Raw genomic sequence first — 66,413 nt, 5'->3', positions numbered from 1 at the left:
CTGTAAATAAAAAAAAAATAAAAAAAAAAAAAAAAAAAAAAAAAAAGAAAGAAAGAAAGAGAGAAGGCCCTATGCACCACTACGCACGAGGAAAGTTGGTAACAAGTAAAAAAGAAATTAATTCAGTTCATAACAGGTTTCAATGTTTAATTTTGACGTGTTAAATATATGAAAGAATAAAATCAAATCAACACGTCTCATCGAAAACAAGCACCTTTTTTTAAATAACACAAGTCAGTCAAAATTCGTAAGAAGACGTAGATACGATTTTTTTAAAACTATGGTACAAGTGACTTACCCCATTAAATCTTGTTGATTATGCGCAGATACCCGATGGCCGTGGTCATAATGACAACTCGGAAGCTACGCTCTCACGTGTCATTATGACCACGCTCATCGGGTACATGTACATGTATATGCACATAACCAACATAATTATATGGAGTAACTACTACATAGGTAATCTTATCACAATCAATACGTGTATATTGTTATTCTGGGGATACCATATTGACACCCGATAAAAATGACAGTAATGTTTCACAATTAGTGTGCGTTGATGCCCAACACAATAGAATATTTCCAATTTAATACACTTGCACATGTAATTTGTTTCTCCCAATATGGTAGAAAATATGCCAATGCAATTTGTATCCTAATTTTTTCTCCTTAAAGAAAATGGGTAGATATCTCTTCAGGCAAAAAAAAAACAAAAACAAAAAAAAAAAAAAAAAAAAAAAAAAAAAAAGCAAACCACTCCAGCGAATAATGACGTTAAGAAGTTATTCATTGTAAAAATACAAAGATTTCTGGACTTTTAATGTTGCTCCGTAAGTGAAAAAAGAAAGTAAAGCATGGAAAAGACCATACTGGAAAAAGTATGACCCCTCCTGTATTCTTGTTTGGGCTGTAATGGACATTAAAAAGACTTCGAAAAGGTACATAATTTTTAGTTGTAAGTTTTGCATTAAAAGTTCAACAATATTCTACAATATCCCATACACTTCCAATTCAAAAACGCAAAACCAAAAGTCCAAAAAATAAACTCATGCCTTCTAGTATGTGATTTAAAATGAAGAGTAAATCTTTATCGAGAAAATCAAGTAAATTTGATAAGAAACCATTATTACTAACACCATTTTCTCTCGAAGTGTCCCTAGGTCATTAATTTGTCGTTGCGATGTACAAAACTATCAACAGTACTAGTCTGGTATATATACGTATATTCATTCACCTACCTTGTTCCAGCATCAGATAAATATAAAGATTTCATGTTTTCTTTCCCCCCCCATATCATCCGCCTAAAGGTTGTCATACTATCCAAAACACAATTGTATCTTTAATTCCCAGACCTAACTTTTCATGATCACTGGACTCATTCAAATCCATGTTGCAACGCATTCAACGTACAATAAGAATAGGGAAGAGGTAGCTTAAAAACCACTACTGAAAGACCCTCCAACATCCCAACATGTTATTTTAACACATCAGAATACGCTTACATTACATGATAGATTGCTTGTATACAGTATTTATAAATGTTCCTTTTGGCTATGTTTACATTCTAGGTCTCAAATGAAGGTTTAATAAACCCATTCATCTGCTGAAAACAAAAGGGATTTTGGAGCATTCAGACAACCATCAATCGCCATAAATAATACCGTACAGTGTATTCTAGAAGAAAAAAAAGAGAGTAGAATTTTAACTGTCGAGCAAAAATTTATCTGAATTAAGAATGAATCCATGATCTTTTTTCTTTGAATTTATTACCTCTATTTCTATCAATACCTACGTTGATTTTTGGCGAGTATAGGTCTAGAATATTTTAGTTTGTCCCTCTTCCAGTCCTAACAAAACACTAGGAAGGTAGGTTGGTGTAAATCATTCAACATTAGTAGTTAAATACTAAAATTTAAACTTCACAATGTTTTGTACACAAAATAAATTTACATGTAATCATCAGGAATGTGTTTCAAATACTTTTGTTTCTAGTCTTACTTGCGTACAAACAATTTTGAAATTATATGCATTTAATTTCTGTTGGGAAAACTGTTAAACGTAATAAATACATATGCTTGTAAAGAAATAAAATTTTAAAAAGTGGTCTAAAGCCACTCTCTCATATTTGTCTAGACTGTTGTTCAATTTAACGAATGCATGCATGTTCATGTATTTTTTGACTACTAGTATTTTTCCAATAAATTCTATGAAAATTATCCAATCATGTACACATAGTTAAGTACAAATTATGCCCTGTTCACAGATTTGTTTTGTTTGAATTAAGGTTTTTTGAGATCAATCAATGTTTGTTATCTTCACCTTTTTCACTAAAATTAAGATATAACCATAAGGTAGACTTTGCTATTTTGAATTAAGAAATGAAATCAAGACGTAGATGAATATATTATTTCAATTATTAACAAGAGGCCCATGGGCCACATCGCTCACCTGAGCACATTGGCTAGACACAAATCAGTTCAGTATTGAAAAGATTACCGGGGGGGGGGGGGGGGGTTGAATTCTAAACTACCTGGTGATGCTTCCATGTCAATATGACAAATGGCTTTGTTGTACTTGAGAAGATTTTAAAAAAAATTTTCCCAAATATTCCTTTTTAAAAATTTGATCCCCCATTGTGGCTCCTCCCTATCCCAGAGGTCATCATTTGAACAAACTTGAATCTACACTTCCCGAGGATGCTTCCATATCAATATGACTAAACATAACTTTTCTGTTCTTGAGAAGAAAATTTTTTTCTATGTGTTCTTATGTAAAACGTTCGATCCCCATTGGGCCCCACCCTACCCTTGGGGGTTATCATTTGAACAAAAATTTAATTTACACTACCTGAGGATGCTTCCATATCAAAATGACTAAACATGATTTTCATTTCTTGAGAAGAAGATATTTTCCAATATGTTCCTATGTAAAATTTTTGATCCCCCTTTGTGGCCCATCCCTATCCCCGGGGGGTCATCATTTCAACAAACTGGAATCTACACTACCTGATGATGCTTCCATAACAAAATGACTAATCATGGCTTCGCAGTTCTTCATCAGAAGATACCTTTCTATATATTTCTATTTCAGACATTGATCCTCCATTGTGGCCCCGCCCTACCCCAGGGGGTTATGATTTGAACAAACTTAAATCTACACTACCTAAGGATACTTCCATATAAATATGATCAATAAGGACTTTGCTGTTCCTGAGAAGAAGATTTTTAAAGATTTTTCCTATATATTTCTATGTAAAACTTTGTATCTCCATTGTGGCCCCGCCCTACCCCCGGGGATCATGATTTGAACAAACTTGAATCTACACTACTTGAGGATGCTTCCACATTAATATGACCAATTAGGGCTTTGCTGTTCTTGAGAAGAAGATTTTTAAAGGTTTTTCCTATATATTTCTATGTGAACTTTGATCCTCCATTTTGGCCCCGCCCTACCCCCGGGGGTCATGATTTGGACAAACTTGAATCTACACTACCTGAGGATGCTTCCATATAAATATGACTCATCATGGCTTTGCTGTTCTTGAGAAGAAGATTTTTAAAGGTTTTTCCTATATATTTCTATGTAAAACTTTGATTCTCCATTGTGGCCACGCCCTACCCCCGGGGGTCATGATTTGAACAAACAAACTTGAATCTACACTACCTGAGGATGCTTTCATATAAATATGACTCATCATGGCTTTGCTGTTCTTGAGAAGAAGATTTTTAAAGGTTTTTCCTATTTATTTCTATGTTAAACTTGTTAAACCTTGATCCTCCATTGTGGCCCCGCCCTACCCCCGGGGGTAATGATTTGAACAAATTTGAATCTACACTACCTGCGGATGCTTCCACATGAGTTTCATCTTCCCTGGCTTTGTGGTTCTTGAGAAGAAGATTTTTAAAAATTGCTATTAATTTTTCACTAATTCTTTATTATCTCCCCTTGAAAGAGGGTGTGGCCCTTCATTTGAACAAACTTCAATCCCCTTCACCCAAGGATACTTTGTGGCAAGTTTGGTTGAAATTGGCCCAGTGGTTCTTGAGAAGAAATTGAAAATGTGAAAAGTTTACAGACGAACGGACAGACGGACGGACTACAGACAAAATGTGATCAGAAAAGCTCACTTGAGCCTTCGGCTCAGGTGAGCTAAAAATTGTTGTAAAAAATATTAAATGCTGAGGAGAGTGTGATCAATAGAATGTAGTATTAAACTGAATGACGTTAGTATCTATGACCAACATAGATATAAAAGCACGATGATGTATTATTCAGCAGAACAGGTGTCAATTTACCAGGAATATAACAAAAGTGAAATGTCTTTGATGGTAATGGAATTCTGCCTTATACACATTGCACCGATAGAAGCGTCGTCATAAATCATAATGGTTCGTTTTCATGAGTGTCGTCGGATTGGCCAGGCACTTTCTGACTTCAAATGATCATTCACTATAGATTGAATAGTATTTTTTAACACTATTATGAATGTATCGTACGTCTTATTACTGATTCTAAGAATACAATCCTGTAAAAAATGATAAAAAAAAAAAAAAAACAAATACAGAAACAAAAAAAATCTGTATTTTCGCTTCAAATGGTATAAAATTGAAAACGATACTTACCCCGATCGATCACTGCTCATATAATTTTCTCGTCGTTATCCTTTACACAGTGTGTTATCTGCAACATCTGTTGATGATTTATACTGTAAATGCACATATATGGACACATTAAGCACAATGCAGGACCATACACAACAAATCAAAACGTTTTTGCTTGTCATAAAATACAAGCTTTTTTCGCGTGTACTGCGCGATAAAGAAGTTGTGATTTCTTGTAAAATTGCCAAAGAATCATACATATTTTTGGAACAAAGTAGGTAATTTTGGGGGTTTGATTTCAGTTACAGTCCTTCTATTTCTTATTAAAAAACATGAATGTATGCAAATTTTGACCAACTTGAGGTACAAACATTAAAAATAGCGTCATTAAAAATCAATACTAATTGTGAACATGAGATTCCGCTTTAAGAGATTCATGAATGAACGATAGAAGCATTACTATTAAAAAAAATCTTTCATCTTTTAAAAAGAACAAAATCCAGACGAGAAAATAGTTCCAGTTCGCATATTTTTTCAACAAATTTCCAAATATTTTTAGATAGATGTCGGGGAATTTAAGGAAGAAGTTACATCTAACATTAATTGACTATATGCTAAATTTAAAACAAAAGCAACAAGCAAATTGAAAGGAGGCACTGCCACAGAACCAGGAATTATTTCTAGACGCAAGTTCCTTGCATAACAAAGGTCTCCAAAAATGATACTTGAAGCAATTGAGTTCGAGTACAACTGCAGGAAAAATTAAACATTTATTTTAAAGATAACACAAAAATCTTTCCTACACCTAATTTGAAACATTCAGAAGTCATCTAAGATTTGAATATCTGATATTCAATAAAAGTGCATAAGTGGTCTAAGAGAAGAATTTCACATAATCCGGAAACCTTTTGATATTAGCCAGGCTTGAGATGTGGAACATATGTTAATGGAAAACGAAAACATACCTATAGCCATTCTTTTAAACTCCGTCCAGATCTATTTTCTTTCAATCTGATCCATGTAGTAAGATTGACTTTCATGACGAAGGTTCACATCCAATTTTCATGAAATTATGTATATTTTTATTTCTAATGTCTAAATGTAATGAAACTAGACCAAAAATACAACTCAAAATGCAATCCATTTTATCAATATTCGCAAGTAGTATTCATCAAAAACAATAAGTAAATAATTTTGCAATTAAAAAAATTGTGATAGTTTAATATGTGATTCGCCATATATCTTTTCTAAAAGGTTTTTATTAAAGGTTTGGTCGTAAAAGTTCAAATACATCCTTCTGATCTAAGGTTGGTTTTGCAATTATCTGACAGGATTTCGGTTTGTGATTATTTCACTGATTTGACCAATTGTCTATTTTTCCCCCAATTCTGTCTAGCGAAGAAAATCAATTTGCTCTTTTCTCTCTTTTTTGCTTCCTCTTTTCGTTGTCTAGACGTTATATAATTTTTTAATCATTACGCAAAATGAATTACTCAAAACTGATAGTGTAAAATATTTTGCTTAAAAGGAGAGCTAAAAGAAACATATATAATAACGCGCAATCCGTTCTATTAACCTTTAAAATAGTTTCGCTTACACTCTTTGAATGTAAGTTTTATTCAAATAGGGCGTTTCTCATCAAGTAAGCTTTAGCTAAGAGTAAAAAAAGTTGTATTTGTAAAATTCAAGAATTGCAGACGATCTTTTTCTCTTGTTGGTGTAGTTGGCTTTCTCATGTTTGCAACTGGTTTTAGCTCTACTGGTCAGAGACAAGAAGAGCAAATGCATTAGTAAAATAGCCATCGGTCTGTGTAGCTGTCTGTCGGTCTGACTGTAAACATTTTTTTTTCAAAATGCTACTCGATCCTCCTACAGTTTTGTCTGATTTCAATGAGACTTGGTACACATGTTAACTTCACTAAAATATCTAATTTTCTTTATCGGTTTAAGATTTCGACAAACAGTGTTGCCATGGTTAAGAAAAATAGAAATTTCTGTGAAATTCTTTCCAAACACTATCCCTCATACATCATGCATTAGTAAAGTACCCGTCGGTCTGTGTAGCTGTCTGTCGGTATGTCTGTAAACATTTAAAAAAAAAATGCTACTCCTCCATCAGTTTTGTCTGTTTTCAATGAGACTTGGTGCACAAATTAATGATTGACAATATCTATGTGGGTTTTGGAGACCAGGTCTTCCAACAATCTACTGGAATTCCCATGGGTACCAATTGCACCCCGTTATTAGCAGACCTATATTTGTATTCATATGAAACAGAATTTGTTCAAAATCTTATACGTGAAAAGAAGAAAACACTTGCTGTGGCCTTCAAATCGACATTTAGATACATCGACTAAGTATTGTCAATTAACAATGGTTATTTGAATTCTTATATCAATACGATATATCCCGGTGAGCTTGAAATAAAAGATACCTCAGAGTCTGACACATCTGTTTCATATTTGGATATTTTACTAGAAAAAGACGTTAATGGTAACCTAACAACAAAGCTCTGTGATAAACGTGATGACTTTAACTTTTCAATCGTCAACTTCCCTTACTTATGCAGCAATATACCTTCATCACCTGCATACGGGGTTTATATCTCTCAGTTGAGCATGGTCTAGTCTACGTATGAACAATTTCTAAAACAAGCTAACTTACTTTAAAACAAGTTGATGAAACAAGAATATCAGTAGTCTCGTTTAAAGTCGTCATTTCGTAAGTTCTATGGTCAATACAATGACCTTGTCAGCAAATACAATTTATCATTAAGACAAATGCTGACTGACGTTTTTCATACTAATTGTTAGGCCATTATTTACACACTGAATTGTCGAAGGATTTTTCCGTTACTTCCCGATCATGACAAGGACTAACGGCGGGTTTGACCGGTCGGCAGGGGATGCTCACTCCTCCATGGCACCTGATCCCACCTCTGATGCTTAAGAGGTCAGTGTTTGCTCCGCTCCATAGTTTGTATTGTTTTAAAATGGACTTTTGAGCTTGAATACTGTTCGTTATCTCCTCTATTTCACTCATACAGTTTTGATTTGATTTCAATAAGACTTGGTAGACAAGTACACTTTAATAAAATACGTAATTCTTTATATCATTTTTTTTGGTTGTTGTTTTATTTTTTTATGCTTTTGTTTGTTTGTTTGTTCTTTTTGGTTACTAAAAACCGAATTTTCTTTGATATTCTTTCAAAACGCTACTCCTCCAACATTTTTGGTCCAATTTCGATAAGACTTCATACACAAGTAGACTTTACGAGAATACATAATTCTATTTATCGGTTTTTGACAAACGATGTTGCAATGGTTACTAAAAATAGAACTTTCTGTAAAATTCTTTCAAATCATTACTCCTTCTATAGTTTTGGTCTGATTTCAGTAAGATTTGATACACAAGTAACTTTACTAAGATACGTCTTTATTATACGTGCACAGCAGTAAGGCTACAGTCTCGTCAGAGACTTCCTGTCTTTTTTTTGTCCCAGCAATTGCTAAAAGCGGGGGATATTGTCCATCCTTCTGTCTATGTGTAGTTCTTTAGTTTTCGGATAATACTCAGTTTCTCAAAAAGGTCTTATAAAATGAAATTTTATACCATGACTCCCCATGACTTAAAAAAGATTCGTATTAAGAGCCATTCTCTGTAACGACTTGAACTTTTATATAGGAGCTGTGGCACGCATAGTCTCAGAATTTCTCCAAACTCTCTATGATAAAAGTCTTTGATACCATAAACTCAAATCAGGCAGAAATTGGTTGCTACGTGTCATGGTTACCATGGCAACCTGTCCTAAAGTTTGAAAAATGGCATTTTTCAACATGTTCAGCGTCCCACAGTTAACGTTTGCAGCAAAGCAAACAAGTGGCAATGATTGTTTCTGAAAGTTGTAGGCCTGATGTCTTAAATGCATGATAAACATGTTTGGTAAATCAACTATTACATACGTTACTATGGAAACAAAGTATTCAAAAGTAATAATTTTGCTCATTTAATTTTATAAAATCAAACACTTAAGAATAAAAAAAAATTATAGGTTGAAATGCAAGCAAATAATAGACAAAGGATCCTTGTAACATATACCAAGGAAGAAATATGATATTTCTTATAGGTTGGCAATGGTTGCCATGGTTTTAATACCAAGAAGGGATTTTAAATTTACTCTATTAGTGTTTAAATCTAATCCTATCTTTTTTTAAATGCATATTTTTATATAACTAATGATAAATTTTTAAAGACGTTCATGTGACCCTAATTTTCACATTTCAAAAAACTCAAATTCAATTCTTTAAATAGAGCGTTGCTATGGAAATAAGCCGAAAAAATATGCATGAAAATCTGAAAAATATTCTGTTTCCTTGGATACGTACCCTTGTATGTAGATTCCCAAAATTTTTATGATTGATAATTATGAACAACTAACCTGACTTTCAATTTTGACTGCCACCTAATCTCTAACTGGATGCAAAAAGCTGGCACATAGGGTTTAATATTGATATAAAATTAACAAAATCGAACATTTCCCCTTCTTGGTTACCATAGCAACAGTGTTGTATTTTTCAACAAACGTTATCAATATATGATATTCAACTTTAGTTCTACCAGATAAGTACTATTCAAGGTGAGTCAAATAATACGTTTCTTGAATAAAAGGTAAGTAAATTCCTAATGCAGCAAAAAAATATCACTTTAAACAACAGGTACATTGTTTCCATGGTTACACTGCAAAGTAACAATTAATCCCATTTTTTCTTATGTTGTCGGTGTTGCAAGGTCCTAAGGATGTATATGTGCCAGTCATGAAATTTATTGTTTTTCCTGAAGATAGTAGCATTTACCCAATCTTAGCAAAACATTTTGCATGGTAACCCTGTGTTACCATGGCAACCATGAAGTTATTTTTAGAATAATATTGCCAATACCTAATTACTTAAGGTCAAATATTTTTATTGTTTTTTCTTAGGTTGTTGATTGAGTTTGATCATTTAACACCTATCATTAGTGAATATTGAGCGTTTTTCTGCATTTTTCAGCATCTAAAATGTATTCCAAATGTACCCATGGTTACCACTTACTTAGAGATAAATTCTAAATAGTTTCTTTATAGCATTAGTGGCAACAAGGTGTCAGGTTTTTGTGAGAATTGTTTGTTTGTTATTCTTAGTCTTTATTAAGGCTTAATAAAGATTCAAAGTAGCTGAAAATCTCAATTTTTCCAACTTTTCTGGCTGTTACCATGGCAACCAAGACACATAGCAACGAAATTTTATTTGATATATGTTTCTGGTGTCAAGTTGTAATAATGTGCAAAGTTTCATCAAAATCGGTGACCATGCGTGGCAAAGAAGTTTAAGTGGTTACAGAGAATCGCTATTAATTTTTAGGTAAAAAGGTCAAGTCAGCCATTCATATGTGGCATAAAATGTTTTCCATATTTTTTTAAATTTTATGTCATAACTTTTGACTTAAAAGAGAGCCTATTGATATGTGGACAAAGAGTCAAGGCCAGAAACTCGTATATAACAAAAATGATTTCCAAGTGATAACTTAACTTCTCTGAGAGCTTTTGTGATGATTTTATATCATTTATATCATTCCTTACTAAAAAAAAAAAAAAAGGACCCCATTTGATTTTGAGGTCAAAAGGTCAAACTCAGAAATTTGCGAATTTGATACAATTGTTTCCAGATAATAAATGATAACTGAATAAGTTCTTATTAAGATTTTGGAATGAAATTTTATGTGTTTATTCAACTCCTTATGGCTTAAATAAGACCCTATAAATTTTGAGGTCAAAAAAATGTCAAAGGCCAAGGTAAGAAATTTATATATAGTTCATCAAATACTATTAAGATGTACCTTTAATTCTTTTTCTTTAAACTTTTGCAGAGAAACATAATGTAATGACTCTCTCTAACTTAGGAAAAACCTCTTTGGATTTTGGGACCAAAAGGTGAAATGTCAATCCTTCTTTTCCTTTTTCCATCTGCATTTTTAGAGTCTTCGAACCACTTTCTGGTTATAAAACGATGACATAAAATTCCCTGGATTATTTTGGTTTTATCTATTCTACCAGGCACATCTTTCTGTCTTATAAAACTTCCAGAATTATTTTGTTATACATTTATACTTTTCTTTCAAGTTATCATGTTAAACAAAAGATATAAGATTTATTGAAATTGATTTATCATTAATGCCATATCAATCTTAAGGAGGATTTATTATATAGTTATCTATCTGTGTGTAATATATTCTTAATGTTGTATCCTTTTTTTTTCTTCAATCAGTTTCCAGTGAAAATTTCCTCGTGAAGAAATTTACAGGAAATGAGATGATAGACTTAAGTTCCAATTGCCATTTCTATCATTCCAGAAGGCAGACAATATCCGGTATAGGAATATTTGTTTGTGTCGTGCCAAGCGCAAAATAAATGGTTATCTAGATAAGCGCATGGATTATTCCAACTTTGTTAATCTGTTAATGGAATTATTTATCGATACACGAGCTAGAATATATTTCTCTTAATCTATAAATATCTACATGTAGTCACGTTATCTAGTCTTTAATAATAAAAGAGAGTCTGCTGTTTCCTGGCTCTTTATAGTTGATGTTCTTTGTAAATTGATTTTTAAATAAATACTATGAATATAGGAAGGATGCCGATGCTCTGATTTAATCGAATTGTCTATCTAATGGGCACTACTTTCTAATTTTGAAGTTAGGCCAATTGCCACTTTAAAACACCAATCAATTATTTAGCTATAAAGAGAAATTGAAATTATATATATATTTCAAGTAACAACTTTTGGGAAAGTCATTCAGTTGAGCTCATTTTGATACGAAAAATTGCCAAACTGTTGGTCATAGATACAAATTTTTTGCATCCAGTCAAATTCCAAATTTCACAAATTATCGCAAAACTTTATGCTCATTATAACACGAAACTCTTTTACGAATCCGACCTCCAGAGTTTCCAGGGCATGCGCGGATCTAGAGGGGGTCGGGGGGAGCCGGACCCCCTCCCCTTGAATTTTCCTGGATCCGCGCCTGCAGGAGCCCCTGTTTTATGCCCTATTCATAGATTTGTATTGTTTGCAGGTTTTTGAGATCGATCACTGTTCTTTACCTTCACCTACTTCATATTAAAGAATTTATTTCCTTATTGAAATTATTAGTCCCCTACCGGTGAAACCGGAGGGGACTATAGGTTTCCTCTGAGTCTGTCCGTCCGTCTGTCTGTCTGTCTGTCTGTCCGTCTGTCTGTCTGTCAGTCTGTCCCACTTGGTTTTCCGCACTTTTTCCCTAAACGCTTGCAGATATTGAGCTGATTTTTGGTATATGTGAGTGTATCTTGAAGAGTTACAGATCAAGTTTGCATTTCCTTCCACTTCATTGATTTTTGACGGAATTATGACATTCTCAATTTTTAACGGGAAACGGATTAAACTTGCCGGTAGGGGACAAGTATTGCTAATGCAATACTCTCAGAATGCTTGTTGAAGATATGACCTGATTTTTTCACCCTGGCATATTACATAAAGTGATGATTTACAGAAAACATATACACTATGCATAAGGATAAACATTTATCATCGCACATGAATGAATAAAATTTACACGTAAACCACTGCAACCCTACAAATTGCGCGGCACCTTGTGAAAAATTATGTATGCGTTGATAGGTCTTTGGAGTAGGTCAGATGAAATGAACAGATGGAACAACAATCCCGTGAAATGGAAATGAGAGTAGACAAAGTTTTACTTTCAATTAATTCTTAACATAATTAAATCATTTAAAAAATATAAAAACAGTAATTTCTTTTTGGAAAGTTCAGGAATGGTAGGAGTTTAGATTTCTCAAACAGGCATATTTTTCATGAAATGTCTAAGTTCATGCCTCATAAACTTTCCAAAGTGAACGTCATTTTTTTTTTACTTTAATTATTACATCTCATGCGCTCATTTCCATAAACGCACAATGATACCGCTAAAATTTCAGAATTTATTTAAAGTCTTGTGTTATATTGCGATTTTCAAGCTTTGCAATTTATTTCCTTTACGAGAATGAACTCAATAGACTATTGTAGACTGAAATATGAAATTTGCAAATTTTAAGCTTGATATTCCTCAAGACTCTTTCGTCAAAAAGCCAGTTTTAATGATTGCACTCCGGATATGCAATAAAATGTTCTAACTGCATTTAAAGCTGAATGAAGTATCAAGCAAAAAGAACATTTTGGCAATCCTTCAGCGGAAGATTAAAGAATGTGACTATCTAGCAAGATGATCCATACATCTAAATGTTGTTATAGAATACAGAAATTGACATTGATAATTACATCAAGTTATATGGAGGAAAAGTCAAAATCAAATACCGGTTAGAGATAGAGAGAGAGAGAGACAGAGAGAAATTCCTGATTGGGTTTATGCTTTTCAACCTTCTTTTTTTTTTAAACTAATTTTTACAGATACCTATCTTATTTCTGTATCATTTTTAAACATTCGGCATTTTTAGTCTCCTACCTACCGTTGAAACCGGGGGGAATATAGGTTTCAACCGAGTCTGTCCATCCGTTTGTCTGTCTGTCTGTCTGTCTAGCTGTCCCTCTGTCTGTCTGTCAGTCTGTCCCACTTGGTTTTCCGCACTTTTTTTCTAAACGCGTGCAGATATTGAGCTGATTTTTGGTATGCGAGTGTGTCTTGATGAGTTACAGATCAAGTTTGCATGTCGTTTCGCTTCAATGATTTTTGACGGAATCACGACCTTTTCAATTTTCAGGGTTTTCCACAATTCTTCTCTAAACGCTTGCAGATATTGAGGTGATTTTTGGTATATGAGTGTGTCTTGATGAGTTATAGAGCAAGTTTGCATTTCGTTCCGCTTCACTGATTTTTGATGGATTGATGACATTTTTAATTTTTAACGGGAACCAGATTACACTTGCCGGTAGGGGACTAGTATTGCTAATGCAGTACTCTCAGAATGCTTGTTTAACTGTTCATCTTCTTGCTTGATACGCATATTTTCATATCTGTTCATGTAAATGAGTATAGGGTACATGTACAAATGTATATATGTAATCCTTTCATCCCCCCTTGTTGCTAGGGTTGGGCCACATTATATTGGATCAAATTTTTCATTGGGACATCTTTTAAAAATCTCCAAATAAGAACAGCAGGACCATGGCGTCGGATTGGCATGATGGTACAGATGGTTCATTCTTAGCCTGATTAAAATCAGGTCCTTGCTTCGCTCCGAAATTCTGATAGTCGTTACACCTTTGTGTAATGACTATCAGAATTCCGCAGCGAATCAACGATCCAATATTAATCATACTGATGAGTCTTATTAGTCCCCTACCACTGAAACCGGAGGGGACTATAGGTTTCCTCTGAGTCCGTCCGTCCGTCTGTCCGTCTGTCTGTCAGTCTGTCCCACTTGGTTTTCCGCACTTTTTTTCTAAACGCTTGTAGATATTGAGCTGATTTTAGGGATGTGAGTGTATCTTGATGAGTTACAGATCAAGTTTGTATTTCGTTCCGCTTCAATGATTTTTGACGGAATAACGACCTTTTCAATTTTTCAGGGTTTTCCGCATTTTTTTTTTCTAAACGCTTGCAGATATTGAGCAGATTTTTGGTATGTGTCTTTACCTTGATGAGTTATAGATCAAGTTTGCATTTCGTTCCGCTTCATTGATTTTTGACAGAATTCTGGGATTTTCAATTTTTAACGGGAACCAGATTACACTTGCCGGTAGGGGACTAGTATTGCTAACGCAATACTCTCAGAATGCTTGTTAGTCCCCTACCGGTGAAAACGGAGGGGACTATAGGTTTCCTCTGAGTCTGTCCATCCGTCTTTCTGTCTGTCTGTCTGTCTGTCCGTCTGTCCCTCTGTCTGTCTGTCAGTCTGTCCCACTTGGTTTTCCGCACTTTTTTTCTAAACGCTTGCAGATATTGAGCTGATTTTTGGTATGTGAGTGTATCTTGATGAGTTGCAAATCAAATTTGCATTTCCTTCCGCTTCAATGATTTTTGACGAAATTACGACCTTTTCAATTTTTCAGGGTTTTCCGCATTTTTTTTCTAAACGCTTGAAGATATTGAGCAGATTTTTGGTATGTGTCTTTACCTTGATGAGTTATAGATCAAGTTTGCATTTCGTTCCGCTTCATTGATTTTTGACGGAATTTTGGCATTTTCAATTTTTAACGGGAACCAGATTACACTTGCCGGTAGGGGACTAGTATTGCTAATGCAATACTCTCAGAATGCTTGTTTAATCTGTATCTTGAGTTCTGTGAAAATGTTTATTGACCGTAATATATACTATCAAATCCTATTTAATAAAAAAAGAGCAAGTATTACAAAAACCATTCGTGTTAACGTTGGAAAAGGATGTATGAGAGTACTTAATTTTTACTTCTTAAATGTGTCGACACCGAGGAGCCAATTGGAGACATTTTCAATACTATATGTAATAAGATTGAAACATTCAAATAAATTTTAAACAAAATATTTAAAAATAACAATGCAATTTCCTTGCGTGTTTTTTAAACTGTTTACATTTATTAATGATCCTGCAATGGGTATTTCTGTCGGCTTATCTTTCAATCTTTAGCGTTTATATTTTGCACTTTTTTTATGTAGGCATTATAAATTATACTAAGCTCTGATTAATTGCCTATACCTTGTATTTTTATGCAAGAAAGGATCCCTTCTTGTCCTATGTATTACGTTAAATTAACAAGTTTTTTTAAAATTATTTTATTAAATTGCTTATATTTTGGGGTTTTTTAATCTCTCAAAACTTGCAGGAACCACTCAGAGGACTTCATAAATCAATTCAATTGAAATCGACGAACATGAATGAAGTTAGGAATTCACAAAATTAATCAACTTACCTGAAAGCTAACACTGTCCAGAACAAGCTAATTTATAGATTCCAACCAATCATCAACATTTCAAAACTAGGGAAAAATATAAGAAAAATGGCTACATTCTACAATCAGTCACGATATCGAGATTTTTGAGAGAAAACAGGGCTTATCTTGGTGGGATATGAATGAGTTGTGGGGTGTGTAGTTACAGAAAGTTAGTAATGAGCTCCCTCTGTGTCCAAAAGAACAGGGATTTCTTTCTGCGTTTGGACTTCCCCTCCTTAATTTCAACATATGGCACATGTCTATCCGATCATTTTATATTAATCCTACTCGTATCACTGAATAATTACACGTTGAATGGTTTATATCTCTCTCTTTCTCTCTCTCTCTCTCTCGATCTACAGATCAATCGAAAGTTAAACTATGTTAAACATAATATCCACGACCTTGAATTAGAAATACATGTAACATGTGTAATGTACACTGTAATATAGATGATTATTGGTTTCGATGAGCACTGCAAGTGCAACTGTAATAGATTAATATTTATACATAACGAGATGTACTTCAGTGTCTGATATGGAGGAATGCATTGTAATCTTCGGACTGCATATCTGCACAGATGCATTCATTAATATGATTCATGTTCAACTATACATGTATATGGGTGTTTCGGATATAGTATTTTTTGTAAATTCTTGTGAATGTATTTTTTTCAAATCTGATATATAAAGGAACGTTATCCTCGATGATAAAACACACATGTATTTAGAATTTCTGTTCGCTCTACGTCTGTTGGATAATTGCATGCATATATAAGTAATGTAAACAACTTTCGAGCATCGCGGGATTACTCCCATAATATAGGGTAAAGCAATATATATAGTTGCAATATACATGTAATGAAACGAATAACACGCTATTGGGCGTTTAAATATCTTTTTCATCAGAAATAATTAATTTTGGCTTATAATTGATATGTCTTTCAAAAAGGGAAATAAGTTTAAATGGACGATGATTTTTTTCTTTACTCATATACACTTGACCTGAATGCAATGCAAGCCTCGGACATACCGATGGTGCAATGATCCGTGTGTGTTTACTAACACAGTAACATATACACAAGTCACATGTAGGATAGATATGGAAGTCCTAAAGACATTAGCTGTATTTTATCACCTCAAAGGTAAGGAAAAGTATTCAGTCATGATTTTATAAGGAGGGTTTTGTTTATAGGGACAGCTGTTTGAAACATAGCGAGAGATTTATGAGTTTTACGAGTTTCCAGTTGTCAATTTCTATCTGCAAATATCACATATGTGTATATGATTTAAAACCACGAGGTGTCAAAATGATGTATTATCTACAACTGATTATGATATATTGCACATGCATCAAACAACTATACATGTACGTTTTATTTACAGAATAGAAGAGAGAAAGGTTGGGTGGGTGGGGTACCTGGAAAATGTTTTCATGGCAAATTTTTGAAATACATGTAGACAGATGATTTTTTTTCTTTGTAAAAGTATCGCACATGCAGTGCAAAATCATCCTAAGATATTCAGGATTTTTGTTTTAAAAAGGTTCTTGGCACATACTTATTTTTTTAAAGAAGAAAACACGCGTCAAAGTAGTCGAAATTTACAGCAATACACCAGAAGCAGTTTATTTTTAGAGAAGATAATTTTTATACACTCCTCGGAGCTGTCAACCTTCCATTTGGCAACTGAAGTGCTCAGCAGTTTATCGGAAAACAACGTATTTTAAACAAATTAACGTAAACCAAGGCCACATTCAGATTAAATAGATAAGTGTAACGATGCCCGCAGGACAGCCTCGACTTTAAAACTCTGCTGAGAGTCAAGAAACCACCTTTCATTGTTCAATTATACTACACGTATTCTTTTGAGTGGAGTAAAAACGGGGCGTGTATAGATTTTTTTTCTTCTTAACAAAGCGGATGCTTGACCCCCTTCTAATTATACCCCTGGCCGTCACTCCCCCCCCCCCCCCCCCGAAAAGATTTGATTCTTTATTCACTTAAAAAACATAATCTAATACATGTATGCAATTGGATTTATTTTTAAAATAGACCATGACCAAGTTTCAAGCTTAAAAAGTTCAACACCACATTGTCAAATGACCATGACCTTTGTTACATGACCTTGAGTGAAACATGCAGTCGACGTCAAGCTTGAAATTTGACTTTGAACTGTAATATATGACATTAAATCTAGATTGCGGCATCTTATATCATCAACAACATTCATGTCTTCAAAACTTAATTCATTCCAATGAAGGGTTCCAAAGTTTTAAAAATACAATTTTAATTCTGACAAGTGACCATGACCTAAGCATGATCTAAAACGAAGATTATTACATAGCTTTGAGTCATCTGCAACAACGTACTAATTTTTTTTTTGAAAATAATTCCAATCAACGGTACCAGAGTTAAACCCCAAACACAATTTCAGTATCATATTGCCCAGTGACCTTGACCTTAAAGATCCTACGTAGGTCAAGATCATAACGCACCTTTGGTAAACATCAACAGCGTACGAAAGTTTGAATGAATTCCAACCAAGGGTCAAGGGTTCCAGAATTTATAGTCTAGGTACCATTACATGTACCATATTTCATGTCCTATAGTGACCTTGAATTTTTAAATATGACCTTAAATCAGCATCATAAGACTGTTAGGTCAGGAGCAACAACACATGCGAGCTTGAATCCATTTCATACAAGAGTTCTCGAGATTTTGTGACATTCCTAGAAATACATGATTGTACACTGTAGCCGTGTTGAAACCCATACTTGACCAGCGTTTACTTATCTCCTTAAATTAATTAGTCTAAAAAGGACATTTTCCCTTTGAACACGTAACAATGTAACCTGGAAGTTTGTTTCTTTTTCGATGAATTTACTGCATTTAATCAACGGTTTAAACAGCGTGGAGAAATAATGTTCATTAAGTAGTCCAAAGTAATCCCCAAAGCTATATATTACGATATATTCGTTTTCTTGTTTTAATAATTAAAATGGATTATAGCGGGGGGAAAAGTTGAATACATTTCTTTTTTTTTGCCATAGATTCTACAGAGAATCCGTTGTTTAAATGAGACGACGCACAACAAAGTACTAGTAGCTACTGTACAGAAAAGCAGGTGGAAAAACTAACTGACTTACTGTAATCCAATATCAGATCTTATTGTCTGGGGCAATGTCCAGATGATTCGACCTACAAATCTACTCTTGTTTTCAAACACTGTTTTTAACACTGGGCATAGAGTGCATACATTCATTAAAAAAATGAAATATTGGCTATGGTAAAAGATCTCAGCGTCTTCTTGAAAGAATTTTCTTAAGACAAAAATTTCATAGTTTTAAGTTTTAACTAATTGTCGAATCAAATAACACGCTGGGTATACATAATAGTCACTCATAACATTGTTTTAATATCAAATAAATAATGAACGAACAAAGATCAATATTAATTTGATACTAATTGCCTGACAACAGTGGAAGTGACCCCTTCGTCAGATTAGGTAAAGATTCTGTAATGATGCACAATATATATACTTTCATTTACATGCAAGAAATCAAGTAGCTTACACAAAAAAAATCTTGGACTGTTCATAGTAACTGTTATATCTAATTATCATGATTATGTCAGTTTTAAATATAAGGTCATCTTCGCTAGCCAAGGGTTTTCGGTCCACTCCGCTCCCCATATGGGGAGCGGAGTGGACCGAAAACCCTTGGCTAGCGAAGATGATATAAGGTTTGATAATGTTTATCAATTTCCGTATTGACTTCCCGGGATAGATGAGTATCCTGATGAACTCTTTATTTTTAAATCGGATTACTCTTCAATATCTATAAGTCTTCTATCCTGGTTAGTACATGTACATGCATCCCTTAAGATATTTAAATACAAGCACGTAACAAACATATAAACCTTCTATTGTTAAAAATGTTCATTGAAAGAGTGCCCCCCTTTTTGTTGCACTATAGTCAAATCATCCCAAGGTAACGTTTCAATAATAGTTGTTTGTGGAAAAAATTATACCCCCCTCCAATGAGATTAGATTTTCTAGTTTTGGACAATTTATCTTTCATTCTTTTGTTTGTTTGTATGGGTTTTTTTGTTTTGGTTTATTTTTCAGTTACATGTAAGTTTTCGAATATTTTTCTCTGCACCCCCCTCCCCCCCCCCCCCCCCAAATTTCCAAACAAAAACAAAAAAACCGTACTACGCGCCTAAAATATACATTTGATAAAATATCATTTAGTACATGTATGTGGGCAGGCGTGATCATTTTGGGCGAATATATTTTTGTGAGTTTATTTGGTACATTGTATGTTGAAGACTTGTATTTCGGGCTAGTAAAGTAGAAATTAAATGTATCATTTTGTTTCAATCTCCCAAGCAGAGTTGTCGTTCGTTCCTCTCTCAGACACCTCTGCAATGGGTTTTTGAAATAAAGTAAAAAAAAAAAAAAAAAAAAAAAGAAGATATTCCAAGGATTATTCCCAATAAAACTAATAGTTCTAAATCTACTAAATAAATATCTACTTTTAAGGACTAATATTAGCGCAAGTATTTAATTATAATTTGGGCTGTATCAATATATCATCATTTATCGATACGTATCGATATTCAAGAATGTATCGTATTGAAAAAAAATAACTTTCAATATGTATCGGACAGGCTGTTTTTCTTATAATTCTGTGAAAAAGTTAGGAATTTCAATCACCAAAAGTTATATTTTCACTGTTTTGTATTAAAACTGATCAATAATGATATAATCATTAAGGAGATAGCACCTCTTAGATAAATATTACAAAATACATAGACAACTTTATTTTGACAAGTTGGTTTAACAGTCGTAAAAAATTGAATGTGAAGTGTAATTTGTAATGACAGTGAGACAAGAACTTCAAAATGGGTTATAAAACATTTAGTTTTTTTTATAAAATTAATGCATTAAATGATTTATAAGACTTTTTTGATAGACTTATTAAAGAATCCAATATATCGCATTATAAAATATCGTATCGTATCGAATGTTTTTGCTCATTATAATGCACATACTATTCTTCGTTCTCACTGTAACATACTCGAGCCAACGATGGAGACCTGTGAATGTACATTGTATGAGCCGATGGTAGAGAGTGATTTTGTTTGTCTAGTTCCTTGAATATCGTATTATCGTGTATTTTACACCTGTTTGACATACAAGAACTGCATACGTAAGAAGTTTTACAGGCCCCTAGCAAGGGTTTCAAAAGGGGGGGGGCAACTTTCCCAAAAAATCTAACAAAAATGAAATCTGACCAAAAGTGAGGGGGGTGCAACTTCCAAAAATTACCGGACAAGCAAAGCAAAAAAGCTAATTTACTGTCCAAATCCTGGAATTTGCCACTGCTCGACCTTACAACAAAAAGTGGGGGGGGGGGGACCAGCAAAAAATTTACTATAGCAAAATACTATACTCAAAAAAAAAAAAAAAAAAAAAAAAAATGGAGCCCCCCTCCCACGTGGTCTACGGGTCTGTTTAAAGATCAATATGGGTCACATTTCCATAAATCGTAACGTACATTTATTATGAAACCTTATGTTTCCTGGTCAGAAAATTGAAAAACGAACAAAAATACTGTATACAGTTATTTAAGCCTAGTGTTATTTCCGCCCTAACATACTTGCAAACAATTTTGTCCCTTTTCAAAATTGTCCAACACAGTTAATGTTGACTTCTTTGAATTCGTCGCGTTTTAAAATTCGCCCACTTAATTGCTACAAGGGCAAAAGGGGCAAGAATTTCCCTGCATACAGTAAATAAATCAAAGAGCATTCAAAGGATACATTAATTTCCCTTTTTAGAACTCGTATGATATATCTGTCAGTGATCTCATTTCACAGAAACGTGACATTTTAAAACACTTCTCTTCCTACAAAAAGAAATAACTGTTTTTTTTAGAATTTATTTTTGAAGAGAAATGCTTAAAAGGTCTCGTGTCTCTGTCACATTTGTCCAGAGGGAAATATCATTTCTCAAGATACTACAATACTTTGTGCATAGGTGACAATTTCAAAGCTCGAAATTACGGTAGCACATTGCTGCCAGTTGAATTTTTTTTTTTTTTTGCTATGTCGTCGACGATGTTGCATGAATAAGATACTAAGTTGTTACATCGGAGGGGGGATACTAAAATAAATGTTATGTGCATTTCGATTTCCTTTACTGTAGGTGCGCTAGCTCGATCTGTTCAAGCAACGGAACACACAGAAGATTTTCAAATATCCTACGCCATATTTGCCCTCATTGGCTCAGTCCTGATTGTGCTGGTAATCTTACTGTGTACTGATGTTCCTGCGGAATCCGACGTCCATCATAAGACAAGTAAAACCTTTTAAAAATTAACTCTTCTAGTACCCCCAAAATTGATTCGTAATTTGTAGATATCTATTTTTCCAAGTCAGTTCCTTACTTTCATCTTTACTGTTACAGACGACACAAATGTTGCTGAAGAGAAAGTAAAGAAGAAGAAGAAAAAGAAAATTCATAAGAAGATTCATCGAACCAAGAGCACTGGTAGCATTATATCCTCCATTATCAGCAGTTGGGCGAGTACCTCCGATTCTGAGGACGCAGGAGAAGACACAGCTGCCCCAGACGCTTTTGCAGTAGAAATAGAATCTGTAAACCTCAGCGAGAAAGATCTTGAAGTAGATAACAAAGATGCAGCTGAAAAAGTCAATCCTGAAGCAGAAACTGAAAAATTGGATGTGACAGCCGAAACAGGATCTAGAAAGTCGTCAGATTCAAAAAATTCCAAAACTGAAGAGAAATCTGAGGGATCTCACTCTTCAAATACAGAACCAATGGAAGAAGTGGATGCAGCTGAACAAGGTTCTGGAAAAGAGGAAGAAAGTGGTGAAAAGGATTCAGACACATCTTCATCCAGCAGTGATTCATCAAAACATGAAGATTCTGAACAAGATGAATCTAAAGAGGGGGAATCAGAAGAACATGAAGCAGTAAAGGAGCCTTTGCAAGATCATGAGGCAGAAGAGGAACCAAAACCTGAACCAGGAGAAGAACCAGAACCTGAGCCAGAAGAGGAACCTGAACCAGAAGAGGGGCCAGAACCTGAGCCAGAAGAGGAGCCAGAACCTAAACAAGACGAGGAGCCAGAACCTGAGCCAGAAGAGGAACCTGAACAAGAAGAGGAGCCAGAAGGGGAGCCAGAACCTGAGTCAGAAGAGGAGCCAGAACCTGAACCAGAAGAGGAACCTGAACCTGAGCCAGAAGAGGAGCCAGAACCTGAACCTGAGCCAGAAGAGGAGCCAGAAGCTGAGGATTAATAAAAACTGAAAAATAAACCATATTACATGAAAAATGGTTGAAAACTGAAAGAATATGAAGGGAGCTTAAACTGGATGGAAATGGACATGTGACATGGAACCAGATTGTTAGGAATTAAGTATTTCCTTGAAACAGTGAATTTGTGAAAGAACTATTCTGAGTTCTAGTGCACATCTGATAGCTAAATATGCATCAGATTTTGCCTTACAAGGGAAGCAAAATTGTATCGAGACATAATTTGCATACATTCCTAAAAGGGTTACACATTGAACATCAAGATGTGTTAAAAGTTTTTGTATACAAGTACATTCATTTTTACCTTTCTTACAATTTATCCTACTTTTGTAAAATTTATTAAAACAGTGAAATTCAAAGTGACTTTATTTTTAAACAATAAATTACAAACATTTAAATAGACATCCTCATAACATCAGGGGTCCTGAGTCTTCTCATTGCTGTGGGATCCCGACAAACTTCTTTTGGTTTTCTATTTATGGACTGCAGCAATGTCTTTAAGGGAAATTACAAATACTGATTGTTTTTCTTATCTCTTGACCAATCACATGAAACCTTTTGGTCAATAACATTAAACCTTTTGGTGAAACAACCTGTAACATGCACATGAAGGTTTCAACTGCTTTCTTTCTGTTTACTTTTTATGTCTACTTTTGACAAGTGCATCTCAATGAAAGAAGCCCCCCCCCCCCCCCCTTAAAAAAAGTGGGTTTCCCATGGTCACAAGTGGACTTAGGACCCATGAGTTGTGAGGATGAGAAAAAGATGATAGACAAAAATATTTTACTCATTTATTCATCAACAAAAAAAAAATTGCCCATAAAGTGTAAAATCTTCAATCATGATTACTTCTTTTCAGTGAAAAATAACTCTGAGCTCTCAAACACAGATGATATGCAAAAAGCCACAATATATGATTTTACAGAATAAATAAATGCATATAAATGGTTCAGTATGTGATTGTCTTATCATACTTTACTTATTTAATTCCACTGCAGCTAACAAATGGTGAAAGATCAATCACTAATTAATCACATTGGAATCTTCATCAACATTGCATGTAATTACAGGTTTTACATAAAATCTATCAAAGTTACATGTACATATCAAGATAAATATCCTTATACAGTTAATGAAACATTTATATATAATTATACATGTATATCAGGTACACATTTCATTAGAGATAACTGGTGACAAAGAATAGCATATAAGCATAAAGTTATGGTATAAGAAAAAAATGTGTTTGCTTTAAATTTGTATTACAGTAGTGACTACATGTATCAGTTTGCAGATCAAAGAATCTCAGCACACATTTTATACACAATAAATACGAATGACTCCTGATTTGGGAAGGAATTAATATATTAATTTGATTCAAATTTTACCGTAGTTCAATTGTCGGACATTGTAATGTTTAATTATTATGGTTAAGAAGCTCAATCATATGATTGATTCTATTCAATATATACATCAAAATTATATACTGGCAAATAATTAAGAATTATAAAAAGTGCCTTACTATTTACTAAATTCATTCACCTAATTTTTCTTTTCTTTTCTTTTTTTTCTCATTTTTTTGAAAATTTTAGAAATTCAGTTGGACAGATCAAAAGTACTGTGGTATTCAGAGTATAAAAAATAAAATCATGCATAATCACGAAAATATAATTGATTACATTCTGCATAAAGTATCTTAAACCTGAGGATCTAATTATTTGTTATATATAAGAAAGTTCTTAAAGCTATTCCATCTATTACTGTCATGATAGAGGTAAGTCATGGATGACTTCAGAGAAGGTTGAAGAGTGTCCCGTTCATATTCAAATAACCACAACACAATACCCCACACAATGGCGGCAAACCAGGGAAACACAGGTGCTTTGGGAGCAGGAATGTACCCACGCTTTACCGATAACTTGGCAAGGCCATATAGAATCCTGGACAATAGGTACAGGTTGATCTGAAGTTTAAATAGATAGTTTTATTATTATGTGCTTAATGTATTCTCTTTTACAATTACAAATTACAATGAATTCATTCTTTTCTCTATCAATAATTTAAACAAGATTGGATAAGCATATAATTATCTCCATAATTTGGAGAAATGTGAGATTTCCAATAATTGTGAGGTTTCAATTTGTACACCTACATGACTTACAAATGACCTCTATGATTAATTACTAAATCAATTATTGCTGTACTAAAGTTTATATTGACCCGTATGTGACAGAGTATATCATCAAAATCATAATTATGAGTAAAAATTTTTTATCCGATATTGCATTGATTATCTGTTGTCAAGACATGCACACTGTGTAATGATTACTAATACACGATTTTACACCTGCATTACTAATTACTGAGTAATCAAAAACAAAGGAATGTATTGAAAATGTACAGTAGGGTTGTAACAGTCAAACCTTTTGCCACATTACTGAACAGTATCTCTTCTATGCTATAAGGAGCATTGTACTTACCTGTTCATTAACTTTGTTGTATTTTCCGAATACAAAGTATCCCCCTACAAAGGCAGCAATAAAGGACTGGTATTGTTTCTCATGAGTTTCCAGCCAGGCCATTACATTGGTTAAGGTCTTATAGGCCAACACAAAACATGCCAGGTTTTTGGAATGTGTAAAGGTGGCTTCTAGTATGCCCTGAGTCATTTCTTTTAAACTGCAATTAAATTCAAATGAAATCAAAGTAAAATCTTTGTAAAATATATATTGGTTAATAAAATGCATAATAAATCAGCTATCAGCTATTTTTATTTTAGTGTTTTGCTGGCAATTATTTAAAAAAAAAAGAAGAAAATTAAGAATATTGTTGCATACAAATGAAAGGAACTGATTACATGGGTTAAAATATTATTTTATAAATATTTTATATTTAATGAAATCAAGACAATGATTGATATACATGTATTGCATAATAACTTAATAAAAAAAATCTACAATGGTAGACAGACACCTCGGCCCAACGACACCTCGGCCCATCACGTTTGACACCTTGGCCCTGACAGGTTGGCCCAAAATTATTGACACCTCAGCCCATACTGAAGACACCTCGGCCAATGGATTTTTTTTTATTTTCAGAATTATTATCTGTATTCAATTTGGTAATATAAATGTATGTGTGTATAATGATGATATGTAAACGATATAGGGAGCAGATAATTTCAGAATTTTTGAAGGAACGACAGCATAGATGTCAGCGAGTATCTATTGAGTGGGAGGTAGGAGGTCTATTTATTTATTCATTTTGTTGCTTATTACAATGCAACTTTATTCATTTCATGATGTTAAGAATTCTTTTTTTGGTTAGGATATGTTAAAAATTGCATATTATCTAACATTTATTTTCACTTAAAAATTTTCTGAGGGTCTTTAAAAAACTAACTGGTTTTCAATTTTTTTTTATATTTCATTAAACTAATCCCTATACATGCATTTATAAATTTAAAATATGATTAAAACAATTTAAAACGAATCTGTATTAGATGTTGACATATGTATTTCTATCAAAAATATCAAGCACCCAATGATGGACCTAAGTTCACTTGATTGACGGGGGTACACAGACCAGGTAAATCTAAAGGCGGTGCTTATTATCTGGAGCTTTAATCCTGCTCGTAATTAACTCCTCATTGTCACCACCCCATATGACTCTAAAGGAAGCGCCGCGTCTTCTTGTTTGTTTAACGATTAGCACTTTGTAATGGATTATCTTTTTTTAATTACCGTCAATTTACTCTCGGAAGATTATTCATTTATTTTCTTTCTCGCTTCATGGATAAATAACAATATAATCCGTCGCATAATCCTTGTATAGTCCCTATCATAATAAAATACTTCAGAATATATTGAATAAATATATTCAAAATAATACATTTTTGTTTGTGCCAAGGTGTCTTTTATGTGAGCCAAGGTGTCTCAAATATTGGGCCGACCCGTTGGGGCCGAGGTGTCAATGGGCCGAGATGTCGTTGGGCCGAGGTATCATTGGGCCGAGGTGTCTCACATTCTCTACAACTTATTAAATTGCATTACAAATACAAGCATCTCAAAGAACTTAATTGTAAGGCAAATTAGAGGACACCTTTTTACACTTCAAATTACATGTAACAAACTAACAATAATAAAAGATGTCCTTATGGCAAAAGTTAATGAGGCATACTCTTTGCTTTCAAAGCCTCAGATATAACATAGTACAGGCAATGTTCTCATTAAGTATAGTGCAAGATGTTATTAAACCAGTTTAACCCAAAGAGAAAAGTGGGTTAATTTTCACACCTGATGAGAATTTTAAAATCATATGGTGAAGTGATGTAAAATTAATTAATATAATCAATTACCTTCCTCTTCTGAAGAGGAGAGTCATCACTAGGGCGTGGGGAAATCTGATCTTGGCACCATACCTACAAAGACAAAAATGATTGGGCTATTCAATGGATTGTCAATATTTCAATCATTAATACTTATTTTGATCAAGATTCAAATTATAACAGACATCTGTTAATGGCAGAACTTAGCTTTTAAAGATGTGAATCATGCATGTATGTCCTGAAAATTTTTTTTTTTTTTTGCTTTTCTACTCAAGTTCATTTTTAACGAATACTGAAAATTTATCATTTTGCAAAGGGTACTTCTGGGATATTTACCTTTCAAACCTTTAATCTGGGGATTATCTTTGAAATAATCAAATAAGGGAATGATATTTGTTACAAACAATACTATGAATACAATATCCACATGTAATCATAAATACATATGTATAATGTGCTTTTCTGATTTTGATCAAAAGATTACTCTCCACCTTTATACATGTACACTGTAATTCCCCATTTACAATACTCTCCAAAGACAATCTAATAGACTGAATTATATTTTTATGCCCCCGGATAGAAAGATCCCGGGGTTATATTGTTTTTGTCCTGTCTGTCTGTTTGTCTGTTTGTCAGTCTGTCTGTTGTCAACTTTAACCTTGCCCACAACTTTTGATTGGTTGGAGCTATGACTTTTATATTTCACATGTGTATTCCTTGTGACAAGACCTTTCTTTGGGTACCATCATATTTGACCTTTTGACCTTGACCTTGGAGTTTGACCCACTTTTGCAAAATTTTATGAGTTAACCTTGGCCATAACTTCTGAACAGTTGGTGCTTGGGGTTTCAAACTTCACAAGTGTATTCTTTGTGACAAGGCCTTCCTTTGGATACCAACAACTTTGACCTTTTGAACTTGGAGTTTGACCTACTTTTGAAAAACTTTAACCTTGGCCATAACTTTTGAACAGTTGGTGCTTGGGGTTTCAAACTTCACATGTGTATTCCTTGTGACGTACAAGACCTTCCTCTGGATATCAACCTCTTTGACCCTTTGACCTTGACCTAGGAGTTTGACCTACTTTTTAAAAACTTTAACATTGGCCATAATTTTTGAATGGTTGGTGCTAGGGCTTTCATACTTCACATATGTAGTCCTTGTGACAAGACCTTCCTTTGGATACCAAGCACTTTGACCCTTTGACCTTGACATAGGAGTTTGACCTACTTTTGAAAAACTTTAACATTGGCCATAACTTTTGAATGGTCGGTGCTAGGGCTTTCATACTTTAAATATGTAATCCTTGTGACAAGACCTTCCTTTGGATACCAACAACTTTGACCTTGACCTTGATGTTTTACTTACTTTTAAAAAACTTTAACCTTCACCATAACTTTTGAACAGTTGCAGCTAGGGCTTTCAAATTTAATATTTTTTATCTTTTGGCCTGGATTTTGACTTGCATTTGAGAAACTTTAACCTTTGCCATAAGCTGCCATACGGGGGCATCAGTATTTCAAAAACACATCTTGTTTTACTTGAATTTAGTGTTTTGGGTGCAAAGACACTGAGGGAGGGACAAATGTGAGAACCAGACAGGTTTGTTTGCCAGTGACTAGTTAGCTTAATTGAAAAGGCACTTGTCTTGAGTTCAGAAGACCAGGTTCTAATCCTAGTCTGGTAACTCTGGTCTGTCACATTTTCTCCCTTCCTGTTACACTTGATGCCCTTCAATGTAATGGTTTGGGCCGTGGATATCAGCCTGGGTAGCTCAGTTGGTAGCTGCACCTGACTAGTGATGCAGGGGTCCTGGATTTGATTCCCAGTCCTGCTACATTTTACTTGGATACTAATTCTAAAATTAACACTAACACTGCTGTTACTAACATTATGATTTGTGTTGTTTTTTACTTACACTGCCCCATTTCTGAAACCTTTGATGATTGACAAAATAGTGTGATACTGTCCAGAGGCCAGAAGATAATTCACTTGCTGGGTTATGGATGCCATTTTCCTAGCAGATCAAGGCAATCTGAACGTAGTTTATTTTAAAATCGACTCTTGTCGGTTCATGGCTTGCTCCTACTTAAGCGTGTTGATAGTTTGGACTTGAGTGGAACTCTTCTGTGAAAGAGGTGAAAACAATAGAGACTTACTTTCATTTTCAAAGGGAACGTGGAAAATCAGAGATGAGCAAACGTAAACATCTTCTTTCTTTGGCGTTAGCCTTGCCCAAGGAGGCTGATATGACAGCTAAATATTTAAGGTATATAGAATTTAAGATTATTGTTATATAAACTGTTGCAAGTGACATGTGTTTCCCGGATTAATTTAATCGAGTCACAGAGAAAATTTAACTTTACTTTAACATGTTTGATAATATTTATAACACACCAATATTATATCATTCTCATATTATTGTGCTATTTTTATTATAGAAATTAACTTACACACATTGTTATCTTCATTTTAGTTTCAAAGATAAATTATCAGATAAATATTACATGACAGGGTACGCATGAAAAAAAAACATGTTTTCTTCTGTGTGAACTGAATACTCTTTGACGGTTGTGTTCATTTCAGATTCAAAGCCATAGAACTAACAAAGAATGACAACAAAGGTATATTTAACAAACCATGCATGTGTTTCTTATATTATATAGATTTTAAGCTGATAAAGTGATTTGACTTTTATTCTGTTTGTTTACGTCATCCTGATTCTACTATATACTTCAAGCAAATGTTCCGTCATCAGTTTCTTTTGATACATGTATAAAAGCTGGTATTTATTTGGTGATATTATCTTAAATGCTAAATAATTTGTATCTTTTTGATATTTTATTCAAAATTGATGTCTTATTTCAACTTTATTACTTTTTGTTAAAGTTAGAAGGAAGCAATACTGTACTGAAAGCATACACATGTACATAACACATGTATCCACTACCCACAAAAACAGACTTATTAAAGGAGACAAAAATATAAATTTGTATTAAATATTTTCTTTGGGATGGAACCAATTTCACTTCAGAAAGTCTGAAACATTCTATAAAGCTTAGGTGACTGAAGTTTCAGTTCTGATTTGTCATGGGCAACAGGTACACTGCCTATAATATATGAACTCCTGCTCTTAGTGATAGGTTCATAACATTATAATAATCTATAAATAATTTTCATAAAGACAATAAACCCTGACTCTTTGGCTTTAAGATATTTTGTAAACTGGCTTCATGTGTACTTGTTTTAGCAGAATTTACACTTCTGCACCATTGGCACATTCCTTTGTGTGCTAGATCGTGATTGCACAAAATTGTCCCTGGAGTATATATGTTTAAGATTATTTTTAAATAGGATAAAATATGCCACATGCAGTATAATTCTAGTTATGTTTATCATTACAGAGCCAGACATTTTTTCTACCCACTGCATTTGTTGTGGCAGTGTGTTCACTCCCGACAGCTGTAGAACAAGACTCAGACCTAAGCTTACATTGAATAAAAACTTGAAGAGGCTATTGGAGAGGAATAAAACAAATCCAGAGTCCTTAGGCAAATATCAGCAGAATTTGATTAAAAGATATCTCAATGGTAAAAATGTGGTGGTAAGTACATCATATACTTTACTGTAGTACATGTTCCATGTTGAAGATTTTATTAATAGCATTAAATTATTGTCTCAACTCCATATGTGATAAATTCTTATGAAAATGACAAGCAGTATTTTAAATATCCTGCACTGTGTTATCAAATAAAATTTTATTAGACTACCTTATTCCTCCTTATATAAAAACATTTATAACTTAATACAGCTGAATAATCACTTTGTGTTTCATTCATCCTTTCTTTTTCATTAGATTAAAACATGTTTGCAATGCAGCAAAACAAGCAAATTTCCTGCCCAGACTAGAGCATGGCAGATGAAACGAACCAGATCATTAAAACCAGGTGAACAACACAAAAAGTACCCCCAAAAATTGGATACTTAGAGCATAGAATAAAAAAAATAAACATAACTTTTCTTTATCAAAATCAGTATTAAACTCTTAGAGAAGTTTTTAACTCATACAGCTAATAGATACATGTACTCTGTTTTATTTATGTTCACAAAATGAGCAAATTCATCAAATTTGCATTTGATAAACTTATTTATCTCATCGTGTGGTGGATACTACCCATAAGATAAACCTATGCTTTATCCACGGATATATGTGCTTTATCAATAGCACTTCCGGTTTCAACATAATCCCTCGGCCTTGCTTCAGAATGTAAATTTATTGAAACTTCTTATTGTGAAAGTTCTGTGTTATCAAATGAATGCTAATAAGCAAAAATTTCGTTAAAAACAAGAAAAAAACTCATCACACTTAAGTGAAATATCAAAATTTATCAATGTACTGGCTACAACGATGGATGATGCCCCCCCCCCCCCCCCCTCCCCGAGGAAACATTAGATCTAGCAGTTAAGTTGTATTTGGAATATTCTTTGACCATACAGGAAAGTCTAGCTACTTTCAACAATGCTTTCTTACATTATACTAGCCTAACTCTAAAAACTATATAACTCACCATGGATCTACAAATAGCCTAGCACTGCCGTACACTGAATGATTTCAGTGGGCGAATCATGATGATTTCTTGGTCTTTATGCACAAGACTGTTGAATTTCCAGTCAAAAATTTGTATTAAATATATCTCCCACAGATTATCAGATGTTTTTAAAAGATTCCAAGATTTCATATTCTGTACAGTCATGATCTACAATCTGTCAAATAACTTTCTTTCAGTATGTCAACGTCAACAGTACAACGTCATAAATTTACGCGTCATCGATTTGGTTGAAATCATTCATACTTTCACAGGGATTATCTCAAAGTTTGTTAAAACCGAAAATTGTTTGAGATAAATAGAACATCTATAGTTGTGCGTTTTGATATTTGCTTTATCCAACTCATTGAAATGGTGTTACAGTATATATTCGCTCAGCAAGCCTAGTGAATATACACCATTCAGCTTGTTGGATAAAGCAAATATCAAAACACACAATATAGATTTTCTCTGTTTGTCTTTTACAGTGTTTAAACTATAGTGAATTATTTACTACAGGTAGCTATAGTTTTCACCTGAAAAACTATATTTACCAGTGTTAATGATGGTTTATAAATGCTTATTTCAAGTTTATCAGTCTGTGAATATATGTTAATGGGGTAGTGTAAGATACACAGCATTTGACTAGTTTGGGCTAGCACATTGTACGTAGGTTAACCCTTTAGCTCAATCAGTAGAGCACTGGACTGGCATGGCAGAGATCACAGGTTCAAATCTATTAAGCAGTACATACATGTTTCTGTTACATGTGGCACCCATGTTGGAGCCCCAGGTATTTCCTGGCATATGAAAGACTTTGCACTCCAAAAGAAATATGAGGACGTCGACATCTCTATTATTTTCACTTAAACACACTTTTATTGGGTGCAAATTTTTAATACACTTCAACATTTAGACTTCTACTTTACTACACATTTAAAAGAGACTGCTATAAATTCTAAGGTCACTTACTCAAAGGTCAAGGTTATTGATATAACCGCAGGACCTTATGTGCCTATCATTTTGGAGTTTGGAAACTACAGTCAGCTAGAGCTCTTAAATGTGACATATGGATTTCAAGAGATGTTTAACTAAATAATTCATCTACAAAATATTGAATTTTCTGTATATACATTTTCTTTGTTTTTCCCTTTGCCTCTGTCTTTTGTAAACACAGTGTCATAGGCTTTGACATCATAGTTGATGGGTTGAAATGTCATAGCTCAACAAATTGTGATTGAAAACATTGAAAACATAGATTTCAACAACATATTGGAGCAACTTTGGCAGTTTTTGTCTCCCGCCATGTAAGAATGGTTTATTTATTCTCTTTATCTTAAAACAGGCCAGGGAGTATTTTTACAAGACTCGAGACTCCTGAAGGGAAGGAAAATTGAGAGTTTTGTTGCACTTCTGTTATTCTTTCACACTGTGACAAAATATCACTTTGATAATCTTTCACACTGTGACAAAATATCACTTGATATTTCACACTGTGACAAAATATCACTTTTATTCAATAAATGAATTACAGTATATCACTGTCGAAAATATAATAAACATGTGCAGTTGAACTCTGTTATCTCGAACACTGATATCTCTAATGCCATGGATATGTTGAAGTAAATTGGAATTCGCAACCACTTATTCTTTAAGTATTTACATGTAACCCTTGATATCTCGAATTCTCAGATAGTTTGAAGTTTTTTCTCGGTTCCATCCAGGTCGAGATAACGAGGAGTATATAAATATATCTGTGTACTTGTCCACAAGGTTGAACATATATATATATAGTTACATGTATTTCTCAATAAAAACATTTATCTCTTTACTTGTTCAGCACCTGCAGTCAGAGAGACTGAACCAACAGAAATTGAAGATAAAATGTTAACAAGGAAACAGAGGAAAAGGTTAAAAAAGAAACAGCTGAAAACTTTGATTGCAGGAGACAAAGACAATGTTGAATTAAGGTAAATATCATTGATTTCAATCATCATTTAAATAAGCAAAGATTTTTCTAATATACAACTCTTTTTACAGGAAATGTTGAATTAAAAAATTCACTCATAGTTTTTCTCTGTCCATGCATTGTCTACAACCACTACTTTTGCTGATTTGATAAATTTTATTTATTTAATGCTAAGTTTAGCACACTTTGATGTTTTTATCTTGCTCTCTGCAAAATGCAATTATTTACAAAACTCTCCTTAAAAGTTGAATAATTACTTATGAAATAAATTGATATTGCAATCATGATAAACTGGTTATGAAAACCAAAACAAAAATAAATAAATAAACAAAAGATAAAAATTAAACAAAGGGACTTGTATTCATCAACCTGATATAAGCATTACAATTGTAATAATATTAGAATTTAATAATCTTTTTTGAAATGCGTAGTTGCATCTACACATGTATTCAATGAGGTGTACCGAGTACATGTACATACAAATTGCGACACTGCATTATTCAGTTTTAAGGAGAGATTCTTGGCAGGTTTTTGACTATAATTTAAAAATATTGAAGTATATTGCATAAATTTTCTTTATATTGAGTTGTAATGAATTAATTAGAAGGTATATTTTCCTCTTACAACTGAACAAATTGACAAAGAAATGGTACACTGAGTTTAAAATCTAACAGGGACTATATTTTTGGCAGAAGAGTAGAAAAATATCACAACTTTTGTTTTTGCAAATTATCTATAATGAATTAAGTTAAAAGTTTAAAACAATCAAAATCCTAACAGATTTTCTGAACTGAATGAAATTTACATTTAGGGACTAATATGTTAAATAAATAAGGTTTTCCAAACAAACTACAGTCTTTTTAACCTTTGTAAGTTTTCAATCAATGATTAATTTTGAGTGAAAACTTTTAACTACTTTTTTTTCTCTTATTAAATGGTCATTTTTTTTATGTTTGTTTTATTTTTTATTGATATATGAAGTCTTCACCAAAGGTAAAATAAGAAAAATTTGAAAATTTGAATACTGTAAGATCACATATTTTCTGGGGTCAAATTTTAGTGGTTTGAGGAAAAAATATGGGTTCATGGGGATTTAATTTCGTGGATGAAAAAATGTTGAGTAGTTATGTATATAATATGACATTTTATATTTTGCGGTGGACATAAATTTGTGGGTCTCTCCATACCTCGAAAACAATGAAAATTAAACCCCCACAAAAATTAGTGATTTCACAGTATAAGATAATGTTTTTAAATAGAAGGCATAATATAATTGGCAATGGTAGTTCTTAATCTTCAGTGTCTAAAATAAGACAGTCAGTGATACCATCATTAGTGATATTGTCTTCTTGATCGTATGAAAATTTCATGATTTTCAGCTCACCTCAACAAAGTTGGGGTGAGCTTTTGTGATACCCTCGGCGTCGGCATCAGCATCCCAGGTTAAAGTTTTTGATGCAGTTTTCTTTTTAAATACTATGCCCTACATTATTCAGAGAAGCATGGAAGATGCTTCTAATGTGTTTCATTGTACCAGTCAAGGTTTCAGATGCTGCAATTTCAGCTTAGCAATGACCAGATTAATGTTTTTGGAGCAGGTTAAAGTTTTTGGTGCAGGTTAAAGTTTTTGGTACAGGTCTCATTTCCAAGTAACTATAAGTCCTATATTGACCAAACTTGCATGGATGATACATCCAAGGATGCACACTGTCATGCTTACTTTTGATGCTGGATTTGACCTACATTTTTCAGATGAGTGAACAGAGGCCTGTTCAACAGCGCTCACGAACATTTCTGTTGGAGGTATGAGGAATTTTTGAGAGCGCTCCCGAATGTTCGCTCTGTTGAATAGGCCTCTGGTTAAAGTTTTTGGAGCAGGTTCATTCTAAGGTAACTATAGGCCCTATGTTAACCAAACTTGCATGGATAATACATCTAAGGATGCACACTACCAGGCTTGCTTCGGATTCTGGATCTGATCTATATCTTTTGGATGAGTGAACAGGTTAAAGTTTTTGGAGCAGGTTCATTCTAAAGTAACTTTAAGCCATATGTTAACCAAACTTGCATGGATGATACATCTAAGGATTCACACTACCAGGCTTGGTTCGAATGCTCGATAACATTTTCCAGATATGGACCAGGTTAATGTTTAAGGTGCAGGTCTATTACAAAGAAACTTTAAGGCCTATCTGAACCAAACTTGGATGATGCACCAAGGAATGAATACTCTCTAACTTGCTTCTGATGCTGGATTTGAATTACATTTTCTGGATAAGAGACTAGTTTGAAGTTTTTGGATATGATTATTCCCAAGTAACTGCAAGTCCTATCAGATCAAAATTGCATAAATATTGCATCTTGGGATGTGCACTACTAGATTATTAGTTTAATGTGGGACTTTGCCTTACTTAAAGAAAACATTTGTTGAGGTGAGCTCTGTAATCTCTGACTACCTATATTTTTTACATAAGTACAATAAATGTGAGAGGAAAACATCCTTTTCAATAATGCAAACATGTATGTTATTGTAGCTTATTTCCAAAAATATAATATAATGCTTATTAAATTAATTAAAGTATATAGTGAAACATAATGTAAAAAAACTTCAAGCTACAAATATTATATATCCACAGACATGAAACATGGAAAACTACGCGTTTCATTGATATTATTTTATTTTTCACAGTCAAACTCAAGCAAAGGAGGCTGACTCTGGGGTCAAAAATAAACCTGAGACTGCAGTTCATAAAATACAAAATAAAAACTCTTTTGTTACAAAAGCCAAGGTGAAATCACAATATTCTGGAAAACTAGGTCAGAGACTTAAGGGTAAAAATCGCCACCAACAGTTGAGCAAGATGCTTGCCAAGGAGAAAACAAACAATAAACCAGAGTCTTTGTCCATGTTCTTATCAAGTTTATGAAAAATGTTATTTATTATCTCCACCAACAGTTGAGCAAGATGCTTGCCAAGGAGAAAACAAACAATAAACCAGAGTCTTTGTCCATGTTCTTATCAAGTTTATGAAAAATGTTATTTATTGTCTTCTTTGTTTATTAAACATTTAAGGGAAGTGTTTTCTTTGTGCAATTCTCAGTATTCCAAAGTGAAAGTAGAGACATTGTTTTCATGATTGATTGTGCGTTGTTAAACCTCCTGTAACAGGGAATAAGAAAATTTTAGGACTTGACTTGGAATCAAGCTGAGGACCTCTGTATTACTACTTAAGGTGCTCTAATCACTGACCTTTTTAGGCCAATAACCACAGTCCATATAGACCAAATCACTACATTCCTCCTTCCTGAAATTATCTTCACTCTCAAAGACTCAAAACTGAGGTTCTTTTGCCCCCTGGCAAGACTTTCAACTGCAAATCCATTGATGATCAATGGCACCAATGTTACAGGAAAAGAGACAATCTATAGCTGGACTTGGAATCAGACCCATGACCCCTGTATTACTAGTCAGGTGCATTAACCCATATAGAGCCACCCAGGGTGACACCCTCTGTCCACACAACCTAAACCACTACATTTGCAAACTCTAGCTACACAACACAAAATATAACAGTTTATGGATAGACCAAGATTTGACCAGGCTGTTTAACCAGTGAGCTGTTCTCTTCAATAGACCTTCAACTCTCACTTCTTATGCCAGCCACTTGGAAAGGGAACCTTCACTATCTACGTCTTGGAGAAGTGAACCCCAAGCAAGCACCCAACCACTTTATTTATTCATGTTTTGATGAAAACATTTTCTACATCCTTTGTCACAGTGACTATAGTCAGTATAGTGTAGGCAAGTTTTTGAAAAGATGTATAACATTGTCATATGTTGTTTGGGTAACAATTAAGTCCCACTAACTTTTGTATCTTTTGGTGTTTACTGTATACATGTAATCTAGGAAAGTATATGGTATTGTCTCTTTTGTATATTTAAAGTATAGTATATAAATATAGAGACTTGAATTTCTGAGCTTGACTTTGGATAAAGTGAATCCATATTTGAAGGAAATATGGATATAATGAACAGTAATCAAGCTCAAAAGTCTATTGAAACAATACAAATTGGGAGCAGAGCAAACACAGACCTTTAAAAACATCAGAGGTGGGATCAGATGCCATGGGAAAGTAAGCATCCCTTGTTGACTGGTCACACTTGCCGTGTGCTGATTGTCGTGATCAGACAAATGGAAAAATCTATAGACAATTCAGTTTTTAAATAATGGCTTGACAATTAGCATGAAAATCATCAGTCAGCATTTGACTGAATGATAGATTGTATTTGCTGACAAGGTCACTGTATCAACCATAGAACTTGCAAAAAGAGTGTTGATATCCTTGTTTCATCAACTTGTTTGTCAATATCTCTTTCCAATAGTTTGGCACTTGTGTATGGAATATGAAGTCAGTAGATTGAAATGTACCTGTGTAGTGGTCAGCTGAATAATCAGCTGTTGATCAAATGACCCCCTACCCTATACTTAAAATGTTTTAACCATCCTCCACATATGTTGTGAATACAGGATCTGATGTTTTACTGGTTGTTTTTAAAAGATTTTTTAGTATAGGCTATGCAAACCTTTGCCTTATGTTAAGGCCCCATCTAAGACCAAGGATCATGATTTTAAGAAATTCAATCTCAAATAAAACATTGGGATGCTTAAATATTAATTCAAGAAATTATGGCCATAGCTGCTTTTTTTTTTTTTTTTTTTTTTTTTTTTCAAATGTTTAAATGTGTGTACATGTCATACGTATTCCTATGTAAATTTTGTTCCCCCATTGTTGCCCCATCAAAGATCCATGGACCATTACAGGGATTATAATTTTCCAATATATTTCTATGTAGAACTTTGACATCTGTTTTGGCCACACCCTAGCCTCGGGGGACATGATTTGAACAAATATGAATGTTCTACCCAGAGATGCTTGTTCGGAGCTCTGTTCTTGAGAAGATGGTTTGTAAAGATTTTAAGGTCACTTGAGCCAAACCAGTTTTTTTCTGATGGAAGAGTGTCTGGCACCAGTTTGACTGTTGTGTGGAATGTATAAAATTTCACATTTTCAATATCTTCTCCAGAACTTGGACAATTTCTACAAAACTTGCCACAAAGCATACTTGGGGATTTTAGTTTGTTTAATATTAAGAAATGGTGAAAATATAGAAGATCATGTAGAAATCTACTGGCGAAATAGAAAAGACAACACTAGTGTTAAAGCTTCCTTATTGAGTGGAGATTTAAGTTTGTTCGAATCACATGACCCTTTGGGCTGGGATGGAGAGCCATAGGAGGTCAAAGTTTGATATGGGTATATTTAGCAAAATTAAGTCTTCTGAAAACGGCAGGGTCATGATGAGTCTTATTGATCTTCATGTATTGTGGATTCAATTTTTTTTCAAATCTTGGTCCCTCAGGCCCCATTAGGGGGATAAATTATTATACTGGAATAGATAGAAGAAAAAAAAATCTCAGAAACAGCAGGATCACAGTTGGTCAAATTGATACACAAGCATATCCGATTCAAGTTTGTTCAAATCAAAATCCATCGGCCTATCTAGGATGTGGCCACAACTTAGGGTAAAAGTTTTAATCGGCAATGAATAGGAAAAATCCTCATGTCAAGATTACTCTGTAGTAAGGCAATAGTTGGTCATATTAATATAAATATATAAAATGTGTGTAGTGTAAGTTTTGTTCAACAATAAGGAGTTAATTTTTTATGGTAAAATGTAGATCCTTCTGCCCAAGGTCATCTGGTATACAATAGATGTTACTGATGTATGCATGCAAGCTTCTTTATGATACATACTGAGTACATTAAACTCTATGTTCAAATCACGATCCTTATGATATTGAGTGAGGCAACAATATAGGGTCAAAGTTTGCATAGTTATACAAATGGGGTTCAAATGGACATTTTATTTGAAAAATTAAACTTGGAATGTACATGTAATTATCAGTTAAAGTGGTGATAATGGGCTTTATATAATAGTGACTAATAATATTAGCAACAGTACAATAAAATTCAAACTTATTAAGTCGGGTGGACATTAATTATGTACCAAATATATATACATGTATAATGACTGGATTATTTGAAAATGGATTTTAATTACATGAACTAATTTATCTTGAAAGAACACATTGGAAATATGATGTTGATACGGTAAAATGTAATTTCGGCTAAATGTTTTGAAATGGAATTCATCAGAATAGACCTACATGTATCAATCGCTTCTATTCAGAAAGGAGATGCAAAGTTATCATTAAAATATTTATGTATTGATAAAGAGCTTGATATTACAGGACTTCTATTGAGACGGGTGGAGCTGTTGGAAGAAAACTCCCTTTTACTTTTGGCTTTTCAACTCTTTCGGTTTTAGCCTCAGTTTTACAACCTTTTTGGAAGTATCACACCCCCACTTTAGATGCGTGTGCTTGTCGCAAAGCCACTGGGGTGGACTATTGGTAATAAGATAAAGCCGCCTTACGATTTGCAGACCTTTATTTCCCGTTGGGTCGGACAGTATCAGGGACAGCGTCCCGATTCCAACTCCCCGAATGTTAACAAAATTTTGTATTTAAAGACATGACTGATAATTGACATACTTGAGTAACATATGAGATGAGTTATTTGATTTACAAGTAGAGTAAAAGATTATATTTTTAAATAAACACTAATTAAGTCACTCAAAAGCACAGTCCATCTGGTCATATCACTCATAGCTAATTAACATAATTACATATTTTATAATAGATAAATCTGGCAGATTGAAGCAATTATGACAACTCATTTGTTAATAACAGATAAGTAGAATTTGATAGAGAAAGTATTCAAAGTAATTTTCAAAATGTCCAATGGTAAATTTTCATCAGTGACAGAAGTAAGCAATATTTTAAACTAATCTAATACTGGTAACCTCTGTACATTAGGCTACTCTTATGAGGTTCCTGAATTGATGTTTGAAAACTTATGTTCACTATGGATTTGAAAAAAAAAACTTTGGAAAACTTGTAAGTCTTGTTGGAAAACTTGTAAGTCTTGTTGGATTACAATTCTGTGAGCAACTTTGGTATGGTACGCCAAATTCCCCCCCCCCCCCCAAAAAAAAAAAAAAAAAAAAATGAAGTAAACATAATTTTACGGTCGATAAACTATATTTCTTTGATTCTAAATTTAACGATACCTAAACCAAGTCAACGATGTTAATCTGAGTTTAACGCCTCTAAACCGTAGCTTACCCCCTCCCAAATCTATGTTTCAAAGTTTAAGCTATAGTTAACGGCGACAACAGCTATTTGCAAGTGTAAAACATCTGATAAAAATACAGTTTCTCGATAAGAAAGCTATAGTTAAAAACTCTAAACTATAGTTAACGAATTTGTTCCCGATTGCTGAACAATTCGTAACTATGGATAACGAACATTAAAAATGCAATTCAGAATTTATATTTTAATTGAAAAAAAATCATAAACGTTTATTGAAAGACCGATTAAGTTGGTTTGTATATTCGTATGGTTTGGTTGGTAAAGTATAGTTACACAACCGTTTATATAGTTTTACAGATGAAAACTATAAATATCAAATCGTTAACTATAGTTTATAATTGATAAACTTAGTTTAAGCTGAAAGTCCATTGAAATAATACAAAATGTCAACATGGACCTCTAAAAATATCAAAAATGGGATCAGGTGCCAAGGAAGAGTAAGTATCCCCTATCGACCGGTCACATCCGTCGTGCTCCTTGTCATGATCAGTTAACGGAAAAATCTGTACACAATTCAGTGTGAAAATAATGGCCTAATAACTTGTATGAAAAACGTCAACATTTGACTTTACGATCGATTTATTTGCTGACAATTAATTATTTTTATTAAGGTCATTGTACCGACGTAGAATTTGCGAAATGACTTCAAATGAGACTGCTGATATCCTAGTATCATCAACTTATTCGTCAATAGCTTACTTTGTTTAAAAAAAATTTCATACATAGAACATGCTCCTGCATACATGTACCATTAAATAGCGTATTTAATGCCTTTTACTATAGTTGAAAGAAGCTGGCTCTAGAATCAACAGAACAGTTTGGAGTGTAGTTTATAAAATATAATTCGTTTATTAAAAAGTAAAGAAGAAATAACAATAAAATATACTTCACCTCACTTTACCGTCAGAGATATACCGTCAGCAAAGACTTACCGTCAGGGACCTACCGGTAAATATCACCATCAGCAGCCCTGTCAAATTCTTGACAAGGAGAAATTTAACAAACTATAGAAAATAAATTTTTGCCCCAGTTTATATCGAGTTCTTGAAAAATACAATACTGCTCATTATTCCAACACTTTCTTAAAAAAATATCGGGAACATTAGTTCTGGTCTTCCAGGATGTAAACAATGTCTAATGTTAATAGACTATGACTGGCAGGACTCAAAATTGTTATCAATACGAGAAAGTACATTGCAATACAGTTGTCGATATAAATATACAATCAATCCATGTTTAATGTTTAACATTTAATGTTTAACATTTTTTATCATGGCTGGTAAAAGATGGATTTGATTCCATTGAAATGTATTCTTTTGGAGGTAAATTTGATATAATTGCTTTTGGGCTAGCACTACATACTGTAGTAATTAATTACAGTATTTTGGTTACTTCAGGTTGTGGGTCCATATCTTTTAGTTTTGAATAATCAGTGATAAAGGTATAAATTTGTATGATGTGTTAAAACTAGACATTGAATCTCCCAATAATTTGCGTTTCGATAATTCTATCACATCAAAATGAAAAAAAACCCATGTAAATACTGTTATTAGGGTTTAAGATCTATGTAGGCCACGTGATGGGCACTACACTTCCTACTTTCTTGCCCCATTGCCATGGCAACTGGCTGGCTAGTGTTTGCCCTGACTTTCCCTGTCTAAACTCCACCTTAAATAAAAGGAAACTTCACTTTTACTAATCAAGTAGAAAATACACTATAAATATCATAATGATTCGAGTCTTATTGGCCACAGAGGAGGTTACAAATACAACTTACAGATCTAGATTATGAATGCGCCCTTTGTACAAGAATAGTGGACGTTTTAAATCATGCAATGATTTTAATTAGTGTTGTTTGTAAATATTGTAATGTTTTAATTTTATCTGGCTAATGGAAGAGGTAATATTAAATTGTCGGAAAAAGTTTAAAAAAAATTAATATACAAGAAATAAATGACGGAAATGAAACTAAAAATTCCGTAAAATCATGGTACAATGCCTGAAATGAAATGCCGTGGTACTAAGTACCAGTAACAGACAAACAGACAGCTTATCTAAGGACAACTCATCGACAGGCACAATTCATCGACATGTATTTTGATTGGAAGTAAAATGCGTCGAAGCCACAAGTCCTACAAACAAGTTGTTGATAACGAGAAATTATCGATAGATCTTGTATTGAATTTTTGAATTTAGTTTCGCAGTCCGAGTGCTGGTAGGATGAAGGTATCCTTGATGTAGTGCCTTCAGTATTCTTAAAGCTGTATTAAGCAATCATTCAAGGGAAATTATAAACTGGTCACATTATGAATGGTATTCTCTTAAAGCAGGGATTCATATTCAAAGTTTATGTATAAATACTAAAAATTTATTAATATGTGCAAATTTTTTCCTGTTTCCTATCTTTCATCGTACTTTTTCATCATTTTCTCTATTTTTGATAAATAAAATATATTCAATAATTATTTCTTTTACAATTTGTTTTTATTCCGAAATGAATTGAGTGAAAATTATTTCTTGAAAGAAAATCCAGAACATGTTTGTTTTTACCGTGTTTCACACTTTGACGACAGTAATACTCATTACAAGATTATGCACAAAAGAAAAAAAAACAGTACGATAATGACAAAGAATATACAATGATTTTTTTTATGCCCAGTCTTACATTCATACACTTTTTGTCGATATCATCGAAGTTCATTCATGTTACTTTTATAAGGGTCGATACAATGACCTTGTCAGCACATGCAACCTATCATTGAGTCAAATGCTGACTGACGTTTTTCATACTAATTGTTAGGCCATTATTTATACACTGAACTGTCTACGGATTTTTCCGGTTTTTGTTTCCCGATCATGACAAGGAGCTCACGGCGGGTGTGACCGGTCGGCAGGGGATGCTCACTCCTCCATGGCACCTGATCCCACCTCTAAATTTTGAGGTCCGTGTTTGCTCTGCTCCAAATTTCTATCGTTTCATTGGACTTTCGAGATTAAATACAGTTTTTTATCTTCATATTTCATTTTATTGTTTGATTTTCTATTTGTTAACATATATCACAGACTGTGAAATATTCCATGAATGAGTTTGTTTCTGCAATGGGATGGGTGTGAAAGTGGAGCAAAAACTAAGTATTTAATTACTTCTATTATCGGACGCAGTACTGAAAGTCGCTAATTTCACAGTCGCATATGAAAGGAAGTCGCTTAATACCTGTGGTCGCTATGATTGATTAATTGATTAATATATTTCAGCCATATATGGTCGCTATGAAGGTTTGACTGTAGTTGTATAAAATGCAGACACCAGAACTTAGTACATGTTTCACACGAGAAATTAAATTATTTCATCAGAAATTTAGCGTGTTTCGAGCTGTCATAAAATGATTTTGATTTAAGGTAGTCCGATCCTCAGGTTCTAAAAATCAGCTTTTAAGTAATTGAAAATGCTCACAAAAATGTCTGTGATTTCACAGAGTAACGTGAATTTACCTATGGTATTTCTTTAAAGTTCATCATTATAGTTAATCATATTACTACTGTAATGATTTTCCCCTTAGATTCCAAAAAATCCCCTGACGTTCCCCTGTCTGTCCCTGACATTTTCCTGTCTCCCCCTGACTTTCTCCTATGATCCCCTGTTGTCCCTGACTACCCTGTCTACTCCCTGTCGTCCCCTGACTTTGCCCCTGTTACCACTGTCTAACCCCTGATGTCCCCTGACATTCCCTGACGTCCCTGTCAACTCTCTGATGTCCCCTGACTAAGTCCCTGACCACCCTGCCAACCCCCTGTCGTCCCCTGACATTCATTTTGACCAGGAAAAAGGTTAAAATATGTTTTGTTGCTATTTACTTGTGAGAAAATCGACACCTTACTCCTAGCAATTTTCAAGTTTTGTGAAAATGTAGATTTAATCATTAGTTTTTCTGTTTGAAATATCTTTAGCGAATTCTTTCAAAATATTATTTTATTGATTGTTACTAGCTTTTCAGATAAATCTTAATAAGGATAAATGCCGTTACTTAAAAAAAAAAAATTACTAATTTATTGCGTCTTGTGTAGCATGAATGGCATGTAAATATATATTTATTTATTTATTTATCTGTTTATTTATTTATTTGTTTGTTTATTGATTTTATTAATTCATGAATCTGTTTATTTATTAATTTGTCTGCTTATTTATCTATTCTTTTATTTATTCTTTTTTCTCCATTTATATATATTTATTTTTTATTCAATCTATCTATTTAATTTATTTATTTGTTTCATTTAATTATCAATAAACAAATGGATTTATTTAAAATTTTTATTTATTTATTTTATTTTATTCAATTATTTTAATTTATTGATTAATTAAATTTAATTCATTTTGTGTAGTTCTTCATAAACAGTGTCCGGGTAAAACAAATTTGCTTCAAACTATTCTTTAAGCATATTCAAATTACTTTTAATTCTTTTAATTTCATGATGGGTATCAAAATCATCGTCTTATTACACACAATCTGAATCTGGAATTTGTTTTATTGTTCCCTTTTACTTTGGTAAAATAAAAATTTCCTCAAAAACTTGTCACGGTTGTGAAAGAAATAACACCTGCAGAGTGGATACGGTCGTGCTGCCACAGAATAAACAGTGTATAGTGGACAGTCAAAAGAACAATAGGTGTCTGATCAGTGTACCCAGAGTCACTGGTCAACGATCAACAGCTCAGAATTACTTTCACAACCGAACAATTTTTGAGGAACATTTCTATATTTTGTAACAAAGTAAAAGAAGCAAACAAATTCCGAATTCAGATTGTATGTAATAAGACGATTATTTTGATACCCATAATGAAATTAAAAGAATTAAAAGAAATGTAAATATGCCTAAAATTAGTTTGAAGCATCGTTTGTTTTTCCATTAGACTGTTTATGGGGAACTACAAAAATAAATAGGAATTGAAAAAATTAATTAATTCAAATAAAATGAATTACAAAATAAAGAAAGAAAGAAATAACCTTAATTAATTAAAAATTTAATAAAACAAATATTCAAAAGCAAAAAAATCAATATATCAAATAAATAAATAAACAGATAGATAAAAAATAAATAAATAGAAAAATATACAAAGAAATAAGTAAAACAATAAATAAAAATATTGATTTTGTACATAATAATGTGTTTGAAGAATCTTTAGTAAATTCATCAAATTAATTTAATTTAATTTATTGATGTATATTTTTTATTTATTTATTTCTTTGTCCATTTATTTATCTATTTATTTTTTCATTCATTTATTAATTTTATTTGTTTTATTTACATGTAATTTTTGATAAATTAACATATTTATTTAAATTTTTTATTTATTTTATTTTATTTTATTTATTTCCTTTATTTTAATTTATTGATTAATTTTTATTTAATTAATGTAGTTATTCATAAACAATCTCCGGGTAAAACAAATTAGCTTCAAACTATTTTGTAAGCATATTCAAATTACTTTTAATTCTTTTAATTTCATGATGGGTATCAAAATCATCGTCTCCTTACGCACAATCTGAATCTGGAATTTGTTTTATTGTTTTCTTTTACTTTGGTAAATGAAAATTTCCTCAAAAAGAAATAACACCTGCAGAGTGGATACGGTCGTGCTGCCACAGAATAAACAGTGTATAGTGGTCATTAAAAAAAACAATAGGTGTCTGGTCTGTGTACCCAGAGTCACTGGTCAACTATCAATAGCTCGGAACTACTCTCACAGCCATGACGGTTTTTGAGGAACATTTTTTATTTTTTTAACCAAAGTCAAAGAAGCAATAAAACAAATTCCGAATTCAGATTGTGTGTAATAAGACGATTATTTTGATACCCATAATGAAATTAAAAGAATTAAAAGAAATGTAAATATGCTTAAAAGATACTTTGAAGCATATTTTGTTTTACCTTACGACTGTTTATGCGAAACTCACATATGAATTGAATAAAATAGAATTAATTAATTAAAATAAAATGAATTAAAAACTAAATAAATATATAATATTTATCAATTAATTAATAATTCAATAAGGAAATTATATCTAAAAAGAAATATATGAACAGATTTAATTAATAAATTAGTCAATAAATAAATAAAACAAATAAATAAATAAATACATGTGGATATATAGATAAACATATAAATAAATATAAATATATTTACTTGCCATTCATAACAAGACATAATAAATTTGTAATTCATTCTTTTCAAAGTAACTGGCATTTATTCTCCTTAAAATTTATATAAAAGCTACATGTAGTAAACTAAAACAATCAAATACAATCATATTAAGAAATAAATTACTCAAGATATTCAAACAAATAACAATTGACTAAATATATATTTTCACAAAACTTAAGAATTGCCAAGAGTAACGTATCTCTCACAAGTAAATAGCAACAAAACATATTCTAACCCTCTTTCCTGGTCAAAATGAATGTCAGGGGACGACAGGGGGTTGGCAGGGTGGTCAGGGACTTAGTTAGTGGACATCAGGGAGTTGGCAGGGACGTCAGGGAATGTCAGGGGACATCAGGGGTTAGACAGTGATAACAGGGACAAAGACAGGGGACGACAGGGAGTAGACAGGGTAGTCAGGGACAACGACAAGGGATCATAGGAGAAAGTCAGGGGGAGACAGGAAAATGTCAGGGACAGACAGGCGAACGTCAGGGGATTTTTTGGAATCTAAGGGGAAAATCATTACAGTATATATATATATATATTATATAGGGAAAATTATTTAATCTCAAATATATTTTCAGGAAATGCGAATAAAAACACCAGCTATGCATTTTCTAATTGAAAATTGATCAACAAATATATTTTAGGATTAAAAAATATAGGTATCCAGGCATTTGGAGAAAATTGAATTTTTTTATGGTTATACGGTATGTTAGTTCTTCAATTTACTTGTCGCCCGCGTGGCGCAGTGGTTAGAGCGTCTGCTCTAGAGTCGCGAAGTAAGGAGTTGATCCTTACGTCGCGGGTTCGAATCCCGATGTGGGACGTGGAGACCGGTCCTTCGGATGAGACCGTATAAACCGAGGTCCCGTGTCGCAGTAGGTGCTGGCACGAAAAAGATCCCTCACTGCTCAATGGCCGTAAGTGCCGAGTATAGGACAAAATTCGCAGCTCTCCACCGGCAAGTGGTGGCGTCTCCATATGAGTGAAAAAATTCTCGAGAGGGACGTTAAACAACAAACAATCAATCAATTTACTTCAATTGTTATATAATACATAGTGTGAAATGCTTGTGCTATTATTGCTAGACCTCACAGATCACGTTTAATTCATGTAATGCTAATAAGCATTGGTTTCTAATGCTAGAGTAAAGGAAATTCGATTTCTCTAAAAATGAGGGTTTTCTTTCTTTTATGTGGTACAAATGTCAACTTTTTACAATATCGTTTCTAAGACTTCGAAGAACCTTGAATCATATTGAGATGTATAAAATGAAAATTGTTCCACAAAAAGATCTCAATTTCAAGCTTCATTTTGAGACTTTTTAAATAAAATAATAAGTTTAAGAGTTATCCTTTCTGGCTGAGGATCGGATATCCTTAACTCTGATGGGAGCATTTTTTTTATACCATCGGGAGAGGGATTCCAATTCCTCATATTCCCACTTTTTTAAAAATAAGAGTAAATGGCAAAATAGTAAGCGGGAAGGAAATCTTGAGAAAATGGATAAAACAGGTTGAGAATTGTCCAATTCACTTTAAATTAGTAAGTGTTGTTTGAAAACAGGTGAAAGAATTGCATTTGTATGTAAATTATCTTTTACTCTTTAAATTATTTGATATCTCATTCTTTCTCATCTTATGCATATAGAAAGTTTTAATGTGGTAGAGGTCAGACGACATTCGAAATTTTCTATAGTAAATCGAGGACGGGCATTCATTGCAAAGCCTTTGTTTATTGTCAACCTAACGTTGTACAAACTTGTGCCAAAGACAAAAAAAACACATTATACATTTATAAAACTTGTGATAAAGAAGGGAATTTGTACAACATTAGGGTGGTATTTAAACTGTTAAAAATGTATGAAAAGTTCAATGTTTTTCCTAAAGTAAGCGAGAGTTATTTACCCTTGTGATCTTTGTTGAACCCACCTGTGGAATTACCCCGGTCCTATTCAAATGCAGACGGAATACAAATAATCAAAATGCATCAAGAAAATCTTAGCCTAATGTCCTTTTATATTATCTAATTTTTTTTAAAAGTTTTTTTTTTTTCTCTCGTTCTGCAATTAAGTAAATTATACGAAATTTACTTTGTTTTGAGAACAATAAGAAAAAACAAGTGCTTCTTGTCAGAATTAGATCCTTTCTATCCCCAGAACTCTCCAAGGATGGTAATAATATAATTTGATCATTTTTTTTTCTTTTCAACTAAACTAAGCTACATTTTTTTTTAAATTAAGAAAATATGAATAACATATTTCTTTAAAATATAATTTATATATTATATATATATTATATAAGTTAGGAAAAATTTAAGAGAAGCTTGATTTATATCATTAAGAGAACACTGTGAATTATTACAGTGTTATGGGAGAGTGTTTGTACTCAATAAATAATAATGATTGAATGATGTCTTACGTCCCTTTCGAGATTTTTTCACTCATGTAGAGACGTCACCATATACCGGTCAAAGTAATGAAAGCGAGGAAAATTGATATAAACTTCCTAAATTGATTAGAAATGAAGTACTTTTGTCGGATAGCATTATAGGTCTCATCTGATCTGACATCATAGCTAATCGCTAGCATGGCGCAGTGGTTAGGGCGTTTGCTCAAGAGTCGCAGAGTAATGAGTTGATCCTCAGGTCGCGGGTTCGGATCCACTGTGTGACGTATGTGTGTCCTTTGTATGAAACCGTATAATGCGAGATCCAGTGTCGTAGTAGGTGCTGGTACGAAATAGATTCCTCACTGCTCAAATGCTGTAAGAGCCGAGTAGATTCTAAATTTTCAGCCTTCCACCGGCAAGTGGTGGCGTCTCAATATGAGTGGAAAATTCTCGAAGGGACGTTAAACAAACAAATAAAGAAGCAAACAAACAGAAGAGAACCAAACATAGAATGATGTAGATCATGTATTTCAGTTTATTGACACACTGTACAAGTATACTTTTTTTCAAAAGCTTGCCGTCTTTAGCAACAACCTTTAACAGTAAAACTGACATTCGTCTATCAGGCCGTATTATTTATTAGCTGTTCTTGGCTTTGTGTTTCGGTTTTTGTATTTCAGATTTGTTACAAACTTTTTTTTCAGTGAAGAAGAAAATAAATAATCAGTCCTTGATCATCTTGAAAATAAATAATCTCTCCTTGACTGACATGAAAATAAATAATTTGACTCGAAAAATTTTGCTACCCCCCCCCCCCTTTCAGAGTCAAATGTTCCTCGCCCCACTGTACGAAAGACAGTGCAAAAACAAAGTAAGAAAAAAAGATTAATACAAATTTTAATGTTTGCACTCAACTTCTGTTAACCATTAAAGTATTCGGGAAAAAAAACGCTTTTTAATAGTTGCTATAAGAAATTTAAGTGACAGTTTCATTCATTGCAATTTTTTTGGTTCGTTTTGTCGTACGAAAATTAGATCTCTTTTAGCGCAGTTTGTTTACTTATTTATAAAACCACCTTTAGAGATTTAATAATTTGTTTGCCCTGTTCAGATCCAGTATATTATCTATGGATCTGTGCTTTTACAAAGAGTATTTTAGGAAATTCTAAAATTTATATTATTGATAGGTTCTACATACCATTTTGTAAGTATTTGAATCGAATAGTTCTTCAAAGGGAAAATTCTTATCTGTACATAAGAAAAGGTAACTGATTTCTGCACAATCATAACGCTTAGTACTGATTTCAAAATCTATTTGTTTTCTAAGAAAATGACCAAAATTCAGATTTGACAAATAATGTATTTTTAATAAAATTGAATATAATTCAAACAAACTACAATAGAATGAACAATTATGAAATCAAATTGCAGAAACGTGAAGTCTTTGTTTCTTTTAATATAAATGATTTGAAATTTTATTCCCTTCCAAATGAACAAAGAATTCTATACTGCACATCCTGTATTCTATAATACGTTGCCTCCTGTATTTTGTTATATGGGTTTTGTTTAAGAGAGTTTTGATAAGACGAAAGGGCCCCCTGAAGGTCGCCACAGATCTGTTGACAGATTCCAAGAATCTGCCATGATATATCTCTACCATGTTCAGAAATATACTGTCCGTTGTAATGGAGGAGGATAAAGAGTTCATGCAGAGCTTCTTTTTGTTTATGTTGGTTACCACGGTAACACAAAACTAACAACATGAGTGTCATGACATATGGGGGTACGGAAATGATTGATTGTATTATCACTTTGCTTTCTAGTTCTAATTCTTTTACAATTTCTATAACATCTGTATCCAAATTAATGTTCGTAGTTACTGCTCTCCTCATTTTCTCACTCAGTACCAATCCTCCCACTTCATCATTGAACCTCTGCTGATTTTTGATATTTCTGTACATAACATAAGGCTGTATGATATTTGTTTTTATCGTCGTAAGGTTTCTAATGGTATCCATGTATTTACCCACTGAATAAAGGAATAAAACTAAATAAATCCTATCAGATAAACATCCCATTTTTTCACTAACTTTAAAAAGATTCATACAAGCATACAATATTCTTAATCTGCTTTTGTTGTGAAACTTGGTGGATGTATTGTATAAATGATAAACATTGTATCTGAGGATTGCTGATATCAATTTCCTCACAGAAATATTCTGGTTTGGATTTAGGTTTTGGGCATACAAGTACCTGACTGCTGTATGTAAAGAAATGAAACAATGTGTGGTTTTAGAAAGACGCGTCAAAAAGATGTTTTGGTTACGAATTTCCTTACAAACTTCATAATCTATTCTGCCAGCAGAAATTATTTCTGATTCGGCAGTACTTATTACATATTGTCTGTAACAAAATGCTCGAGACAAGCAATCTGAAATTGAGTTACAATGTATTAAGCATGCAATCCCTAGATTGTAAATTTCATAAAGCCGTTCACATAATAACTGCCGTGAAAGTCCAAATACTTTAGAAATGAATATATTGTTTTCAGGGATAAAAAAGTTAGGAAGATAAGCATGATTTACACATGACAATAAAAACTTGAAACACAACCAGAATCCTGATAACAAACTTGTTGGATTCCAGTCTATTACGGTATTATTTTGAATAACCCAGAATAAAACTGTTTTCATAAAATATGAACAAAGGATAGGCTCTCCATTTGTATCTTCTACAGTCAGGACCTCTTTTAAAAATAATTTCAACAATCCATAGCACATGAACTGTGTGTGATTCATACAATAAATAAGTCTCTGTTCCGCTAAAGAGAATGAAATCCTCCATTCACAATCTTCTAGTGGTGATCTTTTTAACCCTATCGGTACAACATGACAACCTGAATTGATGATACCTCTTACAATATGATTCGGAGGCCATGCATAGGACTGACATCTTAGAAAAAAAGGAAGTGGCAATGAATGGCCAGAATTCACATGGAAAACAAGGTGCATAATCAAATTCAACATTTAAATCCCTTACACGTGCACAAGGTCCATGTTGGAAAACATCTGGCCCTACTAAAATTGATGTATTTTCTCTGTATTTTGAGCTTGCTATATATAATCTTTCATTCATTCTAACACACGATTTTCTAACATAAGGCTTGTTGGTAGGAGTAAGTAGCTCTAACATAGCAAACCCAGGACGCTCCTCAGAAAACTCCATCAGAATCAAAGCACACCTTTCTGAGTTGTAGTTATCTGCATGATTTAAATCCCATATGACAAAGTGATCAGCTGGCCAGTGCATAACATCAAGGTCCGAGTTTACTTTATGAAACCCTTCTCTATAGCTTCCACTAAATATTAAAGTTGTTTCTCTCGTCTTTCGGACTATTGAGGTCTGTATAGTCTCAGTAATATCAAGACCATCTCGTCTTACGGATACTAGTGTAGGTGTTCCTTCTATGTGGCACATGCCAACGTAAACAGCCTCTGATATCTTGGGTATCTGATCCATTCTGGGTAGAAAACAATGTTTGTGCCTATGATTATTGAACATATTTTTCTCTCTGAAACTATATCTGCAGTTCGTGAACATACAAGTTATGTTCGGAAATTATTGAGATATACTGCTTATTCTCCTTTCTAATCTACGTCTTTAAATGACAATTGATCAATACGTAAAACAAAAATTTACAATAAGTAGAAGCAAAAACATTTCTGAAATGTATTTTTTAAATTGTTGGTACATTAATGTGTACATGGAAGGAGTATACAGCGCAGTCAAGAAACATATACTGAAAATCTGTAACTACCATACACTAACTCCCAGTGGATTTAATGTAAACGCAGCCCCAATTCGATGGACATGAGTTATTACGAGCAATTGCTGAAGTTGATACAGAAAGATATGCGCATCATACTGTAGGAGGAATGTTGTGACATTTGATCAACTTCAAAATAAAGTTTTTAAAGGAGATTTTTCAGAAAGGATAGAATTTGTGCCTGTTTGGATTCTAGAATGTAAACAAGTGATGACAAAAAAGGAAGATTAATGAACTCTTTAATTAATAGTTAATTAATAGAGAAACGCTGAAGTAACGTAAAATTGACTCAGGGGAGTGCTCCAAATCGAAGGAGATACAAGTTTTCAAGATCAGCGAGACATATCCAATGATGTAATTGACTAGAAATGTTACATACATGTATTTGTATTATTTATTCTTGATAAAATTTTGATGAATTTTCATGATTCGATCTCTTACTTCTATGGAGTTAAATACTAATTATTTCAATGATTTCCAAACATCCCTCATTAACTCAAAAAATCCATTCCTCAGCATTATTTATCATTGGTAGACATCTATTATAGGTCTTACTAAAATAGTAACAAGAAAGGTAGGTACTTGGTTTTCAAAATTTTCTTTTCCTTTTCTTAAATATTTTTGTCAGTGGTATGGACGCTTAAAAAATAAGATGATATTTATTATAGTTTTAAAAATAAAACATGGATATGTTGATTTTTTCCCCTGGAGTCATTTATAAGGATGTGTAAACTAATGATATTCAAAACAACAATGTCATTGTAAAATCAATCAATGCAAGAAACTTTTTAATTAAGTCATATCCTGTCTTCCCACCCTTCTTACTTCGAGGAGAAAATGAGTTCAAAAGAAAGAGGCAAGATAAAACCCTTATAAAATAATAATTTTGAAAATAAGACAATCTATTAGATTTTAAAAAAGTAAAATAAAAACTTCCAACCTTATCTGTAATATTATCTGTACATAACCAGTAACGCCAGGATACAATTAAATTTTAATCCGGAAAATGAACCATTGGGCTTTTGATTTAGAAGTCTACAGAAACTGGAACTAGTATTCCTTTTAAAGGAAGTGATCAGGAAGTATAATGCCTTCGTTATGACAAAGAATGTATATACAGAACAGTCAATAATCTAATGTATGAGTTTGACGTACCCGAACACCAATAGACTTACCCGAAATACCAATGAACTCGCAGCTCTCTCTGTTAAGGCTGCATAAAGGGGCGGGGCATAAAATATACGGGAAATGCTTACTGTGACATCACACAGAAATAGCAATTCCTCACAATAACAGAAAATGAAATAATTTGCGATTTTAAACTACATTAGAATAATGAACTACATCAAAATTTACCACTGCATTCATTTTTATCGCTAGTTAAATCCCACATAGGAAGATATTTAAACAAGTCACTGATCGCAATGCACTTGTCGACATGAGGTCATCATGGTAAAATTTGACGCATTTTATGTGCAGTGAGAGGTGGATCAAGTACTTTTTTCACAGTTAAAAATGCATTTTATTATTAAAGAGAGTATTATTTGCAAATGTTACTTAGACCATAAATACAAATCTGAAACCTTTGTTTAGAGCCATTATTTAAAAACTATCGAGAGAATGTGTTGAATTAATTCTACCGTGTTTTTGAATAGGATTTGCATGTTTCACGCCGAGGTGCTTCATTAAATAGCCCTTTCGCAAGGGCATGCACTTAATAGATCTTGACCATTTTTAAAATATGCATTACGGTTACATTCCTTAACTTGAAAAGTGCTGCTGCTTTCCTGAAATTGAGAGCATTACTTAATAAATACATAAAATACATGGTAAAGGTCACACATATTTCGACTACAGCTAAATAACTTGAAATTTAAAGCAGCAGCACTTTCCATAAACTACAAGATACGTAGAAACAATTTATTACTTATTTTTTTAATTTTAACTAGGGTATGCCCTTGCGATATTGAAATTTGTTCATGACCTACATACAGTACACATTACATACATTTATCACGTGACTGTCAAATAACGTGACCAAACCAAATTCAATACAGAGGGGTGTATACAATGTTATTTCAATTAATATTAAAGTCATGTGATAATATAGTTACTGTAGCTTTTCAAAAATAAATTCAGTTTAAAAAGGTATTTATTTATGCACGTTCATATTCCGTTGATTTCTTCGTAGTACGCCTTAACAGAGCGGCGCAAATAAACTATTACTCTAAAGGCAAAGGGGTTTAGGATTTGGAAGAAATTCTAGCACACATAAACGTAGAAATGTTTGCATCTCAAATACAAATGCACTTTAAAAAATTTCAGGAAGGTGTCAGTGCAAAGTAAACAAAGTACATTTAGGGTATTCAGAATCACCTTTTTTCATTTTGAATGCAAATGATTTTTATTAACAAGTTTATAAATGACTGTTTGGTATTAAGGGAAAGCCAGTTCTATGAAAAATCAGATTTAGTTTATAGGGCGAGTCTATATTCGAGACAGCGATCTTGACGGGGGTTATATTTAGATCACCTTTTTAGTGTATTGCGGGTCTCTTCCGGGTATTTCGAATCACCAGGCAAATGGGTTAAAACGGACAGATATTATTATTTTTTCACTCGATGAAACGAATAGTTCAACTGAATGAATTTTTGCAACAAGCGCAACCTTTCGGGAAAAAAAATTCCACGAAGAAGGGTGACACGAAACGGTGAAATGATCGGTTTTTGGTGAAATGTCGGTTGACTATGATGAAATGACTGATAAAAACTGTAATGACTGTGGATTTAAATTTATAGGTTTACTAATACCGTATAAACATAGACTTTTGAGTTCAATCCTTACCGCTAAGATTTTAATTTTTATTTTATAGCCAATTTTATCGAAAATATCGGAGGAAATCGGCCGTCATTGACGGGTTTCAAGGTATACCGTATACCACGCCCGATTGTTTTATTTTTCTTCAGTCCATATTATTTATATGAACATTTCATATATCCCACTATGGTTAACGTATTATGCCATTTTGACTGATAAAACTAGTCTAAGACAAAGTATTGCTATTCAACAAAATGCACATAATGAAAGAAACGGGAAAAAATTCAGATATGAAATTATATAGAATTATTCAATAATCACTCATTTATAAATTTTCGTTCATTATTTTATCTTCCTACTATGATTATAATGAAAGAATGAAAAAGAAATTCAAAATAAAATTAAGATCAATTATAAATTAATTTAAATATCAATGAATTATAATTGATATATAAGACTATCTTTAAAAAAATGTTCGTTTGCCCTCTCCTGACGGACTGGCTAAAAATGCCACGTCTCAAAACTTTTTTTAACCTCAAAGAAACGATATCTTAATTTTTATTTTTATTCCTACTTTACTTCATTTCCCTCAAGATGTATGTTGAATTTTTCTGAGTAAAAAAATGTGAGATTTCTACCTTCAATGCGATGCGCCTCTCAGGCCTTCAGGCCTTTGATTTCATTGTTCTTTTTAAAAAAAAATTCTTTATTCTAAACATTTGTATTTCTTCAATTTTGGTTTTTAAAGAACGGGTCTAGCTTTTTTGAAAAGAAAAGCATAATTATTGTATGGCTTTGACAGCACTCTCTCTGATTTTTTAAAGGGGGAGGGGGTATAATCAGTTCATACTTGACAACTAAAGTTTGTTTTCTGACAAATGAAGCCTAAAATATTCAAATGTTCTTCAGACATTATTGTGTTTCACACTGCTTGCACTTGATAAGCTGATAACAAAATGGATGGAAGTGGACCCCGTTGCGCAACTTGCCTACTGAGTAATTTTGTTTATTTAATGTAAAAGAAAATAAAATAAATTTTTTTTGTGAACTACTTAAGCCGAGATACGTTATGGACAAAAGTTTGTTTCAGTCGTAAAATATTTTGTGAATAGGTCCACCTATTATTATATTTTAGATTTTTACCGTGTTTATGACAGTGAAATAATGTAACAATAATTTTTATATTCTAAATTTTTACATTGTATTTGACAATGAAATAATCGTTCAGAAAGTATTATTTTTATCATACCTCGATCTTCCTTTTTTTGGTATCAAATTAATAATGTGCGATTCTTTGAAAAACCAGGAAAATTTAAACTCATTTTCTTGGTACTTTTCATTTTATTTTGTAAATAGCTAAAGAAATAAAATCGTAAAAATAATGGTCAAACACAAATATTCTTAATTCTTTAAAACCCTTATATGCAAAAGTAAAATTATTAAAACAAAATACAAAGATGGAAAGGGTAAATCAAAAGGAAAAGGCTTGGAAATGAAAGCTTAAGAAAACGTTCTGCGTCTATGCTGCTATAATCTGTAATTTTATATTACAGTTTCTGTCGCTGGTTTTATGAATAAAATAAAACAATTATCATTATTGATTTATTACCCTTATTTAGTATATTAATTGCCCTAAACTTATAGGTGAAGAAAACTGGCTCTGAAATCAACAGTAACGTTTGGACTGTAGTTCATAAAATAACGTTCCCTTTTTTACAAAAGTAAACGAGAAATTACAATAAAATGTAATTTTAAGTCATTTCATTGTCAAAGAATGGACCTAAAAATTGAGAAAAAAATAAAGCAAAAATTTATTTTGTAATACATATTGCTAGGTGAAGTGACATTTATGAATTTTGATTCATTTTTATATTCGAAATAATTACATTTAGTAAAATAAATTTTAAAAAGAGCAAATTTATGTAATTTCAATGATACCTCACTAAATAAAACACTTTAATTAAAATTGGAATAAATTAATTAGACTTACTGGAAATAAATCTCTATTAGTAGCCCTGCAAAATTTTGCAAATTTTGCAAAGAGAAAAGAATTTTTTGTTCCAGTTTTTTTTCAAGTTCGTGCAAAATACTGCTTATCTAATGCTCATTACATTCGCACTTTCTAAACAAAGTTTGAGTTTATCGTTATCCTGGTCCGTTTAGGACGTAAACCATGTCTACAGACTACATGTATGCCAGGTTGGACTTAAAATTTTTATTAATAATAGAAAAATCATTACAAAACAGTTGCCGATATAAATAAACAGTAACACTATGTTCTTTATTCATGACTGGTAAGAGATAGATTTGAATCCATTGAAATGCATGCTTTTTGGGGTGTAAATTTGATATGGTTTTTTGGGGCTAGCACTACATACAGAGTACTTACAGTTCTTTGAGTAATTCAGTTTGTGGGATCATATCTTTTAGTTTTGAATAATCAATGATAAAAGTATGAATTTGTTTGAGGTGTGATAGCTAAAAAGTAAATATCCCAATAATTTGCATTTCAATAATTGTATCAGACCATAATGAAATAAATATTGTTATTAGAGGTAAAAGTTCAATGTAGGCCACAGGAATGAAGAGATCGATGGGTATTACTGCCTCATTATTACCATAGCAACTGTGTGCCCTATTCTACGGACATTCCCTCTCCTAGCTCCAACTTAAATAAAAGGATAAATAATTAAACTTCACTTTTACTAATCAGGTAGAAAGTACACTAAGAAGTCACCAGGATTCAAGTCCCTTTTGCCACAGAGGAGGTTACAGCTACAATTGAGATCATAAATGCACTCGTAGTATAAGTATATTGGATGATTTAAATCATGTTATACCTTTAATTCGTTGTTTTGTAAATATTGTAATGTTTTAATTTTATTTGGTTAAAGGAAGAGGTAATGTTAATGTCCGGAATTTTTTATTTTAAATTTTTTAATAATGCCTGAATGTAAGAAATGAATGACGGAAATGAAACAAACAATTCCGGAAATTCTTAGTACAATGCCGGAAATGAAACGCAGTGGTACTAAGTACCAGAAACAGACAAACACACAGCTTATCTAAGGACAACTCGTCGACAGGTATAATTCATCGACATGTATTTTGATTGGAAGTAAAATGCGTCGAAGCGACAATTCCTAGAAAAATAACTTGTTGATAACAAGAAATCATCGATAGATCTTGTACTGAATTTTTAAATTTCGTTTTCCAATCCGAGTGCTGGTAGGTTGAAGGTATCCTTGATATAGTGCCTCCAGTATTCTTAAACCTGTATTAAGCAATCATTCAAGGGAACTTCTAAACTGGTCACATTAGGAATGGTAGTCTCTTAAAGCAGGGATTCATATTCAAGCAATTTTCAAAGTTTATGCATAAATATTAAAAAATTAGTAATACGAGCAGATTTTTACCTATTTCCTATCTTTTATCGTACCTTTTTATCATTTTCTCTCTTTTGATAAATAAAATATATTCAATAGTTATTTCTTTTACAATTTGTTTTTATTCCAAAATGAATTGAGTAGAATTTATTTCTTGAAAGAAAATACAGAACATGTTTGTTTTTATCGTGTTTCACACTTTTACGACAATATTGAGGATATAAACTACTCATCAAAACATTATACCCAAAAGAAAAAAAAACAAAACAAAACAGTACGATAATGACAATGAATATACAGTGACTTTTTTATGCTTAATCTTACAAATTTTATACACTTTTTGTCGATATCAGTAAAGTTTATTCATATTACATTTATATGTTTTTTTTTAATTGTTTGATTTTCTATTTGTTAACATATCACAGACTGTGAAACATTCCATAAATGAGTTTGTGTTTCCAATGGGATTGGCGTGAAAGTGGAGCAAAAACATAGCAATTAATTACTTCTATTATCGGGCACAGGATTGAAAGTCGCTAATTTCACGGTTGCATATGACAGGAAATTGCTTAATACATGTGGTCGCTATGAAGATTTGACTGTAGTTGAATAAAATGCAGAGACCAGTATTAAGTACATTTTTCACAAGAGAAATTGAACTTTTTCACCAGAACTTTAGCGTGTTTCAAGCTGTCATAAAATAGTTTTGATTTTGATGGGTGCAATTTTTTTTATACCATTCGGAGGGGGATTCCTATTCCCAATATTCCCACTTTTTAAAAATAAGATAGTAAAAGGAAAAGTAGTAAGTGAGAAGGAAATCTTGTAAAAATGGATTGAACAGGTTGAAAATTGTCCATTTCACTTTTAATTATTAATTGTTAGTTGAGAACAGGTGAAAGGGTTGCAATTATATGTAAATTATCTTTCACTCTTAAAATTATTAACAATCTCATTTTTTTTTTTCAAGTCTTATGTATTTAGATAATATTAAAATCAAACTAAATATTATTAAAATAAAAGTTAAAATTTTCAATTAACGAAACTTTTAGTTATTTTAATTTTTTTTTTAAGTTATTTAAATTTTCTTTCATTTTTATTTGTTTTCTATAGAAAAATAACACATTACAGGGAAATAGTATAATACATGTAAAATAAAGTTCCAAAATATGCAAAATACAGGTACACCTAAGGCCACGTCTAATTATTCTTAGATGGTATAAAAGTAAATTGACTATAAGAACTTTGTTGTCATTAGAAACTTGGAATAGAAAGGGAAAGTGATTTTTCTTAGAGCGGGAATAGGTGGAAGCTAACCTCGGAGTGGTGGGTATAATTACCTGTATGCAACAGTCAGGTGGGGATCAACAATGAATATTTTTCAAGCATGATTAATTTTTTTCTGCAAATACAAAATATTATCACCAGTCATGTCCTTTTAAATATACTCGTCAAGAACCTTTAAGAGTCTTTTGGTCATGATTGATGATTTATTAGGTTACTTGTGTCACGCAGTTGACTTATTGCTATGTTTTTTCCGTCGTTGTTCAAAGTGCATTGTACGTGGTCCAGTTAACATTTGAAAGTTTTCAACTTTTTTCTCTGGAACAGCTGAACCAATATTAACCAATTTTGGCATATAGCATCAATGAGTAAAGGGATACAAACATTGTGAATTTCATGGTCACTGCCCAGCTGGGGCTAGAGGGGGTAGGGCTAAAACCATCAAAATTTTCTTCTTTACTCCTCGACATCAAGCAGATATCTGTTGTTATAATTGTGATAGGCATTGGACCCTCTACCAAAATTATGAAATTCATGACCCCAGTGTCAGGGTTCGGGGGGCTCTATTGATTAAAGAATGAATATATTTTTTTTTCTTTTAAAAGTCTTCTCTGCTCTTGGGTAGTAAGCAGACAATCTAAGTGCAAGAGTAGGAAGAGCAAGGGTGGCTCTTTCAGGATTGTGAAATTCATAGCAACTGGGTCAGGGGTTTTGGTGTCAGGCCTGGCATTTATTAATAATATAATACAAAACAATTCAATATTTATTGGCGCAAACATAATTACAATAATTGGCAAAGGCACAACATATAAGAATCATCAATTGTTCATACATATTTACAATATTCTAGACTGTGAGGATACGCATGAGTTATACAACCATTTGTACAATAATTATGTAATACAATCATTTCTAGATATATGAATTTTTAAATAAATGAGTATGTGTTATTTTCAGTATTTCAGGGCATTGGCTATTAAAGTGGAAATGAATTAATTCTTTAAAAATCTTTTTTCTCTTCTCCTGAGTATTAAGCAACCAAATCAAATGCATGGTTATGATGAGCAATGGTGCCTCTTCCAAAATTGTGAAATTCAATGTAAAGAGGGGCTCTTTTGGTTATGTAGTGAAAATGCAATTCTTCTTTTTTCCTCCTTGACATCTAGGACACAAACAGAGTACAAAGTTGTAATAAGCAAAGATGTGTTTACCAGATTTGTGAAATTCTGGATCATGTGTTCTGGTGCTTGTTAAGGCTTCTTATAATATTGCAAGGGAATTTGTACTATACTGAAAGAAGTTATTCCCCTTTGCTACTCATCTATGATAATTAATTACTGTGAATAAATGTAATAACTGATGGGCTAAATTGAATAAAAGGATCAAACAAGAATTTTTCATGTATAATATAATATAATATATCGTATAATATAAAAAAAGTAATTTTATAGTTTTAAATGGTCAGGAAGACTTGTAAATAAGAGATAAATAAAAATGAGACAAAGATACTTTATCTTTGTAAATTTTTTATTCTTCAAAGTCCAAAATAGGCCAATGTGCAACGGAATAAAAATTCTCAAGTACTATTGTACTGTTTAGTCAGCATAGTGATAGTGAAAAGACGGAGTGTATAAGTACTGGCAAGTAAAGAAATCTACTTAATGATTTGGACTAACTATTTTATTGATCCCTGTTCATCCTATTTCTCTTGCTTTGGGGTAGCATATCTTCATTTCTCAGTTTCTTTTTTTTTTCAAGCGTAATATATTCAGTTGATCCTTTACAGTGTTGTATTATACTCAGGTGATCGGCAAGGCCCTTGGACCTTTTGTGTTTTTTTTTTGGGGATATAGAAAAAAGATTCCAAGCGATTTGTGTTTACTATTTCTCAAACTCTTAAAATGCTATAGAAAAGTAAAGAAAAATTCCATAAATATTGTGACAAATAAAAAAAAAATTGCTGTTAGTATTAGGATTGCCTCAGCCTCGGATAATCAGACCTATTTCTTAAATTGTTATATATTTAGTGCCAGTTTAAAAATAGATTTTTTTTTAAATTTCTGGGGATCTATGCGGCTGATTTTAGGGCATAGAAGGAAAAGACGTTTTGGAAGAAAATACTTAATTTATAATAATGGGAAGTTTTACCTTAAATGCATTGTAGGTATGAAAGAAGCCGTTCTAATCATTCTAAACTGATTTCCATGGGGAGAGTAAAATATCTTAGCAGGACTTGCAGACTATGGATTCTCCTTAGATTCAGAAATATTTTTAGACTTCGAAAAAAAAATTTGGCTATTTTCAAAGATTTATTCTAAAAAGATTGAAGTAAATTACACATGCAAAATAATAACAAAACATGGCAGAAAAATATAGCCACGTAAAAATGCTCTGCTTTTGCCATGAATTTCACTAAATCCGATGCATCGAAAATAAAGGATGACCGCATTTAAGGACATGCGAAATTTGCGACAAAATAAACTTTCAAAACAAGCATTTTTCTTTTCATTGCAAGAATGGTCAACATCCAATCTACCACTTTATGTAATTACGTTTAATAAAAGTGTGTATTTACGAAGTTCAAATCTGTTTTCAAAGGTAGGGGTCATCACAATTTCTTGAATCTCCCTTCGGTAATGAGGACGCCCACTTTTTAACTGACTTTATTCATTGTCAGCGCATGTTTATCTATTGTTCTACGTTTAACAGTAGTTGTATATTTGCATAAATAATAATGTGTCAAAAGGAGATTAACAGACAAACATGCGCTCATGGTTAAAAAGAGAAAAAACCGCTTCTTCTTACATTCGCTCTCTGTGTTGTAACCAAGAATTGTGACTTGTTGAATATTATAATTTACCACGTGATTTCTTACCTCAGGTAACTTTGTGAATACTAAATTCCGTCACGTGACTTGTAAGGTAGCATGTTTTGTGCTAACTAGGACATTGTATTCGTACACGTTAAGTCATCTGGCATTGATATAAAATCTGCTTTAATTACATTGACTTGCTCACATCGTTAATTTCGTTTTTGAAACCTTTGTCAGAAGTGTATTTGTGCCATAAAGAATGGAGAGGGGGATTGGAAAGAGTGAACACGTTCTTTTTTCTAAACATGTCATTGTTATTTATCAAGTCTAATTTTAGACCCATTCTTACAATGTTAGCTCCACCTCTCATGCATATCTAATGTTCAATAAAGGGCAGGTAAGTGTAAATTCACTATATTTGGAAAGCAGTAAGGACAACAAACATTGAATCATTTTATTGTATTACAGTCTAAAATCATTTAAAGATTTAAATTTGGTTCTAAATTGACAGGATTCTTTCATAAACATACAAAAGTGAAATAAGGTTTAGATATAAAAGCAACAGAAGTAACCGAAAAAGACCAAAGAACAGGCGTTAAGTGCAGTCATCCTTTTAAAAATTACTTCAAAACACCTGCATACAGGGTATATATCTCTCAGTTGATTCGATACGCAAGAGCATGCTCTACGTATGTACAATTTCTAAAACGAGGTAAATTATTGACAAATAAGTTGATGAAAGAAGAATATGAGCTGTCTCGTTTAAAGTCATCATTTCGTAAGTTCTATGGTCAATACAATGACCTTGTCAGCAAATACAATTTATCATTGAGTCAAATGCTGACTGACGTTTTTCATACTAATTGTTAGGCCATTATTTACACACTGAATTGTCGACGGATTTTTCCGTTATTTCCCGATCATGACAAGATTTCCAACCTTCCATCGGAAAGTGATGGCATCTCAATATGAGTGGAAAATTCTCGAAGGGACGTTAAACAAAAAAATAAACAAACAGAAGAGAAAATAACAACCAAACATAGATGTTGATCATATATTTCTGTTTATTGACATACTCTATTATACAATGATACAACGATGTTGTTGTATGTTGTTTTCCAAATCCAACTTTTACCCTGGAATCTGTATTCTAAAGTAGGACTTCCGACAAGCAGAAATCTCACACTAAAGCCAAATCCCCCCTCTTTCGTAATCAGAGTAGGATTTCCCGTAATAAACAAATTTTAAAATCAGATCGACGATTCTTTAGCTAAAAGTTTACATGAGAGTTAAAACTGATTTTAATGGAAATATGAGTCTTCTTGACTCAAGCTTTGTTCAAAATTAGTATGAAATCTAAAAATATATAGTTCAAATCATTGAGTCTCAACTCAGAAGTGTAACTCTTTGGAAATTCTAAAAAAAAAAAAAGTCACTCAAGAAATTGTAAAACTCGATGTCTCAACATCTCTTTTAGAGCAGTGGTACCTGTTTGTTTACTAATTTTAATTATTTATAAGGCCACCTTTAGAGATTTAATAATTTGTTTGTCCTGTTTAGGTCCAGTATATTATCTATGGATCTGAGCTTTTACAAAGAGTGTGTTAGAAAATTCTAAAATTTATATTTAATATTTATACGTTCTACAAAACATTTTGTAAGTATTTGAATCGAATAGTTCTTCAAAGGGAAAAATCTCCTGATCTGTACATAAGAAAAGGAAACTGATTTCAGTGCAATCGTAATGCTTATAAACTTGATTGCACATTTACAGGACACCAGCAATCACCTTCCAAAAATGATTTGGTAACTGCGCATGCGTAAAATGTAAGAGAAGTTCTTGGAACCAGGGGGTTTTTTTGTAGAAAAAAAATGTCATATTTGCCCCCCCCCCCTTCGTCCTCCAGGGTGAAAATGAAAATTCCAAAATCTTATTACACATCTTCAGGGCACTAGCAATCATCTCACTCTCTTACATCTTTACTGCATAAAAAGTGAGAGGAGTACTGGGAATCGTATTGTTTTGTATAAAAAACGTCATTTTTTGACCCTCATTTGACCAACAGGGTAAATATAAAAAAAATCCGAAACCTTATTGAACATCTCAGGACACCATCAATTGTCCAAAAGATAATTTGGCTACTGCGTAAATTGTAAGAGGAGTTCTTGGAACCACTTTTTATTATTGTTTAAGGAAACAATGTCGCCTTTTGACCCCCAATTGGTTCTCAGAGTGAAAATGAAATTTCCAAGACCTTTCACATATACCAGAAATCATCCCCTTAAAGATGGGTTGGCTGCTGTGTAAAATGTTAGAGAAATAATGAGATCCATTTTTTAAAATTTCATTTTTGACCCCTATGTACCCCAGGTTAAAATGAAAATTCCGAAATCTTACTGCACATCTACAGAAACCACAAATCATCTTCAAAAAAAAAAAAACGATTATGTCACTGAGTTCTGGGAACAAGGTTTTTGTAAGGAAAATACTCAGTTTTGACCTCCGTTCGCCCTCAGGGTAAAATTGAAATTTCCAAAAACGAATCATACAAAGTTCTTATCAATTTCACTTTACAACTACAATAGTTCTACAGTATGATCAAATCAAACGCTTCATTTTACTCTCTCCTATTACTCCTAGTGT

The 66,413-nt window shown here is 32.8% G+C and overlaps 3 protein-coding genes across 3 annotated transcripts; 2 read left to right on the top strand and 1 right to left on the bottom strand.

The window, feature by feature from the left end:
* The first annotated feature begins 16,611 nt into the window (after positions 1–16,611).
* LOC133184542 (protein TsetseEP-like) lies at positions 16,612–23,293 on the top strand. Its single transcript, XM_061319633.1, has 3 exons — positions 16,612–16,688; positions 21,757–21,909; positions 22,018–23,293. Exons 1-3 carry the CDS (start codon positions 16,646–16,648, stop codon positions 22,872–22,874), a joined length of 1,053 nt encoding a protein of 350 aa, XP_061175617.1. The 5' UTR covers positions 16,612–16,645; the 3' UTR covers positions 22,875–23,293.
* Positions 23,239–29,366, bottom strand: LOC133184534 (peroxisomal membrane protein 4-like). The gene is made up of 4 exons (XM_061319625.1): positions 29,136–29,366; positions 27,248–27,310; positions 25,371–25,569; positions 23,239–24,853 (listed from the first exon to the last, which is right to left on the bottom strand). The coding sequence occupies exons 1-4, from the start codon at positions 29,228–29,230 to the stop codon at positions 24,605–24,607; spliced, it is 606 nt and encodes a 201-aa protein (XP_061175609.1). The 5' UTR covers positions 29,231–29,366; the 3' UTR covers positions 23,239–24,604.
* Positions 29,342–36,849, top strand: LOC133184523 (uncharacterized). The gene is made up of 6 exons (XM_061319616.1): positions 29,342–29,486; positions 29,804–29,841; positions 30,622–30,821; positions 31,074–31,164; positions 33,644–33,773; positions 36,462–36,849. Exons 1-6 carry the CDS (start codon positions 29,410–29,412, stop codon positions 36,697–36,699), a joined length of 774 nt encoding a protein of 257 aa, XP_061175600.1. The 5' UTR covers positions 29,342–29,409; the 3' UTR covers positions 36,700–36,849.
* The last annotated feature ends 29,564 nt before the right edge of the window (positions 36,850–66,413 follow it).

Source organism: Saccostrea echinata, unplaced genomic scaffold (genome assembly GCF_033153115.1).
Source record: "Saccostrea echinata isolate AGI-Se365-2 ecotype Australia unplaced genomic scaffold, CSIRO_AGI_Sech_v1 ptg000001l, whole genome shotgun sequence".
Classification (NCBI taxonomy): Eukaryota; Metazoa; Mollusca; class Bivalvia; order Ostreida; family Ostreidae; genus Saccostrea; species Saccostrea echinata.
This window is presented reverse-complemented; position numbering and strand designations above follow the sequence as displayed.

Bases quoted from the DNA above. Each gene is read 5' to 3' on its own strand.
- LOC133184542 (XM_061319633.1), top strand. From the start codon at position 16,646: ATGGAAGTCCTAAAGACATTAGCTGTATTTTATCACCTCAAAG. The intron at 16,689-21,756 runs GTAAGGAAAAGT...CCTTTACTGTAG, and splicing joins TGTATTTTATCACCTCAAAG to GTGCGCTAGCTCGATCTGTT. The intron at 21,910-22,017 runs GTAAAACCTTTT...TTACTGTTACAG, and splicing joins CGACGTCCATCATAAGACAA to ACGACACAAATGTTGCTGAA.
- LOC133184534 (XM_061319625.1), bottom strand. From the start codon at position 29,230: ATGGCATCCATAACCCAGCAAGTGAATTATCTTCTGGCCTCTGGACAG. The intron at 25,570-27,247 runs GTAATTGATTAT...ATTTAATTGCAG, and splicing joins CTCCTCTTCAGAAGAGGAAG to TTTAAAAGAAATGACTCAGG. The intron at 24,854-25,370 runs GTAAGTACAATG...TTTAAACTTCAG, and splicing joins ACAACAAAGTTAATGAACAG to ATCAACCTGTACCTATTGTC.
- LOC133184523 (XM_061319616.1), top strand. From the start codon at position 29,410: ATGAGCAAACGTAAACATCTTCTTTCTTTGGCGTTAGCCTTGCCCAAG. The intron at 29,842-30,621 runs GTATATTTAACA...TTATCATTACAG, and splicing joins AACAAAGAATGACAACAAAG to AGCCAGACATTTTTTCTACC. The intron at 31,165-33,643 runs GTGAACAACACA...TTACTTGTTCAG, and splicing joins AACCAGATCATTAAAACCAG to CACCTGCAGTCAGAGAGACT.